Below are 72,089 nucleotides of genomic sequence, written 5' to 3' on the forward strand. Positions count from 1 at the left end.
CGGCTCGGGCTCGGCGCCGGGCTGACCTTGTGGCGCGGGGCCGCGGGGCCGCCCGCCGGGAGCTGTCCGGGCTGCCGGTGCTGAAGACGCTGCCTAGGCGATGGCCGCCGAGCCCCCGGCGCTGCGCGGCGCCCCCTGCCCCCGCTGCGCTGCGCCGCTGCCCATGCTGCCTGCGGCGGGAGCCTGCAGAGGGGTCGGGGCTCCCCGACAGAACGACGGACTGACAGACCGACCGAGCGACCGCGCCGCGCCTCGCCTCGCCCTGCCGGCCGCGCTGCCTCCCCTCGTCGCCCGCGCCCTCGCTCGCTCTTCTTTCCGTTTTCTTCCGCTGCTGCCGAGCCGCACGCTAAGCTCGCACACACTCACAGGCACGCAGGGGGAGAGTTGCTAAGAGGCTCTGCTCGTTTCAACCTGGTGCACTCTGAAAGATCTGACACCCTCTGCTGAGCTGCAGTGGCAAAAATCCGACTGCTGAGGGAATGCTGGAGAAAAAAAAAAAAAAATCAATTCACATACAGAGCAAGCGTTAAAAACGCTGGCATTATAAACTGTCGATCTGTTTAGATGCTTTGCTTTCTCTTAAATAGATTAATTAATTTATTCTTTTTTTTTTTTTCTTTTTTTTTTCTTTTTTAAGATGGAAAGTTTAGTGTTCCCCTCCTCCCGACCTGATCCCTATTGCCCCTTTTCACACACACTCATACCTGCACAAGCAGGCGAGGAAGGTTTATTTGCCTTATTGTATGTCCCAATGGCTTGTACAGAATTAGTGTCAGGGTGTCAAGCGAATAGCAATTTGAGGTAATTATCCTGCACGCCATTTTTATCGTTGCTTTAAATGCATTTCTTCCTCCTCTGCAGTCTATAGCGTTTCATGCTTTCTGGTGTTCTCCATACAATGTAGAACCGTAGATTATTGCATTATATATATATATATATATATATATATATATATAATTTAGATGATCACGGAGAAGGAAGGGGAGAGGGAGGAGGGGATTACTGCACTGTTAACAATTCACGGTACCTACAGAGTACAGTGTCTCCCTTAAGGAGGGGAGAAGGCTGATACTGACAGCTGTGCATTTTGACATTCTTATCTACATACATAGAATTACATAGGCACGTATGTGCACGCATATATATTTCTCTAGGGATACTCCTAATACGCGCTGTGTGGAAATACAACAGCTGCTCCCCACCCCCCACTCCCACCCCCACCCCCTGCCGCCCTTTCCAGCTCCCACCCTTCTGACAAAAGAGATTACACAGCGGAAAAAAATCGGTGCCTGGCCTTAAAGAAAGGAGCCAGGCACGCAAAAGTTTCTGCATCGTTTGGACGGGTTTCAGATGCCTACGAGCAAAGAACCAGTTGCACCTCCCTCCGGTGGTGCAAGTGGAAAGCTGCTTTTCCCCGTGCCTTGTCAGAGGAGGCGGGGGTGGCGGCGGGGGTGGCGGCGGGGGCGGCAGCCACCGGGTGCCTCCTGCAGCCCGGGGCTGCGCCTCTCCTGTCCGGCGCCGCCGATTAACTTTGCGGCATACTGGTATGGGAGGATGCAACCGCGGAGGTGGACCGGAGGAGGTTTATTTATAGGGAAAGCCAGGGAGCCATATGGAGACTGCACCGTTGGTCCCGGCGGCATGCTAATTTGGTCAAAGCTTTTTTTTTTTTTTTTTTTTCTCCCTGACTGCTGCTTCCAAGTAAATTAGACATCCTGCTGACGATGATCTTATCAAATTAATGCAATTAGACCACGGACAAATTACAACAGTTGCCATGGCCGTTTCGGGTCCCCAGGATGAAGATTTGGCCTTTGCGGTGGTCAGGGACTGCGGAAGGAGAGGGAAGCTGGGGGAGGAAACGGGACAAGAGAGAGAAACGAAACAGACAAAAAGAGAGAAAGAGACAAATACTGGCTCTGAAAACGCCTGCCCAATAAATTACTAACGGGACAGAAGAGATAAAATGCCACTGAGAGAGAAAGCACCACAAGAAATATATTAGTGGTTTAATTAGGAGAAAAAAAAGAGGGAAAAGAGACTTGGCGCCACGTTGAGGCGCATTAATTCATTTCTCCTGTCGGTTTCTTTGACTTTGCTTCTCGGTGCATGCCGGGGGGTGGGAGGGATCTAGGCTGGCTGGAAACGTTCCGTGGATCAAGAATTGCAGCGTCGAAATGCAGGGGGAGCCGGAGGCAAGAAGGCTCCCGTGAAAGTCCGTGGACGGAGGTGGGAGAGTCAGGGGAAAGGAGCAGGCTTAGGGCGGGGACAAGGGACGGGAGGGGGCCGGGGCAGGAGTTAGCAGAGGCTACCCGATCTCCGTGAGTAAAGGCACGGGGGAGGAAACGCTGAAATTCTGGAGAGTGTTGAATGCTCACAGGGAAGTGGGGCAGGAGGACCAAAGAGCTTGTTCTCTTCCTGCCCGAGAATAAAGCTTCCAAGCATCTTTACCTTCGTGTTATTAAAATTGCTCAGGAACCGTAAAAACAATCAAAATGCAACCAGAGAAGCTGAATATTAACAAGATATGAAATAAATAAATACGAATCAAATAAAAGGAAGGAGACAATGATCTGCTGTTGAAGCATGAAGGACAAATAGCCTGCTTCTTCCAAGAGATGTGCTGAGAGGTGGGAAGTAGTGGAAGCCATCTGAGGCCTTGGAATTTCAAAATGGAAAAAGAAGGTAAACATTTGTCAGAAGATGTAACAGTATTTATGGGTAATATGTAACTTCCAAGAGAGAGTATTTAGATAAGGAGCCTTTTGTACTTGCAGCTGTATACTTTGGAACTATAAAGAGAGATTTATATATGTCATATATGTATTGAGAGAGAGCATCTGCCATGTAAAGGTTATCATCTACAAGACAAGTCAGGGAAGAAGAAAAATATATCCATTTTAGATTTGATATTTGAAGTTTTGGTTCTTTAAGTCAAGTTACACAGGAAAGGTGTGTCAGTGCCAGGAAATAATTCTGTTTCTAAACCTATCCAGTGCCATAATCCTAAATTTCCAGATTTTCTCATCTTCTTGAATAACGTATCGAAATATATATCTTTGGAGAAGGGGCTTGTCTCTAATTGTTTTAAGGAAATACCTGCTCCTGGATGAGGTTGATCAGAATCCCTCTGGTTAATATTTTTTACTTTTTTTGTAGTGTGGTAAAGTTAGAGATCATGCAGCACTGAAGCCCCAGTGAAATTGGTTCTTTACAATTCAGTATAAGCATCCCATTTTAAAACCCATACACAGGCTGAACAACCAGAGCTTACATTATCCACTCCAAATTATCCAGTGGATCAGACAGGGGAAAGAGCACCAATGAAGAGTTCTGTTCTATCTTCCTTGACTCCTTTCATTATCTGATGCCTTTTGCCTCCTGCTTCTCTCTGAAGATTCTAGAAATCTAAAGAAATAAGCTTCCCACTTAAACCTTTCTTTTGTGATTAAAGTCCTGTACTTAGCCAAACACAAGCAATTTGACTTGGACTTCACACTTGACTTCTAAATGGGTATGTTTTTATTCCTAATATGGAAAATACCTTCAAATAGGCAAAAGTACTGGGCTACTTTTAAATTTTCCTAACTGGTAATCTCCCACCTCCTGTTTATAACTATACAAGTAGCATTGGTTAAGGGTGTATTTAGATCATATCAAGCCATGTTTAAAAAACAAACAAAGCAAGCAAACAAACAAACAAAACAAAAATAGTTACGACATCTAACATTGCAGATTTTGCAAAACAGAACTCAGAGTATCTGTGAAGTCTCTACACAACAAAAATTATTACAGTAGATACTCTGCTTGTTACGTACTTGTGCTATGTACAGTAAAATCAACTTCTCTGTTTCTATGGGAGATAATAACCACTTTTTCTATGGGAGATATATGTGTGTGTGTGTGTAAGCATACATAAATATATACAAACATATGTATATATGTGTATATGTGCACGTACTACAAGCAATGATGGATGCAGCAAATAGAAAAATCATAGGATCATTATTTCATTTGACATTATGTCTTTATTCAGGTTTTGGCTATTCTGGGATGGAAAGTTAACACAGGTATCTCTATATGTTGATGCAGCCCCTCTAGAAACTATGTTGCCTTAAGTATACAATGACTTTAGACAAGTTCAAATCATCTGGTTTTAACTTAGGGTAGCGATATGTTCGCCAGATGGAGCTCTGCAAAATGATACAGTATTGGATGATGAAAAAATTTTAAAAAAATTTATATTTTCTATATAAAGAAAGGAAAGTTGGATAAGTAGTTTGCCTGTTTCCATCTAGTGGGTAGGAGACTGGCTCTGGATTAGAAAATCAAAATTTTTTATCTTCTGCAGTGTAAGAGCATTATGGCCCACATGTTCTCCTTTCTTGGCTCCAAAACTCAACCAGCAGACTACAAGCCCTCTTGCTGTAGCTGTTCTATTTTACAAGAAAAAAAAAAAAAAATCCTTGAACAAGAGAAAGTTTGATGGGACAGTATGAGTTTACAACCTACTGCTTACAGCATGTAGTGTGAAGAGCCCTGGGAGAACTTGCTTGCATTGTGGTTTCATATGAGACTGAACTTGACCTTGTAGCCTTCACACATCAGATATTTAGATTGTGGAGCCTGTACTAAAACCCAGACTTCCTTTCTCCAGTACACTTACTCATCAGACATTGCAATAATTTTAGGTTGGAAACATTGGCCTGAAGAGGTCACAAGTTTTTTCTTAAAAGCTTTATACAATAGGTGTCAGATATGTGAACAGGTGTCATGGAAGTAGACAGGTTTTATATCCAGTGTAGTCTGCCATAAAAGCCATGTATTCATATCATTTAAAAGTTTGGATGCTGTGGAAGGAAGAGGTGTAGGCCAGGCCAGGTTCCTGACCAGAATCCTTATTTAAACTGTATATATTGATCTGAGTTTCTGGCCTAGTTTCCACTGTGATAGCTTGCATTAAAATACCTGAGCAGTTCTTAGCACAGGACAGAGCCACAGAACTACTGCTCTTGATGGCAAGAGTCTCCGGAATAGCTGTTTACTAAAGCATCAAATCCTCACATACATATTTATATTTTAACTTTCTTTCCCTGTTACTTTCTTTTCTCTTCCTGCTATGTATTATTATTATTATTATATTCATATTATTATATTTGTTTATGTTTATGTTTATGTTTATGTTTATGTTTATGTTTATGTTTATGTTGTTAATAATAATAATAATAATAATAATAATAATAATAATAAAAAATAATAAAATTAATTTCTCTGCAGCCTGTGACATAGTTTGCTGGAATTACATTCTTTCAAAGGAAAAGGGTACTGTAGGGAAGTCAAGGGACAGACTTGAGCTTCTTCCAACTTAGTGAATTCACCCTAGTTTTCATTGGGAAAGTGTGTACTGCTCACCACGCTGTTGGTTAGAAGGAGAAAGGTAAAGAGCTGAGCCACCCATCTCCTTCTCTTCCCAAAACACACGTGCATATGAACACACATACATACATAAAAAGTTTGATAGAATATAAATGGGTTATGTGTTTTAAGGAGAGAATTTCAGATTGTAGATCCCAGGCGGATGGAAATGGTTTTGTTGCAGCTCTGACCCCAGAATATGAACTGAGATTTTACTGCAGCTATTTTCTTAAATTTCCTCTGAACCACATTTTTGATGTTCATTATCTTGTGGGGGCCTGATTCTCTGCCTTTCCCAGTGCATTGTGTGAGATGGTTGGTTGCCTGATTCAGGGATTGGAATTCCACTCCAGGCTTCTCCTTCCTAAATTTGTCATTGCAATGTTCAGAATTGCAGCACTGAAGTGCACAGATTATTATTATTTTATTATTTTATTATTTTATTATTTTATTTTATTATTTTATTATTTTATTTTATTTTTTTCCTTTGTGATAAATCACACATTTAGACTGGGAAAAAATATTGCAGTGCAATTAACTGAAACTGTGACAAACATTTATTATTTTGGTCAGACACAACAGGGAAATGATGAGTGTAATGCTATAGCCCTTAATAAAGGAGTGATAACATTTGCTTCATATTCTAATCTCAGCATATATATATATTTTTATCAGATTCCAATGTTATCATTTTAAGCACTTGTTAACAACAATTCTATACAACCTGCAAGACTTGACTCCCATGTAGAGTGATCAATACATGATACAGTACTGTACTTTTCCTCATGTGACCATTTTGTAGTTTGTTTGCTTATTCCATTCTTTCCTGAAGTATTAGAGATTGGAAAAAAAAAAAAAAAAAGTTGAAATAGTGCATTTATACATTTTAAAGTTAGTTAAAAATGACTTTCAACCTCTTATGAAAACTCGTGCTCTGCGACAGAAAGAGAAAGAGTTAACTTATGCAACACAAATAACAGTGTCATTTATATATGCACTTAACACTGAAAACTAATTATCTCAAACAAAACAACAAAAAAAAAGCCAATCTATTGAAATTCTAAGAAATAAATCTAAGAAATATCTAAGAAATCAATCATTCAATTTATTGCTTACACAACTAATACCACTGAATCACATCAACTTGAATAATAGATCTATAATGTCTTCTCAATAATTAATTATTTTCTTATCCATTTTCATGGTGCAGTCTCAAAGCAACATAAGGATCATTTAAATATACAAAAGTAGGTAAGAGTTTGTTTCTTTCTGTAACTACAATTTCTGTGTTTCTGTAACAAGTATTTCTATTAATAATCGAGAGGCAAATGCAGAACATGACCCTGAGACAAAGACTGCCCTATTTCTATCTTCACAAATATCTTGCTGACATAACTTCAAACAACTCATTTCTTTTCCCCATGACTCAGTTTCTCATTCTGCAGAAGTAGAAGGAATTATACAGCCCAAAGGTATTTTGTAAACTGTGATGGGCAAAAGTAGTGACTGAGGTAATTATGATCGTTATTCAAGGGTGCAATGTGAAAAGTCAAATCTTACATAATACCTACTTCTTATCAACTGATCCTAAAATTTTTACAGTGGAATATAGTATAATTTTATTTGCTCAACAGATTGGAAAATGGAGGCAGTGACATTGGGAAGGTCACACGTCAAGCTGTTGATAGTGCTAGAAACAGACCAAATTCTCAGAAGGCTTAGTGCTGCCTTCTATCCCAGTATTTTAAAGATAAAGAACTATGGACTCTTTTATATAAGTCTGTTCCAAAGTAAAAGCTAAAGGCCTCTTGTCTGATCTACCACCTCTCTCAGACTTGATTGTATGCATCAAAGGTTGCATATGCAACCTTTGCATTTTTTTTTCTGGAGGTGTAATGTAGTTATGTGTTGTGACAGTAACACCAAGCCTTGGTTTTCTTATTATTTCACATCTTAATTCACCATAATTTTATTATATTAACTGGGGGAAAAAGGTATATTTTATTTCCTCAAACTTTTGAAACATTTGAAACACAACGTGTTTCTCACTTAATAAAAAACAAAACAAACAAAAAAAAACAAACAAAAAAAACACATAAGAATTCCCTATTTAAATACAAGGACTGTGAAGATGTGGTTTTATATTCTGGAAATCCATAAGTTACTTTTTTTGTGCTACCAAATAGAATGAAAACAAAAGCAGGCAACCAGATAAAGATGCAAAATAAGTTAATAATTTTCAGTGCAGTTCAAAACAGAAACATGAAGTGTTTGAGTTGATTGAACTGGTTTGTTCTGTTTTTTGTTATTTTTGTTTTCTGGTGCAAGACAAAACATATTTTGAAACGGAAAATCACAGTGGAATACAAGGAAATCAGAATTTGATACCTTCCTTTTTTATTATTTTTTTTTTCAAAATTCATTTTGTCCAGATTATTTTTTCTTTTGCTTTGATTAATTGCAATTTACTGACAGAAAATTTCTAAACAGCCTTCTGAAAACATCCATTGTGATAGCATCCTGTGTTGTCTGAACATTAAAAGAACAATTGCTAGACATCAGCAAACTGTGAGAATATTGAATAAATGAAATATTGTTAACAATAAAATAAAATCTTCTGCCTATTTATGCAATGCCCATAAACTGTATCCTGGAACCAATCCCAAATGACATTTTAGTTTAAATTAAATAACATTTCATATACATAAGGGAAAAGAGGTTGGTGACCCAATTAATAGTTGTACTACTTGATTTTGCATCACATCATCCCAAATTATTTCAAATGTATTACTCTGATGTAAAGCTGGAGTATTGCAGCGGTCACTCAGGATGTAGTTTGTTATTTTGTTCTCTGTTGGCAAAGATGATCTAAGAAATCCCTTACTTCCTCTGCTATCCTCTACCCACTAACTCTAGTTTCTTGAGGCTTTTTATTTAACCAAGACTATTTTATTGATGTGGTTCAGATTATAGTCTGCAAACAATTTTGTCCTACTGAGCTGATGGCAGGATGAAATCAGTATTGCTGCTGAGGTAGCTAAGGCAGCATCCTTATACCCAGAGGGGATAGATACATACTGAATTCTAGGATTCAGCCCCCACAATTTGGCTGGAGTGATTCTGGGTATAATTATATTTAAATTATTATGTAAAATATATGGAGTATTAAATGCAACTTAATACAAGACTCTCACAACTGAGTATACATGTATGTATACAGATACAGATGTATATAGGCATCCGGGAGTTAAACATCACTGTGATGGAAGTATTTAAATGACTCAAATAAGACCAAGCACAAAGCAGTGCTTTACTACACTGACATTCGTTAACAACATGTATTTCCAGTGGTAAGTTCTTACACGAGTATTATTACTGCATATTAAAATAGTCCTTATTTATAATTTCCTACATTAATTATTCAATATCACATAGATGATGTCATGTAGTTAGCTGGGATGTCTGTGGTCAGGTTTCAGGATCAAGTTTGAGATATCTTTGATGAGGGAAGCTAGGACTGTAGTCAAGGGTCATCTTTCTTTCTCTTTTTCTCATGCATCCATGGTATTTTTACATTCCTCACAACCTCCCTAAGAGGAAAGGTTCATCTCATTTGCTCCCAACACAGATTTCAGGATCAGGACTTGCTTGTTTCCCCACTCATGCTTCCTGTCTGTTCCACATCTACTGCTTTTACAGTGCAGAGTTTATGTCTTACGATTTTCACGGTACCCTATTTATGCAATTACATCACAAGTCTCCTCTTGCTCCTTACTGTTATATATTACATATATATTTACATTTAACTATGTCAGATCACTCAGTTATTTTTTTCTTGTTATGCCATTACTAACATTACAGTCTCAGAAATAATTATATAGTGTTGTTGTTTAGGTGTTTCAATGTATTTATGTTTAGGTTCTAGACAAGCAAATACCAAATATGCCCTTCTCAGTCTCATCCTATTTATGGGTGCTGCAGGCCTCTGTACTTTTCCACAAGACTTCTATTGAAGCAACATAAATATTTACTCCATAAGTTATTACATAAACTGCATGGATATTTAGATTTAATAAATGTAACATAACTTTTGCTGAAGATAATAATTTACTTCAGATTTGTTTTTAGAATCATAGAATACTTGGTATACACTTTTATAATACTTTATATTTTTATATTACTTTGTACTTTTATATACTTGTCTTAAGAATTGCACCCTCATTAATTAAGCTTGTGATCTCTCTCCTTTGACTGGAAGCTGCTTGCTTACTCTCAGATACAAGGCTTCTCAGGCATGTTCTCAGTTGAATAGATCAGGGAAAATTAGGATAGTGATTGAGTAAACCATGTGACTCAGGTAACCGACACTTTTACTTCTTTACCTTCTTTGACATGAATACTTACTTACGTTCTAGTTTTACATTCATAACTAGAAAAGGATATTCATAAATTATAGACTAGGTCTACATTATATGGTCCTGTGGGATGCATGTGAACTGAGGTTAATGTGCTTAGTTCTTGAACAGATAATTTGTTTGGTGCACAGGGTGCAGCATTTATACTACAGAACCTCACAAGGGAGCCTCAGATGAACCTGCTATGTTGCACACTTTCAGGGCAGTCTGATACCAGAGATCTGTTGAATCTATGCAACAGTATATTCCTTCCTTTCTTGCAATAAGTGTGGTCTAACCCTTCTTTGAAGACTGACCAACCACAGTCCCTTCCTGCAGTAGAAATGTAGCACGTTTTTTATTTTTGGTCTTTGGTCATGAGTAGAATCACTGAAATGTGCTGCCCTCTCTCTGGGTACATACAAGATTGCTGAGGAACTCCAGGGCCACAACTCGTAAACACCTTCAGGAGGACATACAAGGTCAATGCTGAATAACTCACTTCACTTCTCACTGACGCTCTTTATCATTTTCCTTTCCATAACACTCATCATGAAAGTTCAAGTTATTGAGGACTGACTCAATAACTTGTGTGCCTTCATGTAACAGTGAAAGATCAACTAAAGGTAAAGCAAAACCAAAACCAAATGAAAAAGAAATTATCTAAGGACTAAAAAGAGATTTGTGTGAGGGTTAAGAGTAACATCTCACTTTTGGGTGAATTTCTCAAAATCTAAAATGATTATAGGGCAGTACTATATTTTTCTAACCAATTGATTTAATAGGTTATTATCATCATTATTATTATTAGGTCACTGTTGGAATAATTAAAAAACAAACATTGGTTTTGGGGTTAAAGGGTTAAATTTAAGGTTATCCTTTCCCCTTAATTAATTATTAATATTTTATTTCTATTTTAAGAAAGGACAGTGGGAATTCAAAATTACTTGGTTTTAATTAAATATATAAATAAAATATTTTGCTGCTTTTAAACCTAGCTTTTAAAACTGAGACTGAAGCATATTTCTTTCTATTAAGTAGATAATATGCTATTTACTAAGTATATCTGTAACTTCAGAAGCATGGGGCAGCTTTAGCTTTTAACAGCTAGTCTGAGACATGAATTCAGGCATCCTTGCAGACACCTGAGAGAAATTTAGCCATTCATTTTATACTGGAATACATACAAAACAAGAAGAATGAATTGTGTTGGCCTTTTTTATTAAAGGCCTCTAAAGCTTTTTGTATTAAACACCTTAGATTTTACATTATCTTACAGTAAATCTAAATGACTTTTAGATCACTAATTCTGGATGTGGTTAATACCATCCAAAAGGATTGTGTTGGAGGTGTTTTCAAGAATTAATACTTTACTGAAAAATACTGACCCAAATAAATTATTATTTTTTTAGTAGTTTTTTTTTCTTTTTTTTTTTAAGGAATGAAGTGTGTGAAATAAATGTTTTGGTTTATTTATGCATTAAAAAAAAAATCTAAACTGAAAATTGTCAAATATTCACTATAAAAATAGGGAATTATTTTTCAAAGCAGACTGAACAGATAAAAATGACGTCATGATGTGTCTTAAAAAATTCTTTTGAAATTATTAATATGGAAGAACATGTCCTGGTGTTATTTATTACCTTTCAATATTACAGAGAGATGTTATATTATTTTCTCTTACATCTCTACTAACAAATCAGAAAGAAATGAGAGGTGAAAATAAAGAGTGCTATAGTTATAAGTGTCATAAAAGCTGGATTTTATATTATATCTATTGGTAGCTTATAGTTCTGAATTTGGGCTCATAAAAGTGCTTGGAAACAATTTTTCTAATTATTACAAACACTCCTTGAATTTATGACTTTCTGTTAGCATTTATGAATATTTTCTTCCCTACACTAGCACCATCACTAACATTTTGATTATCTGTTTTTTAATTTAGCATCACTTTGTTGAAACCAAGAAAATCAACATCTTTTGCTTTATATCAAGGAAATTAACATCTTTCCTTGAAACCAAGGCTCTCAACTTTATACAAAAGTAGCACTTAAATTCACAAAAACTTTGAAGAGTTAAGTATATTTGAAATAGTAATGATTAGAAAAAAAAAAAAAAAAGTTATATCTGATTGTCATTTTTGCTACTAGGAGATTCCAGCTACTGTTTATAACATTAATGTGTTCTTCCTTTTTCTCTTTATTTTTTAAAGATGGTTGATGAATACATAAACATAAAAAAATAAATAAATAATAATAATAATAATAATAATAAAAAAACACAGCCCCTCAATATTCTAATAAATTTGTGTAAAAGCTTCCAACTTATAATATGATTAGAAATATATAATATGGTTAAAAATAATAAATAAATAATAATCTTCAAAGCAAACTATTCGCACAAAAAAAAAAAAAAAAAAAAAAAAAGAGCACACTTCCATGTAGTCCTTTAGCTGCCAAGCTCCTGGTGCAACAAACAACCACTTATTGGTCAACTAATGAAGAATGGGATATATGGTTAGATGGACAAGAAATTGAATATATAGTTAGATGGACAATTTGCCCAATATATCATTGCCCACAATGATTTTTATGGTCTTTTGGTCAGCTTGTGTATAATTCAAAACTATAATTAATTTGGTTATCACCACCTTGCTCAGTAAACATAATGGGATTTTGTTGTAGCTTAGAAACTGTCATGGTTTCACAAAGAAGATAAAAAGCACAACATTTCTCAAGAAGACCTCCTTGGTAATTCTCAAATTTTCCTGCAACAGACTAGAAATTCTCAAAGTTCTTTCAACATGTTCTTAAACATAATTTAACAACATGGTGAGATAAATAACTGAACTTTTTTAACTTAAACATTTATTTTCCAAATATCCAGAACAACTTAGTGATAAAAAATATAAGCTTCATAGGTTCAGTTTGTCAAAGGTTTAAACAGCTAACAAAACTATGTTGGATTGTTAGATCTAATATGAATCTTAAAAAGAGCTAAGAAAAAATAATGATTCTTACAAAATAATAGTAATAAAAAAATGTTATTATCACGTACATTTACTCCAAGCTTTGCCACTTTCTATCTATGTAGTTGGTAGGGAGAAAAACAAGGAACTAGAGAAAGAGCCATGAGCTTTTATCATTTACTTATACATGTTCACAGCCCCAAGTGTTAAATCAGAAGAAATTATGTGATTTTTTTAAATTGACATTTAAAAAGTGTTTTGTGATCATTGGATGAAGATTATAGTAGTTTAAAGCAATAATATAATATATATTATTTGTACAACACTTTGGTAGTATTAGGTATCTTTGAACAAGTTATCTTGATATCACAAATGGTACAGAAGCATTGCTGCTGGAAGATTAAACCTGGTAATATTATCAAAACATCATGCTTCTAAAAATACATATATAACCACTAAATTTATTTGTCATGTACTCCAGGCTCTGCTCTGTAAGTGGAGGTAAAAACACACACACACACACACAGACATAGAAAAACCCACAGTGTTTCTTATAACTGTTGACAAGCCTTAGAACAGATTTATGGTTTTTGTTTGCTTGCTTGTTTTTTTTTTTTCTCTCATATTATAACATTAGTGATACAGAAGCTGATCCCAAAAGACATACAGCGTCTACAGCTCCCAGTGACTTTTGATAAAATGAGGATGTTTAGTACTTTGCAGAATCAGACCAACATAAAACTATAACTATTTTTTCTCCTAGAATTTTTGCACGATATGCAGAAATGTCCTTAGGACTTTTTTTTTTTTTTGGTTTGATGATACCATCTTCAGTTCAGACACTGAGTTTGAAAATTAAAGCCAGAATAATTGTAAAAACAGCATTTTTCTGACAGAAATGCATAATAAGTTTGGCCTTTATGAGTTTGTTTCATAAATTGTTAATTTGATATTTGTTTTCTGAACATCTGGTACAGCATTTAAGAACCCTCTGTTGGCCCACACTCTATTTTCTTTTTGGATTTCAGCTGTAGAGATAATACACTCTAATACTGAGACATGTTTCTTCTCCCATAATCCAAAAATAAACAAGTTAAATCGGAGATGCAAAATACTGCAAAATTATTCCTTCTTCACTTTCTACTTATGCATTTAACATAATTAATTTCTTAAACAATACTGATTGTATGAAAGATAAACTCAAAATTAAATCACAAGAGAAAGACTTTGGCTCAAAGGTGGCGTTATTTTATTTTGTGCTCTTCCCTTTGCTGTAATCTTCTGTCTACTGAGGAAAGCAAAGAAATGAGAGAAGACAGAGGGACCAACAGAAAAAGGAAGAGAGGAAAGGAGGAAGAGGTGCTAGGAGGGAGGAGGGAGGAAAAGAGGGAGGGAAAAGGAAGGAAGGAAGGAAGGAAGGAAGGAAGGAAGGAAGGAAGGAAGGAAGGAAGGAAGGAAGGAAGGAAGGAAGGAAGGAAGGAAGGAAGGGAGGGAGGGAGGGAGGGAGGGAGGGAGGGAGGGAGGGAGGGAGGGAGGGAGAAAGGAAGGAAGGAAGGAAAGAAGGAAGGAAGGAAAGCAGGCTTTCAATAAATTAATAAATTCAATTAAATATATTAAATACATTAATTTTAATAAATTAATTATGGCTTTGCTCAAACATGTACAGCAACTGAGGTATAGCTTAGGCAGTAGTGTCTTGAGGTCAATAGATTGACTAGTTGAACAATACTAGAAATACATAGTTTTTTGTCTGTACTAATTCTATTTTTTGTATGGATAGAAATTGACTATATTCACTGCCTCAAAAATTAATGTAATTCTTTGAAAGACTAAACTATGTAAAAAGAATGTATTTTCAAATTAATTCTTAGTATCAATGTCATCTGGGAATAATACACAAGAGTAGTAGTACAAGAGTAGTACAGTATAAGAAACCTGCCTGTTTATCTGCCTGGAAAAAAGCTTGTCATCCTCTTACTTTGGTAAATGATATGGAATAACTTTGATGTCTGTGGTTTAAATAAATATATAAGTATGAAGGCTAAACAACATCATGTCATCAGATGTAGTAGAACGGGTTGGCAATTACCAATAAACAAGTTAATAAAGGTTTATCACTTGCAAGAAACAAGAAATATAACAAATTTTGATACAATCAAACCAGAATTTGAAATCACTTTGAATTTTATTTAATGTTTTGCAACACAGTGACATGTTGAACACTTGACTTTTATGCTGGGAACTACTTTGGTGTCAGGGTATTCCATCCATTTAGTGGCAGTGGGCTCCCTTATGCAGATTAGGGGCATAAATAGAAAGGGACCCTCTTTGCTTTAAATTGTAATTAAACCCACCCTTAGAATGGAAGATACTTTGCCATCTTTTATGTATAATGTCCAAGAAAAATGTGAGTTTGCTGTGTTTTCAGTCTTTGAAAGATTAGAGATCCCATTACAAAGTATTCCCTAGTTTAATACATTAAATACAGGATCTGTATTGAAGATATTTAGGAGCCACTCAAAATAAGATAAATCAAAATATTTACATGCATCCATGAAGGCAGAATTTACCTTTTTTTTTTTTTATTATTAGTCTAAACTCTAATCTGCATGATTTCTGGTACATTTCTCTGTGCATCTTGTTGGATTCTACATATAAAATAAAGATTCATTAGTCAACAAGGAAAGGAGTAGGATCTTGGTATAGCAGAACAAATGAAATTCTGCTATTAGGGGAAGAAGGCAAACACAGGATATTTGTTAACAGGCCAGACAGCAGCTCATCAGATTATCTTTTGCATAAATGCATAAATATAGACATATACATCTGTACTTATTTATATGTGCATATGTATATGGACATATATTCAAACAGCTTCTACATGCAAATTCATAAGAATGAAAAATGTGAAACAAATGTGTAAGTCAATAAAATAAAATAACATAAACAATAGTCACTGAATTTTACCTTAAACTAAATCCTAGCTGCCAAAATAGTATATTTTCTTTAGGTAGGTATTAATGAAAAACAACCACATAATGATAACATTTCACTGGAGAGAGTTCTTTGTTGCTTTACTTGGATTAAATATATGAGGTTAATTTCTGACCTATGTGGATGGTTTTAGGGCTCTCCCACCTTTTTATTTAGCAGTTTGATTCAGCTACAGAAATATAAAAGACAGTATACAGAATCATATGTACCATTATCTAATAGCTAAACTTATTTTTCAAGGATTTATTAATGCTCACCACCCTCACTACTGGTAAGCCCCCAAATCACCAGAAATATTTAAAATGTACTAATGGACAGATAGGACATACAGCAGTCAAGACTGATGTTCTGTCTTCACGGCAATACATAATTCCTGGAAGCTCATGCAAAGGGTGACTTTAGGTCTTCATCTACAAAATACTCTCTGTTTGCTTACAAGCCATCTTAACTAAAATATCACATCTCTGCCAAGCAAGTTGCACTGAAAAACAAAACAAAACAAAACAAAACAAAACAAAACAATAAAAAATATCCAAAACAACCAAAGAAAGAACAAAAACAAAACTGTCAAGTTTAGTTAAGGTTAATGATCACATAATTACATAATTATTTAGGTTGAAAAGAATCTCTGGAGGTCATCTGGCCCAACCCAGTCCTCAACTAGGGACAATTAGAGCTGCTGGCCCAGGACCATGTTCATCCCCAGGTGCAGAACTTTGCACTTCTCCTTTCTGAATTTCAAGAGATTCCTGTCAACTTCCAGCCTGTTCAGGTCTCTCTGGATAGCAGCACAACCCTCTGGTGAATCAGCCACTCCCCTCCCTCAGTTTTGTGTTGTCTGCAAACTTGCTAAGGGTACATTCTGCCCCATCAAACTTCATCCTTCATCATCAATGAAAATGTTAAACAGGACTGGACCCAGTTTTGGCCTGGGGTACACCACTGATTACTGATGTTAACTTAAATTAGTCCATATGGGTATTATACATTCCAACATGCTGTGTGCTTTCCAGTGTAAAAAGTAACCTACCTGTAGGAAAAAAAAATCATAATAATAAATATATATATATATATATACACGTATATCTATAAATCTTTACCTACAGATCCTATTATTTTCAGCACAACCCCTACCAGATTACTTTGTGCAGGCTTCTGAATCACTAGAGAGGGAAGAATGCCTCCATTTATCTTTGTGTTTTGTTAACATTCCAGTGCAAATAAAGCTATTTCAAGTCAATGGGCATGATTCAACAGTGGAGTGCTCTAGTTTTAGGTGTTTTAAAATAATGTAGCTGGATTGATTTCAGTGTACTTCAGTGGTTAGCTGGGATCAATATTGGTAACAGAAGTTGTAAGAAGGCACTATCCACAAAAGATTTTCTTCACTGGCCAGGGGTGAATACAGGCTCACCTCCCAACGTATCCCAGTGATCTGTAGAAAAAAATACTGGTTTTTGTTTGTTTTGTTTTGTTTTCCCCCAAGGACTATGTAAAATGTTGCTCAGTTAATTTGTACTTTTAGTTAAAATAAATAAATAAAGTTTGATCTTATCTGAAACTTATAAATGACAATTCATCTATAAATTAGAAGAACTGTGTTATTTTAACTGAGGGTAGCATTTGACTCAATTTCTCTAAAATAACCAGAGCCTATTTTGTCTCTTAATTTCATGATTCCTGAGAATTAAATAAATTTTCCAACAAAATATTTAATTAAGTCCATTCTACATGACAGTATCTTTGTAAAGCAATTGCAGGAGAAATGGACCTTCCAAAGGAGCCTATCCTTTTAATGCATTAACAATTTACAAAAGTGGTTAGCTGAAAATTTGAAAATATATAAGAACAGCTGATGAAAATTTAGGCCTCCTACAGTGATACAGACATACATTGTTGTTGTCTTTTATTACCATGTTCTCTAATAGCCTCTATGGATATGCTAAATGTATTTGTTTAGGGGTTTTTCTTTTATTTTTCTTTTCTCTTCTACTTCCTGGATTACAGGAATTTTGATTGCTTCTTATAGTTTCCATGGGCTGCTGATTAGTAATATTCTACAGAAGGCATTTTTGCAGCTGTAATCTGGAATGCTTAAGAAAAAGGAAAGAGAATTAATAAAATACTGATATTAATACAATAATAATAATAATAAATGAAAGATTACTATTGCTTCAAATGTACCAAAGAAAAACATTGTAATACTATAAAATTATGTGTCATATTTTACATACCATATAGCTATTTCTTTTTGAAAGTAATACAGGGAAACAGCAGGGTTTGGTCCTCTGGGCTGCTAAACTCCACTAAAGGAAAGAACCAAAGCATTGGGTTTAGCTTTATTTTTTCACTGATAAATGACCCTGACTGCAGGCATTGGTGGAGCTGCAAAGACATAGCAAAGCAAGAGCTTGTTAACGCTGTCTCTCAAGTCTTTGACCTAGACAGGTTGGAGAATTGGGTGTGGAGAAATTTAATGAAATATAATGAGGGCAAATATAGAGTCCTGCATCTGGGCAAGAAAAACTCCAGACACCAGTATAAACTGCAGATTGCCCTGCTGGAGAGTAGTGAAGGGGAAAGAGACCTGGGAGTCCTGGCAGACAGCAGGATGACCATGAGCCAGCACTGTGCCCTTGTGGCCAAGAAGGCCAATGACATCCTGGGGTGTATCAGAAAGGGTGTGGTTAGTAGGTCAAGAGAGGTTCTTCCTCCCCTCTACCCTGCCCTGGTGAGACCACATCTGGTCCCTCAGTTCAGGAAGGACAGGGAACTGCTTGAAAGAGTCCAGCGCAGAGCCACGAGGATGATTAAGGGAGTGGAGCATCTCTCTTACGAGGAAAGGCTGAGGGAGCTGGGTCTCTTTAGACTGGAGAAGAGGAGACTGAGGGGTGACTTTATAAATGTTTATGAATATATAAAGGGTGAGTATCAGGAGGATGGACCCAGTTTCTCCTTGATGACATCTAATGATAGGACAAGGGGCAATGGATGCAAGTTAGAACACAGAAGGTTCTGCTTAAATATGAGAAGAAACTTTTTCACAGTGAGGGTGATGGAGCACTGGAACCGGCTGCTCAGGGGGGTTGTGGAGTCTCCTTCTCTGGAGACATTCAAAACCTGCCTGGATATTTCCTGTATGACATGATCTAGGTGTTCCTGCTCTGTCAGGAGGATTGGTCTAGACGGTCTAGATGGTTCAAGGTTCCTTCCTGTCCCTAATATTCTGTGATTTTGTGAATTCTTCCTGAACTTGTGTGCTTGTTAGAAGGTGAGCTATGCAAGCCAGCTTCTTCAATGCCTGGTTTTCAGAAATACACAGGACTTTCATGTCACTGCACAGCTGTTCATGAGATTTGCTGTGTGATCTCATTCTCCTCAATTTGATGTGAATGAAAGGCATTCAGTATCTGGCAGGATTAGCTCCCTTGTTTTCTACACTGATGAGGGAAGTAAGATATAACAAAGAAGAAAGAAAGGGAGTAGGGAAGGCATTATTGTTAAAGGGTAAGTCAATGAAGGTCTTAGAATCATAGAATCATAGAATATCCTGAGTTGGAAGGGACCCTTAAGGATCATCAAGTCCAACTCTTGACACCGCACAGGTCTACCCAAAAGTTCAGACCATGTGACTAAGTGCACAGTCCAATCTCTTCTTAAATTCAGCCAGGCTCGGTGCAGTGACCACTTCCCTGGGGAGCCTGTTCCAGTGTGCAACCACCCTCTCTGTGAAGAACCCCCTCCTGATGTCAAGCCTAAATTTCCCCTGCCTCAGCTTAACCCCGTTCCCGTGGGTCCTGTCACTGGTGTTAATGGAGAAAAGGTCTCCTGCCTCTCGACACCCCCTTACGAGGAAGTTGTAGACTGTGATGAGGTCTCCCCTCAGCCTCCTCTTCTCCAGGCTGAACAGGCCCAGTGACCTCAGCCGTTCTTCGTACGTCTTCCCCTCCAGGCCTTTCACCATCTTCGTAGCCCTCCTCTGGACACTCTCCAACAGTTTCATGTCCTTTTTATACTGTGGTGCCCAGAACTGCACACAGTACTCGAGGTGAGGTCACACCAGCGCAGAGTAGAGCGGGACAATCACCTCCCTTGACCTACTAGCGATGCCGTGCTTCATGCACCCCAGGACACGGTTGGCCCTCCTGGCTGCCAGGGCACACTGCTGGCTCATATTCAATTTGCTGTCTACCACGACCCCCAGATCCCTCTCTTCTAGGCTGCTCTCCAGCGTCTCATTGCCCAGTCTGTACGTGCAGCCAGGGTTTCCCCGTCCCAGGTGCAGGACCCGGCACTTGCTCTTATTGAACTTCATGCGGTTGGTGATCGCCCAGCTCTCCAACCTATCCAGATCCCTCTGCAAGGCCTTTCCACCCTCATTCGAGTCCACAACTCCTCCAAGTTTGGTGTCATCAGCAAACTTGCTCAAAATACCTTCTATTCCTACATCCAGATCGTTTATAAAAATATTGAAAAGTACCAGCCCTAAAATGGAGCCTTGAGGGACCCCACTGGTGACCGCCCGCCAGCCTGACGCAGCCCCATTTACCATAACCCTTTGGGCCCTGCCCGTTAGCCAATTGCTCACCCATCGTATGATGTTTTTATTTAGCTGTATGGTGGACATTTTGTCCAGTAGGATCCTATGGGAAACCGTGTCAAAAGCCTTGCTGAAGTCCAAAAAAATCACATCAGCTGGTTTCCCTTGGTCCACCATACGGGTGATCTTATCATAAAAGGAAATCAGGTTAGTTAGGCAGGACCTACCCTTCACAAACCCATGCTGGCTGGGACCAATGACTGCTTTGTCCCCCAGGTGCGCCTCAATAAGTTCGAGAACCATCTTCTCCATGATTTTACCAGGCACTGACGTGAGACTGACAGGCCTGTAATTGCTAGGGTCTTCTTTCTGACCCTTCTTGAAAATCGGCACAACATTTGCCAGCTTCCAGTCTACCGGGACCTCTCCAAATTCCCAGGATCGTTGAAAAATAATTGAGAGAGGTTCCGCGATGACGTCCGCCAGCTCTTTCAGCACCCGGGGATGAATCCCATCCGGACCCATGGACTTGTAGGGATCCAGGTGGAGTAGCAAATCCCGCACATGTTCAGGGTCGGTTGGGAGTTTGTCATCCCCACCGTCCCGGTCCTCCAGCGCAGGGCACCCTGGGTCCCGAAGCCCATCATCGGCATTGAAGACAGAGGCAAAGAAGGCGTTAAGCGTCTCTGCCTTGCCTATGTCATTGTCTGTGAGGAGACCTTCCCTATCAAGGAGCGGCCCTATGTATTCTTTAGTTCTCCTTTTACCATTCACATATCTAAAAAAACCCTTTTTATTTTCTCTCACAGATACAGCCAGCTTCAACTCTAGCTGTGCTTTGGCCACACGAACTTTCTCCCTACAAACACGAACAGCATCCCTGTATTCTTTCCATGACACCTGGCCCTCCTTCCAGTAGCGAAACACTCTCTGTTTCCGCCTAATCTCCATTAGAATGTTCCTGGTCAGCCACGCCGGCCTCCTGCCCCACTTGCCTGACTTGTGATATTTAGGAATTGCCTGATCTTGTGCTTCTAGGAGGCATCGCTTAAAGAATGACCAGCACTGGTGGACATCGAGGCCTTCAAGAGCAGTTTCCCAGGGGACCTTGCTGACTAGTTCCCTGAGCAGCCTGAAGTCTGCTTTCCGCATATCTAGGGATGAGGTTTTGGTGGCACTTTTCCTTCTGTCACCGTAAATTTTGAACTCAACCACTTCATGGTCGTTATGACCACATCTCCCACCAGACCCTCTCTGTTTTCTAGCAACAGGTCTAGGAGGGCACCTTTCCTAGTTGGTTCCATTAGCACCTGCACCAAGAAGTTATCATCTAGGTGCTTCATGAACCTCCTGGACTTGCTCGTGTCAGCCGTGTGGCACTCCCAGTTAACAGCTGGCAAGTTGAAGTCCCCCATAAGGACAAGGGGAGTTAATCTCAAGGCCTCTCTTAGTTCTGTAAAGAATAATTTATCGGCGCTATCGTCCTGGCCAGGCGGTCTGTAATAGACTCCCACAATGACATCCCCTTTATTCGTTCGTCCCTTGATCCTTACCCAGAGGCTCTCAACTTTGCCATTGCCGACCTGAAGTTCCACACAGTCCAGCCCCTGCTTCACATACATCGCCACCCTACCACCTCGCCTACCCTGCCTGTCCCTCCTGAAGAGCCTGTAACCATCTATCACAACACCCCAGTCACAGGACTCATCCCACCAGGTTTCGCTTATGCCGATGATGTCGTAGTTGCAGGACTGGGCCAGGACTTCTAGCTCATCCATTTTATTCCTCATACTGCGTGCGTTCGTGTAGAAGCACTTCAGGTGCGTCTCCTTACACTCAGCACCTTGTGGATCTGACCGAAGGACCTCACTGGCACACAGCCCTTCTGATTCTAGCGTACCATCCCTTAGGTCTTCACCGGCGCGCCTGGTTTTAGCCCCTTCCCCCTTCGACCCTAGTTTAAAGCCCTATCTATCAGCCCTGCCAACTCCTGACCAAAGATCCTTACCCCTCTCTGAGAGAGGCACATCCCATCCGGTGCCACCAGGCCCGGTGTAGCATAGACCTTCCCGTGATCAAAGAACCCAAAATTCTGCCGGTCACACTAGTCTCGAAGCCACGAGTTTATATGAACAGCACGCCTTTCAGCTTCAATCCCCCCTATCGGAAGGACAGAGGCAAACACAACCTGCGCCCCTGATCCTCTAAGTAGTCGCCCCAAATCTCTAAAGTCTCTTTTGATCGCCTTCGGACTTCTCGTTGCTACTTCATCGCTACCAGCCTGAAAGACCAGTAGCAGGTAGTAGTCAGTGGGCCGTACCAGGCGCTTGACTTTCTTGGCAAAGTCTCTCACCCGAGCCCCAGGGAGGCAACAGACTTCTCTGCGGGTTGGGTCCGGTCGGCATAATAAATAAATTGAATGTAATAGATATTTTTAGTAGTTTCATTTATTTTTACTTACTGTTGAGTGGTTAGCATTTGCACTCACAAGACAGTAGTAGTGGTAGATGTTAAATAACATTGCTTCCAGAAGTCCCCTGGAAATGTTATGCTGCAGCCAGATGCTCAGTGTCTCATGATCCAGTTGGGAAATAAAAAAGTCTAAGAGGTTTCCATGAGAAAATACCAACTTAACAACAAGATTAATCAACTAAAATTTTGATTTAGGCAACATTTAATTTAGAGGAAATAAAATAACGTGTGATGAGAACTCTGAACCTTAAAATGGTAGTTTGACATTTCCCAAGGAAAAGATTAAATTTTCATTCTAAAACATTTTTGCTTGAATTACAGACAGAAACACCCAAAAGAATTAAAGGAATACAACAGATTACAAATGAAGAAGGATTTGTTTTAAAAAATAAGTATTTTAAAATTTGGCTTTTTAACTGAAACTGGGTTTATTTACAGGAATATGTACTTTGTTTTCATGAGCAAGGTAACCAGTTTGGGGTATTTGTTGGGTTGGTTCAATGTTTTTGCTGGTTCCAAGCATATCCCCTTTTGTCTTCATGTTCAGCATCATCTACCAATGTCTCAGAGCTGTTCTGATTTCCTAGTTAATTTTCTAGTAAACTTTGAAACAGTTTTGTTGTCCTTTCTCAGATTTCAGCAGTGACTTATTTCTCAAGTCCTTATATTCAGTGAGCCCAGTGTTTTCTGGACCATGTGGACCTAATCATATATCTTGAGCTTCAAATTAGTTTTGCCACACTTCTTATATACAAGGCCACACAATACACCGCTGATTACTGTACTTGTTTTCAGAGGATTAAAAGACCTTCTAGTAGTCCAGTACAGTCATTAGCTTTTAACTCTTGTACTGATTAAACCTGTCTGAATCAGGGCCCAAAAGAGAGACATAAATCTGCATGTTATACTACATGATATCTGAAGGACAGGTAGGTAGGTCTTTGGACTATTCTATTCAATCATAAATATAAGACCAAAAGTGGTAAGCATAAGATTCATGTAGATTATGTCCTAAGTACACATACACACTGATAAGCACACAAAGTCATTGGGATTATGTAATATATAGAAATTTCCCATAGGAACAGGCACAGGCACATGTGTAAATCAATAACTTATTGCAACTGCACTCCAAGCCTACCCTAATGATCTAACAGAAAATACTTTATTTGAAAAAGTTTTGGATCATAACCATTTTGTACACTCTTTGTTACTGGTTAATGACTGATCTTCAGCTAAGAATAAAAGTGTACAGTGTAAGTACAGTTACAAAATAGATATCTTTATATGCAAAAATGTAGGCACATTTGCCATCTTTGCCTAATTGTAACTCTGATGAATCTACTGCATGTTTCCTAAACTTTCTCTGTAAAAAGCTTTGACTGCTAAATCTTTAGGCACATGAATAGCTCTTAGAAATGTATTCCCTATGAACATTCAGTGTATATAAGACAATAAATGGCATTGTCTCATAGTATTACATCAGTAAAAACTGAAGTAACTTTCTTGCTTACATTTGGGGTTGTAAACTGTAAAATGAGTTTAGTTTTTGCTTTTATTTTCTTCTTCTTGTAATCTGTAAAACACTCGACACATTTATGTCTCCTGTGATATCCTAGTTAATAATAAGGACTAGAGATTTGCATGTGCAGAGGAATAAGCCTTTTATAATATTTATCCAGAACTACATATACAAATACACATTTTTTTTTTTTCTGGACCTGCTGAACTTGAGATTAAGAATTCAGTACAATTCATGTGTGCCATTTTTTTTCCCCACCTACTATAACAAGATTGAAGAAATAGAGTAAATAAAAGATAGGGACCTATGTTGCTAGGAAACATAGCATCTATGTTTTTCCTGTAGGATTAGTACATTGCATATATGTGTTTCCTGTAGGATTATGAACTGATTTTATAAAAATGTTCATCCTACACAATTTGGATTATTTGCAGGTGATTAAAAGATGGAATATTTATATTGCTAAATCTAAACACATTCTCTATAGTACTCAAACTTAAGGGTTTATTTACCCTTTCTTTATACTCTTACATATTAGGATTTAGATGCATTGCATTTTCTTTCACATGATTCTGTGATTCTCATATACATAGCAACACATACTTATGTATTAAAAAAAAAAAAAAAAAAAAAGAAAAAAGAAAAAAAAGAAAATGCAAGGAAATGATTATTCACGAATTTATATTTAAAGTTAAAAATTTCTTATCTTTCTGTGCAAGAAGACCTATAAAACACTAATTCATCAACTCAAGCATAGGAGGGTTAGGGGAGAGAAAGTCATTCCTTCTTATTAGCCAGTTACTGAAGTGTAAAGTATGCAATCTTATCAAAATTAAGATGGGGATTTTTTATTAGAAAATAGAGTGAGAAGATAGGTAGAAAACAAGCAGAGATTAATCAAATGAGTTGGAGGAATATTTACTTCCCCAAGGGTGCTAATGAAAACCTAAATATAGATATCATACTACTTGGTGAAGCTGAAGTAAAGGAATGTGGAGATTACTTTAATAAAAGGATTTATCTATATAGTGCAGTTTTCATTTTCCTGTGGTGACAGCTTCACAGTCTGGCACATTTTAAGAAAAGCATGTGCCATTGTGGTTAGCCAGGTTAGTTACTGTAATACTGTTCACAGAACAGTAATTGCTATGTTCTAGCAATTATCTCCTAGTCTGTCTAGTTGAGCATAGTCAACTTAAACTTGGCAAGAAAGAAATAGAGAAAAAGTAAAATCTCAACACAAATGACAGGGTTAGGGCTTGTGAATACTACCAACATTTTACGTATCATCCACAAATCCTAGCCTGAGGCAGTTTCATAATTTTGGGGAGAAAAAAAAAAAAAAAAAAAAAAAACAGTTTGTATTTTGGAAGAAGAAATAGGATAGCAATACATGTAATTCTCACAGTAGTAAATATATTTCTTATACTTATCAGTAAAGGATATATGTATCAACACAATCTCAGATTGGCATGACTAAAATCCTTCTGAAATTGTTGATCAGAGACAGATGATATAGCCAAGGAGGAAATTTATTTTCCTTTCAAGATTTTAGAGACTTTTTTTGTGTGTGTCTATTTGTATTTTTCACTTTCTCCATTTGGCTGTATAGGAATAATGAATTTCTTTTCTCTCTTAAGTTCCACAGTGACTGATTTTCTTTTACTTTTCTCTCTTTTATTTAATCTCCTTCAAAAATACAGAAAACTAGCTTGCTATCTTGACCATGACTTTAATGGGAAGGAAAACAAAACAAAACAAAACAAAACAAAACAAAACAAAAAAAAAAAAAAAAAAAACAAAAAACACTGGAAAGTGAAAAGTGTTTTATTACTTTTAATAGAAACATTATTTTTATTAGGAGAATCCCCCATTCTTTCTATTTCTCTTTTATTTATTTATTTATTTATTTTTCTTATTTCCTTACACTGTTCTCAGTGGCCTGGCAACTATGACTGTAAAAATTATAGAGCAGATCAGACAAGACTCGCCTCTTAACACACCTTTATCCCTTTCTTACCTGCACATCTAGGAAACTCCCCTTAAGACCTCATGGCAACACCACCTTGAAAAATCCTTTGTCATGTGTTCATCTTTCATTCCACGGAGAGATTCAAATTCACTAGTTATTCTATTGTATCTATTCATTTGCTCTTTACTTTATCAGCATTAAGGGACATCCAAAAATTATCATAGTCTGCACAGGAGGATGAATGAGACTTTGAAAGTAGATGGCAAAATTACAAATAAAAATTAAATATATAAAATATAAAATATAAAATTAGGCAAAATTAACAATTTGATAAATTTTCAAAGTTTTTTTTTTTTTCCCTGAGATATACCCTGAGATTTGAGATAAATTATTAAGTGATTAGAAAAGCAGACAGAAGTGCAGACAGAAAAATAACATTTATTTATTTTTTTTAATTTTAAGAACACTTAATATTCAGCAGTTTACTTCACAATTATCAAAAAAAAAAAAAAATATTGGCATAAGGAATAACAAAATCAGCATTCAGTCTTATCAGCATAAATCAAAATCATAAATCAGCATATCAGGCTACATTCTTATTAATTTATATATGTATAATGTTAATATATTAATTCTCCAAATAATATAAATATCCTCCTTTAGGAAGTATGTAGCATTTAGGAAGCATTGCAAAAGTAAATTTGAAAGAACCCAGGGTGTATCAAGATTTATTTCAGGACTGTACACAGTTAAAAATATGTTTTGTTTATTCATCTCCACAACTTCATAAAACAGCCTTAGCAGAGTCAAGTAAAAACACTTAATTTTTAGTGTTAGATAAACCAACTCCCCAAATAAAACTTGCAATCAATAAATCACCCCCCTACCCAGTGAAATCTTAAGAAAAAACTTGTATAATTTTAAATAACTTCCTAGTTTGTGCAATTTGTGAAAGCAGAGCTTCACAATAGTCTTTAAAATAAACCCTTTTAAAAGTCAAACCACTTTTCTTTCATTCTAAATAGAACACACATCATACAAAATGAAAATATTTACATCCTACAGAGCAACAGATGGATTTGAAATATAAAGTGCAATTCATATTCAAGGTTAGTTTGAAACTGAATGTTGGAAATAATTTCAAGCATAAACCTAACAAATATGCTTGACAATAATTGCAGTCCATGTTTCCTCTAAAAATGTTTTCTGCTTATTGCTCAGCATGAAACATAACATTATTTTTCCATTTGACAAAAACATATCAAGCAAACCATTTTCCCATCACATGTATTTCAGATTTTGATATCAATCAGGCAAAATAGAAGCCAAAGTCAATCACATATGGGCAAAATGAATCGATATTTACAGAGTCTGGACATATACGTGTATATATATGTATTTCTTAAACATATTTTTTAATTTCAAGGAAAAAATAAAAATAAAAAGAGCAACCATACATTTTAGTCTTGCAGAACACTAAATATTTGTCAATTTGGTGTTAGTCTTCCATTTTGGATAGTTGTCTCTAACACAAACAAGGAGTTGTGAGTTGGGGTTATCAAAACAATCACTAAAAAGGGAAGTTTTGATCCTGAAGGAAAGTTAAGTAAATTTATCTTTATGTTTTTTGTTTGTTTGTTTGTTTGTTTTGTGTGTGTGTTTGTTTGTTTGTTTTTTGTTTTTTCCCTGCTACTTAGCTGTTGAAATTACTTTTTATATTCTTTCTCATTTTATATTTTCCAGGAATTTCAGACAATTAGATTTGTTCTTTCAAAGAATTACTTTAGCAGTAAGTTTTAAACCATCAAAATAGAGCCAAACTTAGTTCCAGTATTATTTTTTGTAGTATATATTTGTAGTATATATCAAGTCATATTAAGAAAAACAAGATTCCAGGTTGCTTTTTGCTGTCCTTTTGTCCTTATTACAGTAATGGTTTTCAGTTTAAATCTCTGTTTTCATCTGCAGGCCAATTCTAATCTGGGATGTAAGCTTGAAGAATAATTCCAGAGCATATAGGTAATCATCAGTTCTTAGAAAACTCTATCAGACAGTGACTGATAAAAAGGAAAAAAAAAATAAAAATCTTTAGCATGTATTCCTGAACCAAATAAAGCATACTTTCTCATCCATTGGTTTGCATATAACAGCAACTGGATTATTAAAAACATGTATGTTGAATGTTTTGCTGCCCTCACCAGGACACCACATAATTTTGCATTTTAGTTGGCAAACTCCTAGTTAGATATTTTGAAATACTCCCTGCAATAAATCAACTATAATGAACAGTTCAGTGATGAATGTCACATGATATATGTACAACTGCTATCAGCTCAAATGTTTGTAAAAGCTATAGGTCTAGATGATCACAAACCTATAAAAAGGCAGTTTAAAAAACAAAATAAAACAGAACAAAAATTAAAAAAAAAAAAAAACACTTCCTGAAAATGTCTAAGGCAGATCTATTGATGCAGAATATGAAAAAGTGATCATTCATTCACTAAGACAATAAATAGACTGGCGAGGTTCTCTTGTGTATGTACTTTTCTGCAGAAGAGCTCTAATGCAAAGCTCAGTCATTTCCCCAATGTTTACATCTCTCATTATTCTCTAAAAAGAAGAAAGAAAAAAAAAAATCAGCTTGTTAACAAAACAGTGTTCAGTTGGTGGCAGAAGCATATTTCTAATCAAAGCAGACAAAAAAGTTAATTGCCATTAAGACAATATTTTAAAGAATTTATAACTATTGTACTACAACACTTCCCTGTAGCAATTAATTATATAGCTATTGGCACACAAAATACTGTCTGTGGTTGATTGTTACCTGTGGACTTTTTTTTAAATTTTATATATTTTACAAGCTTCAGTAATTGGGAAACCCACTGTTTATAATTTAATATAGATGATGGATCAGTATAAGTTACCTTGTATTTAACACAAAATAAAATTTATAATTAAGACCAACAGAAATAGTTATTATATATTTAAAACATAAACATACAAATATCAACAAAGCAAAAACAACAAAACAATCAAAAACACACCTACACCGAAATTCTCTCTATAAAGAATTGTGAAAAAATATCTTCCCAAGTAATTTGTCTGTTACATGTGATGGCTATTGGCTATGACATAGTAGTCTTAAAAAGACGGTTTTAGGAATCATTTATTTTTTAAGCATCTGTTTGAAATCCAAAGAAATAACAAGAAAACACTTTTCTTTAGGCAAATCATTGATCATTAATGTGTAACATGAAGTTCAACAGTGAACAATAAGCATTCTGTCTCCTTGACTTTGTGTTCTTTGAAAAAAAACTTTCATGAAAACTGACAGATTATCCAACAACTTCCACAATCTGATAAACTGGGAGTGAGCTTTCAAGTTACACCAGAGATCATATTTGCTCCACAGTAGACAGAGCCTGAATTAAACGTTCTAACATGGATCAGTGCCCATAAAAAAATAAATAATGAATAAATAAATAAATAACCATTATTAGTATCTATGATATTATATTAAAATAAGAAGAAAAAATAACTTTGTGTCTAAAAAAGACTTTGTGATTTTCCTATAACTGCAAAACAAAATTTCCTATAATGCAAAACAAAAGTGAGAATTAAATACTGAGATATCTCTGAACAGCTAGTTGTTTAGAAATTGCAGTAGAAAAACATATCCATCCACATCTATCTCAAAGAAGCTTATATAGCTGACATGCTGCCTTTGGTATGGCTATTTCCAGATTTCATTCTGCACCAGCTTTTTACAGTCTGAGAAATTTGTTTCCAATGCAGAACAACAAAAAAATCATTATGCTTCAAAAGTACTGCAAAGACATTCCAGAATGGAGGGGTCCAGGATGAGTCAGTCTGTGGATCTAGTTCTGACTTTTAAAAAGTCACAAGCATTATATACAGGAACCTTGAGAATGCTTCCTGAAAAACATAAGGAAAATAAAAGTCATCACACAAGAGCTCTAAATCAGCATAAATATTTCCTTTACTTTCAACTTCAAACCTTGTGTAGAGGGGCATTTACAAGAAAGAGGAACAGATGATATATGAGGAATGATGCTTAATTCCTGAAAGGTGAAGTTAAGATTCCTTTTTCTACCATCATTCTATTTTGCATTAGGACTGTGCCAAAAAAAAAAAAAAGGATGCTATTTTTAGTTTGCCTTCAGTGATTCTATGAGGAAGGAAAGTAAACCAGGATGAACTGTGGGTTCCAGTCTAACAAGTAAAAAAGACTAGAAATACTAGAATAACCAGAATGATTTATTTATTTATCACCCCTCACTCTTCCCCCCTACTCCGCACTACCCCCCCTCCCCTCCCTCCCCCCCTATGTAGCTTGCCAGGATTTTAATAACAGAATAGATTCTTCTGGAAAACCTACAGAGTTGGTGAAAGACATTTGGAGATGTCCAGGTTTATCCTTCCTTGTCTCATTTCCAAACAACAAGATATAATTTTGCTTAATGATTATAAATAAATCTTCATTATTCTCAAGGAATGCATTCAAAGAAGAAACATTTTGTTCTTGTTGTTGTTTTAGCAGAATTGACTTAAAGGGCCACAAGTGGAAGCTGGGTCACAGGCTAAAAACTTCAGTGCCATCTATGTTTAAAAATAAGCACAAACACATTCCCTTTTTATTTTTATTTTTATTTTTATTTTTATTTTTATTTTTATTTTTATTTTTATTTTTATTTTTATTTTTATTTTTATTTTTATTTTTATTTTTATTTTTATTTTTATTTTATTTTATTTTATTTTTTTTTTGTGTGTGTGTGTGTGTTTGTTTTTGTTTGTTTGTTTTCACTTTGTCTATTTCTTTTCACCAAGCCACCAAAGGATTTGCATTTTCGCCTCTGGAGCTTATTCTTCTAGCAATAGCATCTGTCCTCATGATGAGCTCTACAGATTTTTGTCAGCTGCCTCTGGCTCTGTTGTCTATTGTGTAAGCTGTTTTTTATTTCCTGTCTTCAGTTCTTTTCTTTCGGGTTTTAAGTTGAATAAAGACAAGTCTACTTCCTGGCCAAATGCATCATATAACTCATGGTATTAATAATGTGGTTTTTGTTTGTTTGTTTTGTTTTGTTTTGTGGTTTTGGTATTTTGCTGCTTTGGTTTGATAGTTTTTGTTTGTTTGTTTGTTTTCCTCTCTCCTATTCCTTAATATCTGCAACATTACATCATTACATCGTTTCCAAAAGATACTAGACTGCTGTATATGGAAATCTACCAGCCTACTTGGATTAACATAACATTTTACAGCATGGACTTCTTTTCACTGTGTCTTTCCTTCAGACCATATAGGCAACTTGGAAAGGTGACTAGGCATACAATACACTCATTCATACTGTCCCTGAACATCATGGCGGCAGTGAAACAAGAGTAACAGACAGTTCTAATATCTAGTAAACTTGAAAACTGTAGAGCAAAAATTGAAACCTGATATTTCCCTGTAGGTAGAAAGATATCAGGTGATCCCACAGTCATTACAGGTAAAATATGGTTACTATCACTGATGTTAACTTATCTCTTATTGACCACGTAGACATTACAAAAAAAATTATCTTAGCTACCTTTGATAAACATACCTGAAGAATGCTTCTTTTACTCCATGTGAGTCACAATTAAACTACTGAGCTCTCTTGATCCTATTATGTAACATAATGAAGGAGTTTCTGAGTATATAACAGCATAACAATCATATTTGACTATAAGAGTCTGAAAGACAAATTATACATCCCAGGGCAACTTCCTCCCATATTATATTATAAGATTATGTAGGAGTAAAAATTTGGTACTTTAAAAACAACATGTTTGTGTTCCCCTTTGTCTTGTCAATTTTCCTTTTTTTCCTTTTATTTTTATTTTTATTTTTTTAATTAATTAATTTTTTACCTTAAAAAAAAAAAAAAAACACTAAATGGGATAAATCTGACCATAATTCATTAGCTAAGTGTTTTTGTTGTTGTTGTTGTTGTTGTTGTTTTTTATTAAAAAGTAAAAAGCTCACATCTTGCCTATTAATGTTACATCAACTGTATACTATATCAATTTTTACTGTATTAGTATTGCACTTGGATATATGAGAACACGTCTGGAAATTCTACTAGCATTCCAAAGACAAGATGTGCTTCTGAATGGAGCCCATTTTTTATCTGTTTGGTAGAAAGTGCCAAAGACCAAATAAGGTTTAGGTAAAAACTGAGCTGCTACAACATCTCGTGGTTAGATACCTGGCTAACAAAGTTGAAGACAGAACCGTGAGTAACACTGATTTATAAGATACAGAAAGAGAATTACTCAGTGGTGTTTTTCAGAATGGGATGGTGTTAGATAGTGTCAAATTGTGGGTGTTTTAAATATATTAAATACTATGCAAATATTACTGAAATGGACACTTGTTGAAACAGTGTATAGAAGAACTCACTAGGAAAAGTTGTTAGTAATTCTTTTTTTAGTAATTGTCTTTGTAATTCAAAGATTAGTTTGTCTCTTTAAGTTAGATCAATTCATTTTTTATTAATTAATTAATTAATTTAATTAGATGAGATCTTTTATAGGGAGTTGAAAAAGATGGCTCGGTCTTTTTAGATAGCTGTTAGGACACTGATGCAGGCAGTTGGTGACCCAGTGGTCCTTTCCACCCTCTACAGAAATGAATGTAAACCAGCAGGCATCTGTCACCTTGGAAAGTTCACTGACACTGAGTCAGCACATACTATATACTGCACAATATAAAGTCTGATTTCTTTTCTCTGCTCCCACAAAGGTTGGTGTGTGTGTGTTTGAAATGGAGATAATGGATTAAAAACATGAAAGCTTTTTTGACACAGTGACTGAATGTCAGGTCTTCTAATTCCAGACTACTGAAACATGATGAAATATCTAATTTCTATTCATCCTAAAAAATACACAGAAGTTAGGCAAACACAAAATTATGTAGCACATGAGTAAGGGTTAATCAAATAGCAGCTTTGAATTTATCATTCCAATGTTTCTGAAACTTATGTTTTGGTTTAAGATATCTTCTGTGCATTTATTTAAAGTTATTTTTTTTTTCTTTCTAATAATAAAGAACTGCCTCCAGAAAAAATCTTGTCATACAATTCAACATATTATTACTTTTATAGTAACCTGTTTCTATCTATTTTCTCTGAAGGTAAATTACCGTTTGGAAGTGAATATAAGAAGGAGAGGAAAGAGAGAAAGCAAAAAATGAAATGAAATAGAAAATGTAACAGAAAGCAATGTAGTACAGTCCAATAAAATTTAAATAATAGCTTTTTTTCATTGCTTAGGTGCCTGCAGAAAAGATCAAAAGACCATCACATCAGCCTTCTTCCAGTCCCCTAGACACCAGCATGTTTATGATTCTCTTACTCAAGCTCATTAGTCAGTTTCCCTATTACATGCTACTAATCTTTTGTGTTTAACCATTTGTTCATAAACAAGTGTCAGGATTTAATTGTTTGATCAGGTGCCATTTCAGATGGAGATGGGATTAAAAACATGAAAGCTTCTTTGACACAGTGACTGAATGTCCAACTCAATGTTTGAGTTGGAGTGACAGCTATGATACAATCTCCATGGAGGCCTGAAAACATCGGGAAACGGGAAGCAAGAAATCCTGCGAGACCTTGTGTCATTTGTGTATGGGCCACATTTGGCACTGGCTCCCACATACAGAACATAAATCATCAAAAATATCACATACAGGAAAAAGCTATCTTTGGATCTTTAGCTGTTTTCACCTACCTTTACCTCTTGTTTAATATAGAGATGTTTTTGTGCCAAGTTACTTAAGGCACCCTTCTACCAATATTTTATTTATTTTTTCTTTAATACTTGATTGTCCTATAAGAAAATAAACAACAATGTTGTTATGATTAAAGCCTAGATGGTGATACGAAGAGTAAATAGCTAATAGGTAGGAGGTACACATGGTGAGCAGCCCATATCCTAAACCGTGACTCAGACAAAAGGGATCAGGCTGCATTCTATGTCCCTAGACATTAATTTTAATAATGAATGGGATTGAGATATTTGGTTCAGCTGACTACCATATGATATGGATATGATACTGATATGGACAGTGCATTTTAAAACAGTGGCACATGAATGTGTAAGGTTTTATGGAGTATACATGTATGAAATGGGCCCGTGAAAGACAAGAGAGAAAAATAATCTCATAATCTAAACGTTGTTAGGTTTAACGTTTTCATAAAAGGTCTAGTCAAAATTCTATAGAGTTCTGTAGACTGAAGGAGGCTGAAAGCCTCTTGCAGAGGAACATAGATGTTATAATTGGTCTCATTAGTTAGGAGAAACTGACACAAAAGAAAAAGAAGAAAGAGAAATATTTTTAATCAATATGGAAATCATATTTTTATTTTTTTTTTAGTCAGACACAATTCCTGTAAACTAGGATCCTTTATTATAACTTTTGTTTATTGGAGCAATTCTGTGCCTTATTTTGACTTTTCATGCATCTAAACTGATACTCTTTTTTGGCTTCAAAATCCCTAGCAGTTATTAATAGCTTAATCAAACAGCTTAATCAAACTGTAACCTATACTAACAGATATTTGCATTTTACAGTTCATTTACCCCTTCAGAACTTCTTAAAGCATCTTATTGACTACCATTAAAAATTTTATTGCTAGAGCTAATGATGTCCATTGGGTTGAAATTGTAACAGCTTGCACTTCGAATACTGAAATCATAAGTACTATTGGTACATATTTCTTCCACCAAAAGAAAAGTTAATTCCTTCAAAAGCAAAACATCAGCAGTGACTTTCACAAAATGCTTTAGCAAGACACAGACAAACAGCGAGACAAAGATTGAGAAACCTTCATCCTAATAGAAGTGACAAGAAATAAGATGCCTAAAATTCATGTGGATCTGGACTATAAATCTTGAAGCTTCACTTAAATGCATTATTTTAATGAGGTTAAAAAAAATCACACAAAAAGTACTTAATGGAAGTTAACCTAGAACACCAGAATATTAAGTTAACAAAGAACATCAGAATACTGAGTTCTTGCTACAAAGATCAATTCTTATCAAAACTCAACATTAATGGAAGCCTGTAGTAATAGATTTTCTAACAACTTTTTCTAAAGATTACTAAGGATAAGTTTTCTAATCTATTTCAGAACTGAGGTTTTTTCACAGAGTCCTCTCTACTGGAAGTTTATGTCCTTTTAAATTAAGGTTCTTCTGAGCCACATGTGAGAAAACATGCTGTGACTCCGAATGCATAGGAGGATGTATTCTGAGTATCTCTGCCAGCCAAAGCTTTGAGAGTATTCCAGAATGAAAAACGCAACCACCCTAGTAGCAGTTCATGATAATACAAAGTATTTTACACATTCTCTGGAAAAGTGACCTAAAATGTACAGCCAATGAATAAATAGAAACTAAATCAGAAACATTCCCAACACAATGGACAATAAATAAATAAATAAATCCAAATTACACATTTAAACTACAGTCTGAAACCAACAGATCCTGGAGCCATAGTGAAAAAGGCTACAACAGAGATAATAAATACACTGTACATTCTGAGCTGCAGAAGTTTTTCTCATAAATGGCTGCACAATGTCAAGAAAGGAAATGGCATATACTGGTGTAGCAAAGAAACATATAGGACAGAAACAGTTACAATCTTTAGGAAGGTATGGTGTCCTTTAAATGCACATTGATTATTATTATTAGTAGTAATAATATTAAATAGATTCTTCAGTCAGTAGACAGTAATTCTGTGAATTCCTTTGTATTGTGGATATAAAAAAATACATGGTCTCAAAAACAACAGACTGGACTAAAGAAAATACTAAGGGGATGAAATATGCAAAACAAGGTCCAGCCTAAGAAATCCTCTTAGCTGAAACTGATGGGAAAATGGAATAATATTAGAGGAGAGGAGGAGATATCAAATCTGCTTTTTCTGTTCTTACATTCCCCTAAGTGTCTATGGCTACTGCTGTATGACCTGCATACTGCTGACATTTGGCTTGATTCTCCTCCCTGTTCTTATGGCTTATGAGGCATCATGATCAACTATTAATAACAAAAAATCAAACACAATCCTCTCAGAAAGATGCAACTTACATGTTATTATGTCTATAACTTCCCTCAAAGGAGTCCTCTTTGTCAGTTTTCCAAATATATATCTGCTAAGATATCAGAATCATCAGACACTGATATGACGTGAATTGTAAACAGAAATATCTTAGCGGCACTCCACTGTCACAAAGCAGAAGAACATCTTTTTATCCTTAAGATGTATAGATTTATTTATTTATTTATTTATACAGAAACACCTTTTACAGCATGAGAGGACAGGGAGAAAGTATTAGCTGTTGTGCTGCACGTATCAGTTATTCTGAAGTCATTTCTCATTTGTTCTGTACACTAGACATATGTAGTTCTCTTGTTGTTGTCAATGTAACATTAAATAATATGATTAGCTATCAAAATTAAAAAAAATAGTAATTGTAATAGCCCTACTTATAATATATTTTCTGCCACAGGAAGGAGGAAATGATTGAGGGAGAAAGGATAAAACAATAAACAAACAAAAAAATCTGTAGCTTATGTGGTTAATATTGATACAATATCTTGAAGGAGGATTTTAGAATTTCATAAACAAAGTGAAGGTTAACACAGGGCAAATATATTACTATTAATAGTACTTTACTGTTAATAGTACTGTTAACACACTACTGTGTTTTTCAAAATAACCTCTATCATTTTGCCAGTACATAAATAAATTTCAGTTTTTATATTTAATTTTTAATGTGGATAAGTAGCAAAGCATTTAGTTAAATATCTTGTAGAACTCATGTCTTTATTTTTAATTAAATATATTATTATTATTATTATTATTATTATTATTATTATTATTATTATTATTATTTAAGCAGCAATTGTGGAAGCATCTATGTCATAGGAAGAGGTCTACACTGAGCATACAACGTTGCTACCAATACCATGAAGTTGAAATGTAAAAAACATACCACCAGCATTAAACAGTCTCTTTGAGGAAAAAAACAAACAAACAAACAAAAAACTCCATTGTGCCTAGATTTCCACATATGAAAAGCTTAGCAGATATCATGCCCTGCATTTTATTTCCTGATGTCTCTAATGTGCTTCTTGTGATATCATCCCAGTAGTTAGAAGTTACAGATAATACTGTCATTCTTACTGTTAAATTGCCAGAGGGAAATTTTAATAAACATACTGGAAGGAGACAGAATGTAGATCAAACTTGGGTATAACTGATGGGATAACAGTTCTCTTAGAGTACTTTACCTGTTTGTAGCAACTATAAGAACATAGACGACCATTCTTAGAGCTTCATTAGACCAGTTTATAGTAACCACAGAGAGTTGCTATCATCACAAGTGTCACGGGTAAAGTTGAGAGGTGTGCTGTATCTCAGCTGTGACAGATGTGTTTGCCAAGACCTGAGAGTAGAATGCATAGCACAGAAGAAAAAGTAAATTTAATCTGACATTGATAATACTGCTAAAATACATTTCAGAAGTGAGAATACATGGCTACAGATAGATAAATAAATACACATAAACACACACACATACTTCACAGACTGGAGAAATCAAAGATTTGTGTTCCATTCCTACTTCAGTATCAATGGTCTATTCCTGATGAGTTAATATTTGTTGTCAAAATGACTTATAAGAAAATAAATGAATAACAAGCCCACAAAGCATGAGGAAGTAGTCTGTAACTTCAAAGTAAAAAATATCGGTCAATACATTCTATCTATATCTTTGCATTATTTGGAATGGATGAAATAGTTGTTTAGAATTCTTTGATCAACACATTTGACACATTGAACTTTTCAAACACCATATCAATATTCTACTAAGCTCCTAAAGAGTTTCTGGGTCTTTTCTTTTACATAAGCTTATGTCCTTCCTGAATATGATAAAGGATTTCAGTATTTCTATAGTGATACAAATTATGATTGTGATTATATTCCTCTGAGTACTTTATAGTTAACAGTATGACTGTTTTCTACTGAAGTCCATGAGGGCTGTCATTTAATAGTTTTATATTACCTGTGGGTATGATTATTGTTTTGCAGAAACAGACAGTATAAAAGAGAATTTCTTTATTATTTTTTTTAATGAATTAAAATATAGCAAGAAACAAAAAAAAAAAAGGGAGTGGGGAGAAGTGTAAAAATAATCTTTCATATAAATTTGAGTTACATTATTTTATTTTTTTCCTTCATCCATACTTTATTTATTTATTTATTTATTTTTAGTAATACTCAAATTTCTGCAAAAATATAGGAACATATACTCACATGAGCACAGTCTGAAATTCTTTTTTCCTGTCTTACTTAAATATGAATGTTCCTGCTGATCCACACAATATTAGGTTATTCTGAGAGTTTTTCCATATATGTGCATGTGTATACAGAGATAAATGCATATACATGTACATATGCATTAATAACTTAATCAAATGACTGCAATCTAATTGCCATTGCAGTTGTTCTAGAGTATTATTCCACTTCAGAAGGTATGGCTTTCCTTTAAAGCCTGTGTCAACAAAATGTGACACAAATAAACTGATATGTTTCTAGCATAAGCTAGAACCTCTAAAATGGTAATAATTATTTATATGATTTCTCCCCTTAATCTGTTGGGAGATGAAGAATGGGAGCTCAAGCAACATATCACAGAATCAGAGAATTGAAGGGGTCAGAAGGAACCTCGAAAGATCATTGGGTCCAACACCCCACCAAAGCAGGCTCCTTAGAGCAGGTTGCCCAGGTAGGCATCCTTAAATATCTCCAGAGGAGACTCCACAGCCTCTCTGGGCAGCCTGTTCCAGTGCTCCATCACCCTCACCATGAAGAAGTTCTTTCACAGGTTGGCCAAATCCATCTCCCACACCTCAAATATTTATACACATTGATGAGATCCCCTCTCAGTCTTCTTTTCTCCAGGCTGAACAGACACAGATCTCTCAACCTTTCCTCATAACGAAGATGCTCCAGGCCCTGTATCATCTTTGTGGCCCTCTGCTGGACTCTTTCCAGGAGATCCCTGTCTCTTTTGTACCGGGAAGCCCAGAACTGGACACAGTACTCTACCAGGTGAGTCCTGACCAGGGCAGAGTAGAGGGGGAGGATCACCTCCCTTGACCTGCTGGCCATGCTCCTTTTAATGCACTCCAGGATTCCATCGGCCCTCTTGGCTACTGGGGCACATTGCTGGCTCATGGTCAACCTGTCGTCCACCAGGACCCCCAGGTCCTTCTCCTCAGAGCTCTTCTCCAGCAGGTCATCCCCCAGCCTGTACTGATGCATGCGGTTGTTCCTTCTCAGGTGCAGGTCTCAACGCTTGCTCTTATTAAACCTCATTTTGTTTCTTCATACCCATTTCTCTAGCCTTTGCAGGTCTCGCTGAATGGCAGCACAGCCTTCTGGTGTGTCAGCCACTCCTCCCGGCTTTGTGTCATCGGCGTACTTGCTGAGGGCAGACACAAATAGAAGCCTCAGTGCTCCTCAGCAAGGAATCTCCAATCACTAAGACTCTCAGTTCTTTTTCTGTGGCACTGGTTGTGATAGAGTACTCCGCCCAGCCCCGATCCCTATGCTCGGTACTTCCTCCAATCTTGACACACTTTGCAGGTTTGCTTCCCGGGTTCAGACTATTGTCCAGACCCTCAACCTCATCCTTTTCCCACCTCAGTAGGGAGTCGCCTACAATGATTACCCTTCTATCTTTCTTGGTGGAGGCAGTCTTGAGGTGTGGAGTCGACTTCCTCACCCTAGGCATCCTCCTGAGTAGACCTACTACCTCCTCCTTACCCACTGGTCTCTGAAGCCCCAGAGCCTCAAACCTGTTATGTAAGGGCACCGGGGAACTGCAGAACCACCAAGGCTGCTTAAGCTCTGTTCACTGGTGAATAGTAGCTGTCAGATCCAAAGGTGTAAGAGATCCAAAATAAAATTTATATAATAATGAAAATGTCTCTGAAAATCATATGAACCAAAATTAACTTTAGTAACAGGTAGCTCTTTCCTCACATGAAAAGAAAATAAGTTAATGCTGCAGAAAACTTAGAAGAATTTGTTTTATATAAATTACCTCCAGTAGGACATGAGGAAATAAAAAATCCACAAACAGCTTGGAAAGAGACTGTGATAGACACAAATGAAATCAGACCCATTCAGACCTCCCCACCTTGCCATGTAAGCCCAATACAGAAAAAAAAAATAAAATTATGCACACATATACACACATATACACACACACATATATGTATGTTCCAGTGTACAAAGTAAACCCACTTTGTCCCTTAAGACTCCATTTTTCTTAAGTACTAAAATAACATAGCAGATTATTTCTCTTTCTTAACCTCCTCTTTTAATCATCAACCACAATAATTTTCAAACAAAGAAACGCAAATTTTATCAGGCCTTTGATTACTATTGATGGATACTCTAAGCAGTTGTGGGACGATGTAAAATGAGGACCTGGCTGATACTATAGACAGAGAAAACACATCACAGATTCAGAATTTAATCAGAAAAGTAGCAATGAAGCAAAAACATTTTTTTTTTTTTAAATTAAATTAATTCATTAAAAAGGCATTTAAATAGTCAATAGGACACTAATATTGCAATTTAGAAGACAAAACTAACAAGAAAATTTGAGCACAGACAAACAGGTACAGAACACTCTATAAATTGTAGGAACTCTTAAGGTCTGTGTCTTAAGACTCTCACCAGATTTGCCCAAGGTTATGACCAATCAGCTACATTAATCTATCCTATATTGCTTCATTACTCTGTATTTGTATTTTGTTTTGTAAATTAGTCAGTGTCTCTCTCATGATTGAAATGATATTGGATCTTGCTTATCATTACTGCCCTTTTTTTGTTTATGGTTTAAATTTTGAGATATGTTAGGGTTATAAGGTTACACTTTGAATCAAAATTTCTATCATATGCTAGGCTCTGTAATTCCAAAAAAAAGAAAGAAAAAATGCAATTCATGCTTGTTAATTTTAGGTAGCTAAAAAGGGGAACAGTTATTATAAATAGTTAGTTTATTTAACTATTTTGGATATTGATTTTAGGAAACACTAAAAACTTATTTGGAAACATCCTTAAAAGGATAACTACCCTAGATTTAGCATTTGGTCATGTGAGATGCATGACATCTTGTGAGCTGAATACACCTGAGTTCCTTTGATAATCTATTACATTAGATTAATCCAAAGCATAGCAGAAAAAAAAAAAAAAAAAAAAAAAAGTTGATGTGTTCAATAATCACTGCCTAGCACTAGCCAAAGGAAATGCTCAACAATGATGAGAGTCCTTCAGTAGACACTGAACTAAATGTATCTATTCATCAAATGTAGGCATTACTGGTAACCATCATTTATATAGTAGAAAGCTGTTAGGGTGCTGTGCTCAGGCACGTGAAACCTGGGGTCCAGTTTTCTCTAGAATCTTATGGATATTCAACTTCTTTCAACTCCAGGATATGTCTTAGCCATTAGACTAGAAAGCATTCTGGGAACAATTTCTACTATTTCATTTATTTGAGGCTGGGTTACTACAGTCAGGAATGTAGGAGTCATATAGAATGAAGAGATTGCAACATCTAACTGTTGTCTGATGATTAGGATATTTGTTTGGGAGCAGGGAGCCCTAGGGTCAATACAGTGCTCTCCATATATTTTGAATTAGTCAATCACTACATATAGAAATAGTCAAAGAGAGATTTAGTGTTCTACCTTTCTGGTAGAACACATGGTCCACCCAATCTGAATGTCTTACATAATAAATTATGGTAGTTTTCTTAAGAGTGAAGTCCAAATAGAAGACCATAAAAAAGTAGTTGGAAGAGAATATAAACAGCCTTACATAATGAGCACTACATGAATCATAAAGTGAGTCATTATGCTGGGTAGTTCACATTAAGAACAAGTTGATGTTTTCCATATCTGTATTCTTAAAAAGATACTGTGGTGCATTTGCTGTCATTTGTATTTCTAAATACTTTAATTAAGATAATTATCCAGCAATGGGAAATTATCCTCCTTCACATATATAGAAACTTGCAAATGCCAAACAATAGAAACATAGATTTTTCCTTCTTGTAGGAAAATACTTGCTTTCTGAAATATCCTATTCCTTCTGGGGCCAGATTCCTTAGTACTACCAATCATAATGTGAAGGAGTTGAAGGCCTTTATGCATTCAATTTATTACTATTACTATTACTATTACTAGTACTAGTACTAGTACTATTTTATTATTATTTATTTATTTATTTTAATCTCTGGTTGCATCTTAACTGTGGATCATGAATGCTCTATTAAAATCTGGGTCCCTGATCCTCCAGATGTGGACAGCAGTTAGTGCATTACGGTTCATACCTGATTGTACTGTTAACTTTCCTTATAGTTGAATCTAAGAAGAGTGTAAGGTACACATTTGTGTCTCATACTAAAAGGAGATCTGGATCTCTCTAGCCTCAGCAGCTCAAAATTAGTCCTGGATTTCCCAGTTTCACAGAATCAGAGAATGACTGAGGTTGAAAGGGACCTCTGGGTGTCATCTGCTCCAACATCTCTACTCAAGCGAGACCACATAGACCTGCTTGCCCACAATCACATTCAGGGCATCCAGAATATATTATAGAATACCTCATTCACTGAGGAAATACATCTGTGGCAAGACACAGGGAAATAATATTGAAAACGTATATATTACTTTCTTAAGCAATTTGGAAATTTTTTCAATGAGAGGAAATCTGCCTTATTCTATTTTCACTTGTGTCCCAGAAGAGATATGTCTGGGACATATTTACAGGTCTTTAGAACATAGTTTGGGAGGTGAAAGAAGATACATCATAGTAAGTAACTGTCCATATTCTAGTATGCAGAGATAATATAAATAACTGGTAAAAGTGAAAATATTTTAACAATCCCAAATGAGTTTCCAGAAGTTATGTTCAATCTTGCTAGTGTTCTGACAGAAGCAGGAAAAGACATCTATTTTCCAACTCCTTTATCACAGGAGTAATTTATGATGCTTTTCAGCTTGTGTTTTGTCACTTTTACTCTGCATTCCTATTTTCTACATCTTTTCCTCTGCCTTTCTATCTGAGAGTACTTCTGACATACATCACTGTCATAGGTTGCATAGAGGATTAGCACTACTACCATTAATTAGCTTCTCTACCCTATATTTTATTAATCCAAGAATCCAAAATAGTAGTTGTTTAAATTGCTAGTGATTATTTAACTCTTTATTGATAGTTTCACTGGCTTTCCTTTTTTTTTTTTTTTTTTTTTTAAGTTGAAAAAAATAGTTCAGTGTTCTAACCATCATTACCTTTTCTTCCTACTATACACTTTTAAGCACAAGTGAAATTCCATTTCTCTGGAGCAACATTTTTTCTATAGTTTTTCAGCAGAACCAGAATATATATCTTCTGGAGTGGCTGGACAAGATGATGAGTAGTGCTGTATGAAGTGTTAATGAACAGCAAGCATAAAAAGGAAATTGGCAGCCAGTGAAAATGACAAAAAGCTTATTTATGAAATGCAATAGTGATGATTTTTGGAACCTGCCTAAATTCTATGGCTCTATCTACTAATGCATTATTCCAATTTCTTCCTCTTCAGTCACATTTTGCATCTAAAGATGCAATGTGCCTAACACAGTGCTCTCTTTCCACCTGTCAAAGAAAAGAAATGGTGCTTGGATGAGATGCATACTTTGCTCAGACTGTTCACAGATCTAAATTTCAAAATTAAAGCGAACAAGCAAACAAACTTCGGGAAAAATATTAGAGGAAGATATTTACAAGAATAACTTAAACTGTGCATAACCCAAGACAAAAATACAATGTAATAATAAAACAATATATGCAAATATGAGTGTGATACAAGAGCTCAACTGTAGCAGCAAGTTTAGAATCATCATGTATTCCACAGTATGTGGTGTAGCACTCTGGCTCTTGAGGCACAGACAAGCCAAGGCAATTGAGTCAGAAAATAAAGTCAGTGAGACAAGAGTAGCACTGATCCAGTAATTCTATGTTATTGTACTGCTTTTATTATTTATTTTACATACTCTTAGCTTGTTCTTAGATTATCAAATTACCAATTGACTTGATAATTCAGGTCAATTTTAAGTAACTCCTATGAATAAATTCAGTTATCTTACAGAAATTATGGGCTTGCTTAGAGAAATACATACTACTCAAAGATAATTACAGAAACTGGCCTTAATATGTATGAATCTACCTCTATCCTAGTACAGTTATGCTCCAATGATAAGAACTTAATGGTGAAAGTAGAATCCTAAAGAAAAAAATAAATGTTTAAAACACAGCATAAGAAAATAAAGATCCAATAGATTCCTAAATTCTTAAATAACCCAATATAACAGTACATGCACTCAGTAACGATGTTTTATAGGGATCCTCCCATTTATTGACTAACAGTTGTCCATCATCTTTTTAGAATGCACAGTAAAGCTAACAGTAAAAAAATAAAAAATAAAAATCAATCAACCAACCAACCAACCAAAAAAAATGCCACGAACCAACCAACCATCCAAAAAACCCACATCACACAAACGCTTTTTAAAAAGTATTCAAGGCATGCAGCATATTAATTATCAGAGAATCAAAATCACGGTTTTGCAGGATGAAAAAAAATCCTTCAATGAAAAAAAGTAGTAGAAGGTTATTCACTCACTGAAAAATGACACAAGTTATTTTACAAAAAAAAATACTACTACTACTACTACTACTACTACTACTACTAGCAGCAATAGTAATAGTAATAATGTAGTGAGTTTACATGGCAAGGTTTCGGTAGCAGGTGGCCATAGGGGTGGCTTCTCTGAAAAGAATCCAGAACCTGCCCCATGTTAGATAAGGACCCCACTGCTGACTAGAGCCGAGCCAATAAGTGACGTTATTTGAACCTCTGTAAGAGCATATTTAAGAAAGGGGAAAACAAACAAACAAACGAACAAACAAAAAACGCTGTGCCACACAGCAGCTGGGAGAGTGAGAGGAGTGAGAAACAGCCTTGCAGGTGCCAAGGTCAATGGGTCAGTGAAAAAGAAGGGGGCGAGGTGCTCCAGGTGCCAGAGCAGAAGTTCCTTGTGGCCTGTGGTGAGGATCATGGTGGAGCAGGGTTCCACGCTGCAGCCAGTGGAGGAGACCACAGTGGAACAGGTGGACCTGCACTGATGGAGGCTGTGGCCTGTGGCCACACCAGAGCAGATTCCAGGCTGGACCTGTAGCCCATGGATAAGCACGCAGGAGCAGGTGATGTAGCAGAAGCTGCTGCCTGTGGGGGACCCAGATTGGAGCAGTTTGCTCCTGAGGGTTGGACCCTGTGGTACAGGCCCATATCTGGAGCAGTTCTGGAAGAGCTGCTGCCTGTGGGAAGCCCACGCCGGATCAGTTCAGCAAGGACTGTATCCCGTGGGTGGGACCCCACAGCACAGGGGACGAGAGTGACCGAGAAGGAGCGGCAGAGAAGAAGCGCTGTAGACTGACCATAACCCCCTTTGCCCAGTTCCCCTGCGCCGCTCAGGGGAAGGAGGTGGAAGAGGGTGGATGAGGGGAAGGCATTTTTGGTTTCTTTCCTTTGCCTCTCTCTTCTATAGCTTGTTAGTAATAAGCAATAAATCTTATTATCTCCTTATGCTGAGTCTGTTTTGCCCGTTACGATAATTGTTGAGTGATCTCCCCATCCTTATCTCAACACTTGAACCCTTTGTGTCATGTTTTCTCCACCTTTTGCTTTGATGAGGGGGAGTGAGAAAGCGGTTGTGATGAAGCTCAGCCGCCCACCTGAGTAAAACCACCACAAGTAACAATAAAGCTAATTCAAATAGGTATCAATTTAAGAATGTATTTGGATATAATTGGAATTTACAATGTGCAGCATGCAACCAAATTACACAAAATTTTAAAGAAAGACTTTTGTATAAGGAATCAAATTTGTTGAAGGATTACCATATCCTGCGACACAAAACAAACAAACAAACAACAACAAGAAAACAAACAAACAAAAAAAAATACAAGGTAATTTTACAGTATCATCAACTTGCTCTGTAAGGTAATGAATATACACATCTATTTCTGTATATGAACAATCACAGATTTTATGATTTTGTAAGAATGTTCAATAGTCAGCATGAACATCTCTGTTCATAATGAATTAAATTGTTTTGAAAAAAAAAAAAAAAAAAAAAAAAGAATGTGGGGATTATTTTTTCACTAAAATATTTAATCTTTTAAAAACTACTTCAGTACCGGACAGAGTATCAAAATCAAGGTCTATTTCCTTCATTTTTATTTATAATATGGAGTCAGAAAAGAATGAGAGGGAGCTATTTCTTCCTCTTAACAGATTTCATGAGTAAAAATACTTACTTGGCCTTGCAAGGCAAATTGGCTATATTTTACAAGTCAAAGCTGTCTTCTAGTTCAAATATAATGCTTTAAAAAGTGGTACAGGTTCATCTGTGGCTTTGATTTGCTCTCTTCTAGAAAAATCTGTTAACGCTTCAATTTAGAATGTTGTCTTATAATTCTAACACAAAATATTCACAGAAAGCAGTTGTTTAATTCCATTGATTTATGCACACGCACACACACAAACATACTTGCACACATTTTCATATCTACAGATAAAAACAAACATTAATTTAAACAATTATTTATCTTAAGGTATAGCATGTGATTTTACATGTCTCCTGGACTAGTGCCTTTCACAGAATCAAAGAATTTTAGAATGGTTTTGGTTGGAAAAGATCTTAAGGATCATCTAGTCACTGCCTGTGCCATGGACAAGGAAACCTCCCACTAGACCAGGTTGCTCAGAGCCCCATCCAGCCTGGCCTAGAACACTTCCAGGGATGTGGCATCCACAGCTTCCCTGGGCAGTGCCTTTTCTGACCAAAGTATTAACTGTTCATTCAATATTCAGCAATGTCAAGGTTAGGGAAAAGTTATAAATAAAGTTGTGAAAAGTATTTTTTATGTGTCGTGAAACTGAAATGTTTTTACTGAGACTTTCAATGGAAAGAAAGTCAAAATCCCTCAAACATGTAAGATGCAAAAGGTTTCCCAGAACATATTTTTTGAGAAAATAACAGATATTAAATATTTGATATTAAAATGATACTGAAAATTTTGCAATGTGAAATTTTTATCATTGACAATGTGAGCCATACAAATTTTTATATCAGATTTTACTAATTTCCCATCTTTTTCAATAAAATACATGTTTTCAGTAACATCAGAATGAATACAGTTCTACTCTCTGGATGCAGGTGGTGGGCAGAAAGGAAGTACGCATTTATATATTTACTTCTGTTCAGGCTTTTATATTGTTTAGTTTCAGAACTGGTGTAATGTTCTATATGAATCTTTGCTCCAGCTAAGCATCTTTTTTCTTATTCTTGGAACAGGTGTTGAAATTCCTAGTCCATAAAGAAAGCCAATGTGGTTGTTGGGAGCAACAGATTTCAAGCATATCAGCAAATATTAACGCTTGGGTGTCTGAATATTGTAATGTCAGTGCTGAAAGATTCTAATGTGGCCACGTTCTTTTTCTGGTATTTTACCTGTGTAGTTGACTTTGGACCTAGCTATGCCTCTATTTCAATGTGTGACAGCAAATCTGAATGCATAATACTGCCTTACCATAGCTAGTTAAGTCCACACTACATGTAAAATGAAGGGTGAACCTTGGAAGTGGTTTTATAGTCAAGTGGCAGTAGACTGATTTAAAGATAAATTCTGAAGACAACATGAGGTCTTCAGGCATGATGACACTGCATATATACCTTCAGAAGATGCATTCTGGTCCTCTGCTTGTTGTTTAGAACAATCAATTTAAATTTTCAATTTCCTTTCACATTCCCCTAATTGCTTCCTTTATATTTATTCAAGATATATATATATATATATCATTTACATAGGTGTAATTTTGAAAGGGAAATCCATCATGGCTTTGGTATCCTAGTTGTAACACCTTTGGTTGGGATTTTTGTATCTAATCTGCAATATTCTACAGAGAAATCATTGTATTTCTCTCTGGACTGTGTAACATCTGGAAACCTGAATGCCTGTTGTGCATGTGCAGTGTAATAACACAGCACAAGTAGAAACACAGAATCATAGCATTCTGTGGATTGAAAGGGACCTTAAAGATCATCTAGTTTAAACCCCACTGACATGGGCAAAGATGCCACTCATGAGATCAGGTTGCTCCAAGCCCCATTCAACCTGGCCTTAACTAATTCTAGAAATAGGGCATCCACAACTTTTCTGGGCAACCTATTCTAGTGCCTCACCACCTACACAGTAAAGAATATATTCCAAATATCTAATCTAAATATACCAATTTTTTTAGCTTAAAATCATTCCTCCTTGTCCTTTCAATACATGCTCTGACAAAGAGTCCTTCTGCTGATTTATTGTAGGCCCCCTTTAGGTTCCAGAAGGCTTCAATGAGATCTCCCTAGAGCCTTCCCTTCTCCAGGCTGAAAAACCCCAACTCACTCAGCCTGTCTTCTTCACAGGAGAGGAACTCCAGCCCTCTGATCATCTTTGTGTCCCTCCTCTGGACCCACCCTAATAGATTCGTGTTCTTATATTGGGGGCCCCAGTGCTGAACATGTTACTCCAGGTGTTTCATGAGAGCAGAGCAGAGGGGGAGAATCACCTCCCTGATCTGCTGGCTGTTTCTTTTGATGCAGACTGGGATATGGTTGGCTTTCTGGGCTGCAAGAGCATATTGCCAGCTCATGTCAAGCTTCTTAACAGCCAACACCCCCAGGTCATTCTCCTCAGAGCTGATCTCAATAAATTCAATGAGTTGATGCAAGTATTTATGCACTGGTGATGCATACAGTGTAGTATAAATTCCCAATGAATTTGGTTTGTACAGACATGGTAACTCTGATGGTTCACATGACTTGCAGAATTTACTTGCAGTCCTCCAGAATGTTTTATAATATCCTCCTCTATTGCACCCTCGCTGTTCATGGAGTTGTATGGCACATGCATGAATGGTATGGACACGCATTTTTCATAGAGTTTTCTAGACAGAAATGTCAAAAGCTTCACATATGTATCTTTGTGACTCAGTTGCAGTCACCCATTCACCTTTCCCACCTTGTGGTTTAAGGTTGTTTCTTGCTTGATTTCACCTTTTATGAGATTAGATTCCAATTTAATCCTTTTACTTATTTCTTTACACACTACATGTTCACATCTTTTAATTACTATTATGGCAACACCTCCATTCTTTTTCTGTTCAGCAGTAATTGGTCTCTATTACAATATAATTTTCACTTTCTAAATCCACCTGTTTTATTAGAATACAATGAACCAATTTAGCATCCTTTCAGTGGAACCAATTTAACAGCAAGAAAAAATATCTTCAGTGCTGGAAGCTCAAGTTTAAGATTTAGACATAAAAATACTACAGCAGGGCACCTCCCTTAGCCGCTAAAATGATAAAGCTGCATTTTTAGTTAAGGAACTGAAGGAACTGTGTACACGACAGATTGTTGCTATGGTAGTAATGCTGTTCTTTCTTGTCAAATTTTTCCCATGGTGCTAGGTTGCATTTTGTTTGCAGTTTCTTCTTTTCCTTTGTCATTTCTTGTCTGTATGTTATGGTAAAAAAATAAAAAATACATGTAAAAATATCAGGATTTCCAACTGAATGAAATAGACACGTTTATATATTGTATTGTAATTTAATTAGGAATTGTACTGACAATGAGAAGTTCTACCCTTTTCTTTTCCTAATCACATATAAATAGTTTCTATACAGAAAAAAAAAAAAAATAAAATAAAAAAAAAAATCCATCATACATTAAGAGATTTCTCAGTTCTTCCATCCTCTATCTCTCTCTCTTTTTTTTTTTTATTATTTTTTTTTATTTTTTTTTATTTTTTTTCTTACTGGAGGCCAAAAATTAAATATTTGTATTTCCCAGATCAATACGAAACTGGTAACACCGTGCAATCACAAAACACACCACAAATATAGATTAAGACGATAAGATAGCTACTGCAGAAAGTTGTTATACTGCAGAAAGTTGTTACCACAGACATCATCTTCCTGTCTCTTTCTCTTTTTCCTCTACCCTTTGTCAAGACATAAGCCTGTACCTACAGCATTGCCCACACGCAGTTTGAGTGTTTTTTAATTTAGGCATATGGTTTAGGAATATACCCTCACTGGTTGCTTCTTTGGGATGACCACAGATCTTCATGACAGCTAATCAAAGTGGTGTTATAGACCAGAACCGCCTCTCACAGGTGAAACACCTCTCTCTCTTTGAGGCACAGAAGGGGATTTTTTTGTGCAGCAATACCAGGACATGAATTATCCCTTTTTAAAACCTGATCACTTAGCAATGAAAGTCAAGGAATCTGAGAGAAATCACTTTTATTAAGCATTTTCATTTCATCTCTTTAGCATGGGATAAAACGAGTACTCAATATGTAACAACTCCTTCTAAACTAGCCTAAAGAATACCTTAAAGACGCATTACTTTACCTATAGAAATAGATTACTACAAATAGATTCCTTCAAACAACAGCATTATTTAAAAATAAATGCATCAGAAAACTATACTGATATTTTTGACATGCTGAGTAATGGAAGTGTCTCCTAGGCTATGTGTACATAATAATTTACTGAAGCACAGAATGGTTTTGGTTGGAAGGACCTTAAAGATCATCTAATTTCAATCCCCATGCCACAGGCAGGGACACCTTCCACTAGACTGTGTTACTCAAAGCCCCATCCAATCTGGCACTGAAGACTTACAGGGAGGGAGCAAGGTCTTTCTCTCTCTCCTTTTTTTTTTTGGTTATTTTTCTTTATTTTTTTCTCTCCAAACTGAACAGCTGCAAGTCATTACCTAAAAAGTGTGACACAATAAAAGCTGTGTATGAATACTCAGTCTGAAGTCCAGTCTCCTTTTGACCAAGAACACATCTTCCATTTCAGAAACAGTTCAGAAGTGAACAGCAAGCAAACATATGTTTACTTGCAAGAAATTACATTAATGTAGTTCATGAAATCAATATAACCATTATCACATGGTAGTATGATAATTTGTTCTGGTTTGTTTACCTCCAGAAACTTAGCTGACATAACCTGCTTGGTTACTGTCTTTGAAGAAATGCTACAATAAATCCGTCATCAGCAGACGACTGATTCTAGCCTTCTGCTGGTTTTTGAGCAGTCATTCATTATCTGTAGTCCTCTCTAAATTATTTTCCCTCTGTTCTAATCCAAATCTGTTCTCCTGGCAGAGATGCACAGCTGAAACATTGTGTTTCTTTATATTTGTATCAGTTAGGTTGTTCTATGTTCTCACCTTCATTTGTGTTGTGTTTTCAACTTTTTATTCAGGTTTGTTTATTAAATGACTCTTTCTTCTAAGTTTCATTTTAAACATATTCAGTATCCTAACATTAGCAAAAACCTACAACAGGAGTTTCATAGAGTATCATTATGATAGTCTTGGTTAACTGAAAACCTCTAAAATACCTGAATCATCAGGTTTTGTTAGAACAGTTGCTTCTGAATTTTGTTTTATTTATTTGTTATGATGCTCCTGGAGCATCCTGGTTTGATTTGAGTCCTCTTTATCCAGATTTGCAGATTCCATCCAGCATGAAGCTGGCTCTTTCATACTTGATATGTCCATAGTGTCCAGTTAAGTTGCTCAGAGCCAAGGAAATCTGACAAGAAGTTACTTCCTTCATTTTCTCAGGATTTAGGCCCTGATCCAATCACCTGAGAATACTAGATTATTTTTTTCTGGTTAGTGCAAACATTAAAATGAGTTATTAAATTAGCTCATTGAGCTCATTAGCTCATATTGGCAGCCTCCAGGTGTAATAAATGGCTCAGTCTTCAAAACAGGACTATAATCAGAGTTTACAATTTATTAAAAGAATAGAGGTAAGCAAACAGCACTGGGTGCACCGGGAGTCTCTGCTCCACCAAGACGCACACCAGTTACATCAAGCAGCTGGTTTTTATGCTCCTAGGCTAATACATATTCATTACTACTTCTAAAAATAAATAAAAATAAAAGGTTATTAAAATTAGTGTCTGGAATCCAAACCCTCCTACGTGTATCATGTGTATCAGTCTCTGGTGGTCCCTCTGGGGGTCTCTGGGGGTCTCTTGTGCTGAAGGCTCATAGTCTTCCTCCCTCTTGTCCTTCTCCTTTGTCCAACTTGGCTGTATGTCAGAGACTTGTGCAGCGTCCCCTGCAAGCTTTGTCTTTTAGTTGTTCTTCAGGTCTCCCCATCTCCTTAATCTCCTGGCCAGATATCAGAGAGTTGCCTAGTGTCCCATGCAATAGTCATAATAGTTAGCAGTTATTCTGAAGCCCCCCAGATATCAGAGACTTCAAGGAAAAGCCTACAAATACATTTCCCTTCAAGCTCTCTATTGACACGAGTTGCTAAAACATTCCTTTGCAAGATACAAGAACTATATACATTAACCACTCTGTTTTTCTTAGACTTGTGGTTATACAAGGGTCTGTAGAACAGAAGGTCACATTCATCATACCATGCAGCCCTAGCATTGTTCCATACTGACATGAATCATATGAACATATCTCACACAGGTCTGGCTGAGTAGTACTACATAGTTTGAAAACTGCTTATCAGTGTTACTGCCTTTAGCTAACCTCTTCTCAAAAGTTATTTTGTGAAAGCTGTCCCCTACACATATGACTAAACTTTTACCCCACTGAAATGGCACAGAAATTAAAATATTTACATATATATTTTCAGCTAGTTTAATGTACTTTTTGAAATGATATTTTTTCATAGCTTTCATGTGTTCCCAATGTTTCATACATGCAAGCAAACAAAGAAGCAAAACTCAAACCTGTAGACGCAGATGGGAAGACAAAGACTCTTCCCATTTTTTCATGATTAAAAATTGAGTAAATAAATAAAAATATATAACAAAACAAACCAACCAACCTATTTTTATTCATAAATCAACCTTTCGGTATGTTTCTATTCATGTTTTATACAAACACATTTTCTTTATATCCATTTTATAAGATATTTGCCTAGTGCTTCTAAAAGGACAAGGTAAAGTTGAAAATGCATTCAGTGTTTTTCATTCTATTACATTCATACCACATCTTCTCTTTTTTTTTTTTTTTTTTTTTTTTTATGAAATTATTATTACTCTACAGACACTTAAAGCAGATACCCCTTATATTATTATACTGTTCTCTGTGTGCTTAATTAATACTTTATTATTCAGAAAACAGAAAAGGCATTTTTTGCTATTTCTCCCAAATTTTATTGTCTTTTATATATATTTATTTTTAAATGTCTGTAGAATGTTGTCTCCTTTAATTGTAATTACACTTTTTTTTTTTAATGAAATGCTTGAGATTTTTTGTACCTCTGTCATCACTATAAAACCATTGGTGAAAGCAAGACAGCAGGTTGAATTATCGCTTTGTACTTAAATGAACATCATCAATTATAAAACTAAATTTCAGTTTGAACAGATGTTGCGAAGCACGGACGAAAGCACAACAGACACCAGCAGAGTCAGATCATGCTTCACCATTTTATTGCCCGAATAGCCCAACTTTTATAGTGAATTTTACAGGGGTGGACAGTGTTTCACACAAGATTATTGGTCAAAAGCACTCAGACAAACCATTAAGAAAATAACACCACCTGCAAGAAAAGAACCCCCCTTTTGATTAGAAGTTAGGAAAACAACCCCTTTTGTGCTTAATGGCCATGTAGACCTAGTCCTTGAGGCCAGCTGCTGATAACAATATTATCTGAGTTCCTTAATTGGGTGATGTGGGAGTCATTGCAGTGGGAGCTTCTCACAGTTACTCTGGCAGCTTGGTTTGCTCAGCTACAGCAGGCCCTGAGATTTCTAAGGCCTACCCCTGGTTGCTTAAAGCAAGCTTAGATCGAACAATTATGCCAATTCCCAACAAACAGACAATGAAATGATAACGATGTTTAAAATAGCATTATATTCAGCTTATGCCATTTTAGACAAATAGCAACATTTTTTTCTCTTCAATGAACATTAAAAACATTGAAATATTTTTGCATTTTTAATTTTTATTTATTTTTCTGATTGCAGTGACTACATAAACTGGCAACAACAGATTCCATGCAAAGGTCTCTTTTTTTTTTTTTTTTTTTTTTTTTTTTTTTTTTTCTCTTTCTTACTCCTAATAGTTTGAAATAATCTTTTAAAAGAAGAAAAGAGCACTCATCAACTTTGTTGTTTTTGTCATTTTCATTCCCATTCAAAGTATTTTTCTGAAAATGCTGAATACTTGAATACTTCAACATTGTGCCAGACTCCATACACATTTATAGTCTTTGTTAATTCCTCTCAGCAGTAATTCACTTTTTCTCATAGTTCATTTGCAAAGTTTAAGAATATTATTGAAAGATTCTACTGCCTTTTGATAAAACATTTAAAGATATTAAAAAGAAAACAGTTAATTCAGATTTTCTTAAACTTATTTTTGCATTAGAATTACAAGCTCCTTGTTAAAATCAATAGTAAAGTATCCTCTAAATTTCTGAAATACTTCTATCATACATAACACAAGCTAACACGAAGGGCTGATTCAGATACTTTTTATGTTACATAATAAAATGTACTCTATTTTCTGCATAATTCTACACAGTCATTTACACTTTCCTTTGTAAATATTAGATTTGATTGCATTTTAAAGTACTTTAGATTGAAGCTTACAGTCTTCTATCTTTTATGAGTCTATTACAGAGATTAATATTCATTAATGCAATTTTTGTAATTTTAGAACTTTTTCTCCTTCTTCAAGAAGTAGTTTGAGATCAAAGCAAACTTCAGAAAACAGAATCCAGGAGGGGAATTTTAAGAAATATCTGAATCAGCCCTTCATATTAACTTGTGTTATGTATGATAGAAGTGTTTCAGAAATTTTAAGAAGGGACTTCAAGGATCCCCTGGTTTAGTCTTTTGCTGTATGTGCTGTGTGTATTACACACAGATTCAGACAGGCTTGGTGAAGTGACTACTCCATTGGGGAGCCTGTTCCAGTGTGTAAACACCCTCTTGGCTAAGAACCTCTCCTGATGTCCAGCCTAAACTTCCTCTGCCTCAGCTTAACACCATTCCCGTGGGTCCTATCACTGGTGTTTACAGAGAATAGGTTACCTGCCTCTCCACTCCCCCTCACGAGGAAGTTGTAGACTGTCCTACATCCCACCCTCAACCGAGTCCACAATTCCTCCAAGTTTGGTGTCTTCAGAAAATTTGCTCAGAACACCTTTTAGTCCTACATCCAAATCATTTATAAAGACATTGAAGAGGACTGGCCCTAAAATGGAGCCTTGAGAGACCCCACTAGTGACCATCCGCCAGCCAGATGTGGCCCCATTTACCTTTTGAGCCCTTTACCCTTTACCCTTTGAGCCCTGCCTGTCAGCCAATTGCTCACCCATTGTATGATGTTTTTCTTTAGCTGTATGCTGGACATTTTGTCCAGTAGGATACTATGGGAAACCACGTCAAAAGCCTTGCTGAAGTCCAAAAAGATCACATCAGCTGGTTTCCCTTGGTCAACTAGATGGGTGATCTTATCATAAAAGGAAATCAAATTTGTTGGGCAAATTTGTCAGGCAAATTTGTTAGACCCGGGAAACTACAGGCCTGTCAGTTTGACCTCAGTGCCAGGGAAGCTCATGGAGCAGATCCTCTTGAGAGTCATCATGCAGCATTTGCAGGGCAAGCAGGTGATCAGGCCCAGTCAGCATGGGTTTATGAAAGGCAGATCCTGCTTGACGAACCTAATCTCCTTCTATGACAAAGTGACGCGCTGGGTGGATGAAGGAAAGGCTGTGGATGTGGTCTACCTTGACTTCAGCAAGGCTTTTGACACCGTCTCCCACAGCATTCTCCTCAAGAAACTGGCTGCTCTTGGCTTGGACTGGCACACGCTTTGTTGGGTTAGAAACTGGCTGGATAGCCGGGCCCAAAGAGTCGTGGTAAATGGAGTCAAGTCCAGTTGGAGGCCAGTCACTAGTGGCATTCCCCAGGGCTTGGTGCTGGGGCCGGTCCTCTTTAATATTTTCATCGATGATCTGGACGAGGGCATTGAGTGCACCCTCAGTAAGTTTGCAGATGACACCAATCTATGCATGTGTGTCGATCTGCTTGAGGGTAGGAAGGCTCTGCAGGAGGATCTGGATAGGCTGCACCAATGGGCTGAGGTCAACTGCATGAAGTTCAACAAGGTCAAGTGCTGGGTCCTGCACCTGGGGCGCAATAACCCCAAGCAGAGCTACAGGCTGGGAGATGAGTGGTTGGAAAGCTGCCAGGCAGAGAAGGACCTGGGAGTATTGGTGGATAGTCAGCTGAATATGAGCCAGAAATGTGCTCAGGTGGACAAGAAGGCCAACATCATCCTGGCTTGCATAAGAAACAGTGTGACCAGCACGGCTAGGTTGGTGATCGTCCCCCTGTACTCGGCTCTGGTGAGGCCTCACCTCGGGTACTGTGTTCCGTTTTGGGCCCCTCGCTACAAGAAGGTCATCAAGGTGCTTGAGCAGGTCCAGAGAAGGGCAACGAAACTTGTGAGGGGCCTGAAGAGCAAGTCCTACGAGGAGCGGCTGAGGGAGCTGGGCTTGTTCAGCCTGGAGAAAAGGAGGCTCAGGGGCGACCTTATCGCTCTCTACAGGTACCTTAAAGGAGGCTGTAGCGAGGTGGGGGTTGGTCTGTTCTCCCACGTGCCTGGTGACAGGACGAGGGGGAATGGGCTTAAGTTGCGCCAGGGGACTTTTAGGTTAGATCTTAGGAAGAACTTCTATACTGAAAGGGTTGTTAGACATTGGAACAGGCTGCCCAGGGAAGTGGTGGAGTCACCATCCCTGGAAGTCTTTAAAAGACGTTTAGATGTAGAGCTTAGGGATATGGTTTAGTGGGGACTGTTAGCATTAGGTCAGAGGTTGGACTCGATGATCTTGAGGTCTCTTCCAACCTAGAAATTCTGTGATTCTGTGACCTACCCCTCATGAACCCATGTTGGCTGGGACCAGTGACTGCGTTGTCCCCCAGGTGTGCCTCAATAACTTCAAGGATCATCTTCTCCACAGTTTTACTAGGCACTGATGTGACATTGACAGTGTTGTAATTGCTAGGGTCTTCTTTCTTACTCTTCTTGAAAATTGGCACAACATTTTCCAGCTTCCAGTCTACTGGGACTTCTCCAGATTAAAAATTAAAAGATTGTTGAAAAATAATTGAGAGAGATCTCGCAATGACATCAGCCATCTCTTTAACCACCCTGGGATGAATCCTATCAGGACCCATGGACCTGTATGCATCCAGGCACAGCAGCAAATCCCGTACACGTTCAGGGTTAGCTGGGAGTTTGTCATTCCCACCATCATGGTCCTCCAGTTCAGGGCACCCTTGGTCCTGAAGCCCATCATCAGTTTTGAAGACAGAGGCAAAGAAGGCATTAAATGTCTCTGCCTTGCCTATGTCATTGTCTGTGAGGAGACCTTCCCCATCAAGTAGTGGACCTATGTTTTCTTTGGTCCTTCTTTTTCTGTTAACATATCTAAAAAAAACTTTTTTTATTGTCCCTCACAGACATGGCCAGCTTCAACTCTAGTTGGGCTTTGGCCACACAAATTTTCTCCCTACAAACACAAACAGCATCCCTGTATTCCTTCCTCATCACCTGACTCTCCTTCCAGCAGCCATACACTTTATTTTTTTGTCTAAGCTCCAGTAGAAGATCCCTGGTCAGCCAGGCTGGCCTTCTGCCCCACCTGTCTGCCTTCCAATATTTTGGAATTGCCTGATCTTGTGCTTTTAGGAGGCAGTGCTTAAAGATTGACCAGCACTGATGGAAGCCAATGCCTTCAAAAGCAGTTTCCCAGGGGATGTTGCTGAATAGTTCCCTGAGCAACCTGAAGTCTGCTTTCCCCGTATCCAGGGCTGAAGTTTTGGTGGTAGTTTTCATTCTGTTGCCATAAATTCTAAACTCAACCACTTCATGGTCACTATGACTGAGATGGCTGCCAATTGCCACATCTCCCACAAGACCCTCTCTGTTTTCCAGAAACAGATCAAGGAGGGCACCTTTCCTAGTTGGCTCCCTTAGCATCTACACCAAGAAATTATCATCTAGGTGCTTTATGAACCTCCTGGACTTGCTTGTGTCAGCCGTGTGGTGATCCCAGTTGACATCTTTCAAGTTGAAATCCCCCATAAGGACAAGTGGAGTCGATCTCAAGGCATCTTGCAGTTCTGCAAAGAATAATTCATCAGCATTGTCATCCTGGCTGGGTGGTCTGTAATAGACTCCCACTGTAACATCTCCTTTATTTGTTTGTCCCTAAATCCTTACCCAGAGGCTCTCAACTTTGCCATCCCCAACTTGAAGTTTTATGCAGTCCAGCCCATGCTTCACATACATCGCCACCCCGCCACCTCTCCTACCCTGTCTGTCCCTCCTGAAGAGCCTGTAACCATCTATTGCAGGACACCAGCCATAGGATTAATCCCACCAGGTTTTACTTATGCCAGTGATGTCATAGCTGTGGGACTGGGCCAAGACTTATAGCTCATCCATTTTAATCCTCATACTGCATGCATTTGTGTAGAAGCACTTCAAATGCACCTCACACGCAGCACCTTGTGGAGCCGACCGAATGACCTCACCGGCACACAGTTCCTCTGATTCTAGTGCACCATGCGTTAGCTCATCACTGGCATGCCTGGTTTCATCCACTTTCCCCTTCAACTCTATTTTAAAGCCCTATCTATCAGCCCTGCCAACTCCAGAGCAAAAATCCTTACCCCTCTCTGAGAGAGGCACATCCCATCTGGTGACAGCAGGCCTGGTGTCATGTAGACCTTCCCGTGATCGAAGAACCCAAAGTTCTGCTGGTTGCACCAGTCCCGAAGCCACATGTTAATGTGATGAGCCTGCTTGTCAGCATCGATCCCCCCTATCAGAAGGACAGAGGCAAACACAATCTGTGCCCCTGATCCTTTAAGTAGTCGCCCCAAAGCCCTAAAGTCCCTTTTGATCACTCTCGGATTTCTCGTTGCTACCTTGTCATTACCAGCCTGAAAGACCAGTAGTGGGTAGTAGTCGGTGGGCCGTACCAGGCGCTTGACTTTCTTAGCGAAGTCTCTCACCTGAGCCCTGAGGAGCTTTTGATCTTGTCAATGAGCTCCTTGATCATTCACACAGGTCTCCTGCTCCCCTTCTCTGATTTCCTACTCTTAGGGATGCACCAATCCTGACTTTGGAGGAAGTGATGTTTAAATGTTATCCAGCTCTCACAAGCACCCTTACCTACTAACAATCTAGCCCATGAGATACCCCCAGGTAGGTCCTGGAAGAGGTCAAAGTTGGCTCTTTGAAAGTCCAGGGTAGCAATCCTACTTTTTGCCTTACTTCCTCCACCAAGTTCCATCTTGAGCTCCACCACCTCATGATCACTACATCCCAAGCTGCCCCCAACCTTCACGTCCCTAATAAGCCCATCCCTGTTGGTAAGAACAAGATCCACAAGGACCCCCTGCCTCATCGATTCCTCCACCACTTGCATCAGAAAATTATCTTCAACGCATTGTAGGAACCATTAGGACTGTGCATGCCTGGCCGAGTTGTTTACCCAACAGATGTCTGGATTATTAAAGTCCCCCATGAGAACCAGAATCTGGGATTGAGAGGGTACTTCCAGGTGCTTGTAGAAGGCCTCATCGACCTTCACCTCCTACAGATGTGTTGACCTGTAATACACCCCCACAACAGTGTCCCCCATTCCAGCCCGCCCCTTAATTCTCACCCACAAGTTCTCCACTCCTTCTTCACCCTCCACCAGGTGGAGCTGGGTACATTCTAATTGTTCTCTCAAAGGCTAGGGCTTGTCAGTTTAAGATTTTTAAGCACCTCTAGCAAAAATGGTAATGCTGTTATTTTGGAGAGCCTTATATACAGCATGTTTTAATCCCCCTTTAAATCTGCTAAAAGCTACTAGTCACTTTTTTTTTTTTTTTTAATTAATAATTTTCAAGTATAATATCTTCCCTGTGTAGAGTGCCTAGGAAGGTATTGGAACTACCACATGTATCCCCACAGTTAAAGCATATTTTGTTTTTTCAAGTGGGTTGAACAGTGCAAAATCTCATGGCTTGTTTCCCACTTAATTTTCTGGAGCAAAGAGGGAGAGGATTTGGAGGTGCAAGGAGGATAACATTTTTATTTTTGAAATAGTCACCATAGGCTTATCAAGAAGGGGGTGAGTCAATAGTTAAGAGCAAACTATGGAGTTACTTCATATTAGTTCTGAGAATAATTTTGAAATTATAGTCTTAAAGGTTTGCATGTTGAAACAGAATTTTCAGAAAACAACAGCAACTGTAGCAAATTACATTGTTAGTCTATGTTCATCAATATAATATTTGACAACAAAAAAATTACATTTGTGTGGAGATTATAAGGAATGGTATTGACTTGATTGTGTCAGAATACCCTAGTAAAAAGTATTTTAGAGAGTCAACTAAATCACTTTTCCAAAAAGCCATGTTATAATGACATCAGAAAATGAGCTTTGAATGTAACATCTGAGGCTACAGTGCTGCAATTTACATTAATTCTGATAGCTGTAGTGCCAGGTAGAAAGCCACCAACAGAATATTAAATATTTAAAAATGCTATTGAATTTTTGAGAGAAGTAAAGGCTGTGGTCTAGTGTAGTGCTTTTGGTCTAGGGTATCATAAATGTTTAGTCTGTATGTATTAAGCTTATTAATGTATTTGCTTATTTGCCTTTTATTTTTGTTTGAATGTATTTTCTTTGTATGAAAGAAATTATTAAGTATGCACCAATCTTGACTTTGGAGGAAGTGCTGTTTAAATGTTATCCAGCTCTCACAAGCACAAAGAAAACAAAAGATTTCTTTTGTTTGAAATAAATATTTCAAAATAGACTTATTCTGTAACAGAATCATTAAAAGTTAAGACCACTACAGCATGTAAATTTTTATTCCTGGGAGCTTTTTCTAACATGGAAGACTAAAATGTTGTAGTTTAAAATAAATAAACAGTGATCAAAACATTTTTTTTTATTATTTTTTTAATTTCTAAGGATCTAAGGATCTCTGTAAGTGCTTGCAGTCATCCTGTAAAACAAAATATTTCAGAAGATATCCATACTGTAAATATTTTTTTTTGGGGGGGAAAAGGACCTCACTGGAAGTCCTGCATTGTTTCCACTGAAACTGGATTACTACACAACAGAATCCAGAGACTGATGGGACACAAATAAAAGGCCCAATCTATTGATTTTAGTACTGTGCTGCAATAAGGAAAGATATAGTCTTCTACACCAGATTTCCTAGCATTATTTATTTTCTTTCATTTTTAATCTAGTTATTGCTTTATGTAAAATGCATTAATAGTCTGAACAACATGACATTAACATCTGCAAATATTCTGTGTTGCTTATTATAGCATGGTGAACCTATCACCTATACAGACCTCATAAATATAGTCCAAAATTGTCCCTCAAATGTGATGCACAAGTGGATGTGTTTAGCTCACTAGTCCTCCTAATATTTAAATGCTGTGAAGGCTAATTCCCTGCTGTCTCCATACTGACATAAATATAACAGTGAAACAGAGAACACAATTTTCAGATAAATAATATTTAAATAATGGATTGATAGGTCAGCTGCCACTCAACAATTATGCAATTATCAACCACATTAAAACCCATAAAACTCCTACTAGTTGTTGACATTGAGAAGTTACTGTTGATGCTTCAACGAATTTTAGCAACAAAATTTTCTTTTTGTAAGGGGGAAAAATAAAACAAAGAAAAAGAGAAAAATGTCTTCCCCCTTAAAAAAAATAATAATAATAATAAAAAGTAATTTAAAAGTGCAACATCCTGACAAGCAAATGATTTTAAAAGATTAAATTGCATGTGGTTAAACTATTTGTATACTATTTTTATCATTTAACCAAATTTTTATTAGCATTTGTTTCATATTCAGAGAAATACAGTATGTCATTTAAAATGAAGTATCATATTAATTAAATGAATTTCATAACTTTAAAATTGTCTAAAAATTCTAAATTGAGTTAAGTAGAATTAAGTAGGTGAAGTTTAACCCAATATGCATCATATGGTATGAAACTAAAAATACAGTAAATATCAATGTACATAAAAAGATCTCAGCTGTACAATATATCTCAAAAAAAAAAAAAAAAAAAAAGAAAGTTGTTCAAAAATCAGTATTTTTGCTTCATAAAATATAGATCAGTGTCTCAAAGAAAAAAAATCATGATAGAAGATAAGAACTTCTAACATTTTTCTAGGGAAAATACAATAGAACCTGATTTTTTTTCTGCCTTACTGGATGTATGTAACAATGTAGTTTAGTTTGGTTGTGGGGGCAGGGTTGGCAAGAGGTCAGTGGTCATGGGGCCTATGTCAGGGATAGATTGTGCTATTCTATCATATGCCACAACTGAGCCCAAAAATGAAAGCAGTGATGTCTTTGTGAAAACATATTTAAGGAAGGGCAGAAAATGCTGGAGAGGCAGAAAAAGAAAGGAGGAACACTGAGAAGCAGAGGGAGGTCAGAGAAGGAAGATGAGGGGAAAGGATTATCTTCTCTGTTTTGTGTCAGAGAAGAAAACCACTACACCCTGTGAAGGACCCAGGCTGGAATAGATGGGTATTTCCTGAAGGAACTGTGGAGGAACACACACAGGAGTAGGTTTTTATTTATTTATTTTTTTTTCTGAAAGACTGTAATCCATGGAAGAGCCCACCACAAGGAATAGGAAAAGTCTGAGTGGGAAGGAGTGCCATAGAGAAACCATTATGTACAATACCCATTTACTTCCATCCATCTGCACTGCTTAGGAGAGGAGTAAAAGAATCTGGTATGAATGTGTGAAGCTGAGCTTGAGACATGGAGGGAAGAAAGTTGTATTAATATTTGTCTTTCTTTTTCCCTGCCCAAGCCTACTTTAATTTACAATAAACTAAATTAATTTTCCCTAACCTGAATCAGTTTTGCATATGGCAGTACTTGGTGAACAATAACCCCGTCTTCATGTCCACCCACAAGTTTCTTAATTCTGTTTTCTGTTCCTGCGTTGGTGAGGAAGGGAAAGGAGGGAGCAGCTAGGTCAGTGTTCGGCTCTTAGCCAAAGCTAACCCACAAAACTAACAAATATAATCCATAGAAATAATCTTACCAGACAGGATTAAAATTTTGCAGAATCAGATACCACTGAAATCAGCACTGCTTAAACAAAAGGTGTAAGTATTTGACTCAGAATTCCTAAGAATAATACTTTTTTTTTTTTTTTTTTTTTCCATTGTGATAATTCTGGCTTTGATACCTAGTCCCAGTTTTGGAAATACGTGAACTGAGAATGTTGGCAATGAATTAGCATCAGTGATTGGCTTATTTCCAAATACTCCATTACTGCTCAAGTGAATTACCAGTGTCTTTCAATGCATATTACAACTACAAAAAATTCTTTACTTCACTCTCAGTTTAAGATAGCTGTCACTGACTCCTTCACATAGTAATATGTGTGTTCACAAACACACATTACTGTAACTTCCATATATAGCTGTTGGACCTTACTGTTTTTTTGTTTGTTTGTTTTGTTTTGTTTTGTGTGTGTGTGCGCGCGCGCGCTATATTGGGATGTTTTGATAGCATTCTTATCTGTAATTTGAGAAGTTGTGGCAGTCTGGTGAAGTTCCCATTGAGTGGAAGAGGGAAAAATAACCCCTATTTTTTGAAAAAGGATAAAAAGTAAGACACAGGGAACTACAGGCTGGTCAGTCTCACCTCTGCGCCTAGCAAAATCATGGAACAGATCCTCCTGGAAACTGTACATGGAAAATAAGGAGGTGACTGGCAACAGCCAACATGACTTCACTAAGGGCAGATTGTGTCTGACATTTCTGATGGCCTTCTATGTTGCGGTTACAGCACTGGTGGATAGGGGAACAGCAACAAATATCATCTACCTGGACTTGTGCAAAGCATTAAACACTGTCCCCCATTATATCCTTGCCTCTAAATTTCAGAGGCATAGATTTGATATATGGATCACTCGGTGGGTAAGACATTGGCTGGATGGTTGCACTCAAAGAGTTGTGGTCAATGGCTCACTGTCCAAAGGGAGATCAGTAACAAGTAGTGTTCCTCAAGGGTCAGTATTGGGACCGCCACTGTTTAACATCTTTTTTGGTGACATGGACAGTGGGATTGAGTGCACACTCAACAAGTTTGCCAATGACACCAAGCTGTGTGGTGTGGTTGACATGCTGGAGGGAAGGTTTTGCCAGGGACCTAGACAGGCTTGAGAGGTGGGCCTGTACAAATCTCATGAAGTTCAACATAACCAATGCAACGTCCTGCATCTAGGCTGGGGTAATCCCAAGTACAAACAGACTGAGAGAAGAGTGGATTGGAAGCAGCCCTGAGGAGAAGAGAAGGACCTGGGGGTATTTGTTGACAAGAAGCTTTCTATGAGCTGGCAATGTGCGCTTGCAGCCCAGAAAGCCAACTGTATCTTGGGCTGCATCAGAAAAAGCAAGGCCAGCAAGTCAAGGGAGGTGATTCTCCCCCTCTGCTCTGCTGTCATGAGACCTCACCTGGAGCACTGTGTTCACCTCTGGAGCCCCCAGCATGTGAAGGACAGGGACATATTAGAATGAGTCCAGAGGAGGGCCATGAGGATGATCAAAGGGCTGGAGCAAGTCTTCTCTAAGGACAGACTGAGAAAGGTGAGGTTGTCCTCTGGAGAAGAGAAAGCTTCATTGCAGCTTACCAGTACCTAAAGGGGAACTATGTAAAGGCTGGAGCAGGACTCTGTGTCAGGGCATGTAGTGACAGAAAAAGGAGGAATGGTTTTAAGATAAAAAAAGGGCAGATTTAGATTAGATGTGAGGAAAAAAAATCTTTACTTAGAGGGAGGTTAATGGCAGCCCAAAGAAGCTGTGGATGCCCTGTCTCTGGAATTAGTTAAGGCCAGGTTGGATGGCGATTGGAGAAACCTGGTCTCATGTGTGGCATCTTTTCCCATGTAAGGGGAGTTGGAATTAGATGATCTTTACTGTCCCTTCCAATCCAAACCATTCTGTTATTTAAACATTCATCAGAATAGCATTACAAAGAATTTCATGGGATCACAGGATCACTGAATGGCCTGAGATGAAAACAACCCACAAGGTTTATTGAGTCCAACTCCTGGTTCCACACAGGTCCAGCCAAATATCAAATCATATGTCTGAAAGTATTATCCAAACACTTCTTAATCTTGAGTAGGCTTGGTGTCATGACCACTTCCTTGGGGAGCCTGTTCCAGTGCCTTATCACAATCTCAGTGAAGAATCTTTTCCTAATATACAGACAAAACCACCCCTGTATCCACCCCTGATACAACATCATGCCAGTACCTTGGGTGCTATTGCTGGTCACCAGAGAGAAGAGATCAGTTCCTCCCCCTCTGCTCCCCTTCTTGAGGAAGCCACAGAATATAGAACATAGAAGTTCAAACCTTAGTGTCCTCTTCTCTAGGCTTGTTCTACCCATCTGGGCAGCTGAGCTCCACCACAACTGCTCTTTCACCCCCCTCCTCAAAGGGAAAGGGGGAGAAAATGCTATGCAAAGGGTTTAAGTAAGGACAGGGAGGTCACCCACTAATTATTGTCACAGGCAAAACAGACTCAGCATAGGGAGATTAGAGAAATCCATTACCTATTACTAACAATCAAGAGAAGTCAGAAACTAAAAATAAATAAATGAATAAATGAATAAATAAATAAATAAATAAATAAATAAAACCACCCTCCCTCCCCTCCCCAATCCGCCCTCTTCCCCCTCCTTCCCCTGAGCAACACAAGGGAATGGGGGTCAGTATGTACATATGTCCAGGGTCACACCATCCAAGGTGCAGAATCCAGCGCTTGCTCTTAAAATTCATGTGGTTGGTGATTGCCATTTCTTTAATTTGTTGAGATTTTTCTGTAAGGCCTCTCTACTCTCAAGAGTGTCAACAATATCTCCCAATTTATTGTTGTCTGCAAACTTACGTCAGGTCCAGCATTCAGTTGATTTATGAAAACATGTAACCCCATTAGTGACTTGCCACTAGCCCCATATACTATAACTCTTTGAGCTTGACATGGCAGCAATAATTCACCCATTGTATTATGTACTTTTCTGGCTGTATGCTGGACATTTTGTCCAGAAGCATACTGTGAGAAAAAGTATTGAAAGCTTAACTGAATTTCAAAAAGATTACATCAACTGGCTTCCCTTGGTCAACTAGGAGAGTAACCCTGTCATAAAAGGATAATAAATTTATTAAATAGGACTTTCCCCTCATGAAACTATGTTGTTTGTGTTCAGTGACTGTGCTGTCTTTCAGTTGTTTTTCAATATCTCCCAATAATCTTCTCCATAATTTTACCAGTCACTGAAATGAGATTTACAGGTTTGTAATTAACAGGGTCTTGTTTCTTGCCCTTCTTGAAAACTGGGGCAACATTTACCACCTTCCAGCTGACTGGGTCCTCTCCAGATTTCCAATACTGTTGAAAGATAATGCAAGAGGTCTTGTGATGGCATCAGCCAGGTTTCTGAGTACACTGGCATGAATCCCATTGGTCCCCATACACCCATATGCATCCAGCTGGAGCAACAAATCATTCACAGATTTGGGGTTGGATGGGAGTTTTTTGTTCCCACGGTCACAGTCCTCCAGTTCAGGGCTCCAGGGGTCCCAGGGCCCATCACCACTGTTGAAGACAGAAGTGACTCTGCTTTGTCTATGTCCCTGTTTATGATATAACCATCCTCATCAAGTAATAGACCAATGTTATCTCTTTTCCTCCATTTAGTTGTTAACATAATTTAAAAAGCCTTTTTTATTGTTCCCCACAACACTGGTCAATTAAAATAGCAAACAGCATCTCTGTAGTCTACCTGTGTGCACCTTAACTTGCTTCCAGTAGCTAGACACTTTATTTTTCCACTTAAACTGTAGAAGATCCCTGCTTAGTCAAGACAGCCTTCTTCCCCACCTTCTCGACTTACAGAATCATAGAATCATTAAGGCTGGAAAAGACCTCCAAGATCACCTCTTACAACAGTTACCGTACCACCAATATTACCCACTAGAGGTACATTGCCTACAGAAGGTCTGTTCTAACTGCAGAGAAATTACATATTTTTCAAGATAATGCACTTTTCATTTATGTAGAATAAGTAAAACATGAGAATTTCTTATGATGAATGTACCTGAAAATGGTATAAAAACTCTACATACAGACATTTGGGAAATGATTCACTTAAACATAGTTGGCAAGTGCCAGTTTAAATATTTAGTGGCATCTGAGATATGGGCACAGGGATTAAAAATGTGACACTAGTTTTAGGGTTCTGTCACCCAACTTTGAATTCCTTGTAGAGCCTGGAATGATAATCACTCTGCATAGGCAGTAGAAGCTATCATTGGTATTTCTCCTACTTCAGAGACAGGTCTTCCTGTATTATCTTACTGGGTTTCCAGAAAACTTAGCTACTAGTAAGAGGATTTTTATTTATTTATTTATTTTTCCCCAACCTTTTCCACACACTAAACAGAGAAAAAGAAAACAAAAATATAAAGAATTGGCTTGTAGAAAGTGCTGCCTTATTGGTGGAACAACAAAAAATATGTATGAAACACCTGTATCACTACCTCACACCAATCTGTCTTCCTATTTCCAACAGAACTCACAAAAGAGAGATATGCAAAAGAAAGCCAGAAGAGACTGAAGAATGCTCAGGCTGTTAACTTTTTTTCCTAATCTGAAGGTCTGGAGACAAGAAGGACCATTAGAAGCCAACAACTCTTCAATATCTGCTGTTCAAAACTGTATCTTCCAGTACTCTGCTAAATCTTTAACTTTTATTCTGCTGTCTTTTGTAGTGATTTGCTGTGAATTCAGACTTTTTGATATTCTTTCACAAAAGAAGGAGAAGTACAGTACTAGGATTGTAAGAAGAGCTTTAGTTCACACTATATACACACCTAAAAAACCTGTTTGATTCTTCACTGGGTAAATATTTAGTTTTAGTGCAATTACATTAATGATTTTGATCACTATGAAAGCATTCATATTTCAGAAACATTTTATACACATAAATTCTCCATTTCTATAACATCTTACTGGATTAACTTAATTACATTCTATGTTAACTTTCTCCTGAATAAAAAGACTGCAATATTAGGCTGTAAGGCAAATTATATACTGAACTGCTTATCAGTATACCATTATTTGTTATTAAATTTCAGTATTACTGGCATATTAGCCTGTACAACTTGAACAAGTTACAGAGGTGGTGAACACTGCTATTCATTAAGTCCTACTGACAGGTTCGCAGTTATTCACATATCCAAGCATAATATTTTCAATGATGATGACTTACACTAGCAGTTTTTAAGTTATACATCACCAGACAAAACTCAGATAAATAGATAAAGAGGCAACTGATTAAAATTACCTTATAAATAAATATGTACCTGAAAATGTTAAAACATTTTCACAGCTGTCACAATGTTTTAAAAGTGATAAACTAACCTCTTTTGAAGCTTAAATGCAGACAACTTTATTCAAGAAAATTCTATGAAAGGTGTAATGAGAAAAAGGTATCTGAAGATAATACAGAACTGTAGTTGGAGCTAAAACTGTCAAGTCTAGTTGCTTAAAAATTCATATTTAGTCATCAGATATGAAGAATCAAGTCTTTATACTGTTCGTCAACCAGAAGTTTCCACACATATACTGAAAAGAAAAGGACAGGTTTTCAAAAATTACTATACAAAATGGAAGTTCTTGAGATCTCATGGGAATTTATAGTATAGAGACTGAGGTTTGTTTGTTTGTTTGTTTAAGAAGGTGCTTTCCTTTTTTCACTTTCACAACTTGCTACAGGGTTGTCCAAATGAGACTGTATTTTAAAAATAATAATGTCTATTATGATGTTCAAGGAGATGTGTGTTATGTGTCAACAGAACTATTGGAAACAGTGGCACACAAAGCCCTGTTTTTTTTTTGTTTTTTTGTTTTTTTGTTTTTTTTTTGTTTTGTTTTTGTTTTTGTTTTTGTTTTGTCTGGCAAAAGAGATACACAAATAAGCAGATCAGAACAGCTTCAATAAGAGAGACAGTGCCTGAAAAATGTAACGAAGTTTTATAAGTAAAATCTGTGAGCAAGCTGGAGTGTCAGTCAAGCTTGATGCATCATGCTATAGTGATTCTGACTAGGATTCAAAAAGCAGGTAGTACTGAGAATGTGGCACTGGGGTCAGACTTGTCATACTTTTCCGTTAGTAATAAGCTTGAACAATTAGTAATAGTAACATAGATATGCTGCATCTAACTGCATGCTAGGTTAGCTCTCTTAACAGTCCTAAGAACTCTTTGAAAGTACCATAATATTTTATAATGTTTTAAAGATCTAATGGTTAAATTGAGTATCTTGGTTGTGGAGGAAATATTTCAGATCTCTATTATGTGAATGTGAATATGATTTTTGTAATAAATTTCATACTTGCAATATCCTTCAGATTCACATCCTCATTGGAAAGGAAACTGAGAAAAACTGCTTGTTTGTGACTGTGGGGAGTATACCTCAGCCAGCAGTCATATATCCACACAGCCTCTCACTCATTTGCCTTCTTCAACAAGAGGAGGTAGAAAATAGGATGAAAAAGCTTGTGGGTTGATATAAAGATAGGGAAATTGGTTAGTATTTACCTTTATGGGCAAAACAGACTCAATTTGGGGAAAAAATATTAAATTTATTGCAAGTTAAAATAGATTCAGGTAGAGAGAAACAAAACAAAGCAAAACAAAACACTGTATTTTTGCTGTAACACTGCAGAAACCTAGAGTCAAATCCAGTTATGGTAGTTGACTTCCATAATTTATATAGCATTTTCCCACAAGCTGCAAGGGAATACCTGCTCTCTGGTGCCTAAAACACCTCCTTGCACTCCATCTTCTCTCACCCTATCATTCTCACTAATGTTTCTTGCTCTTTTTTACTCCTTGTCTGCCTGTGTGGCAATTTGCTTTTTTTCAAAATATGTTACTTTTTAAAGGTGCCACCAACTTTGCTGATGAGCTCAGCTTAGGCTTGCAGTGCAACCATTGCAGATACAGTTGGAATCATTTGTCCTTAGCACAGGGCAACCCATACCTCTTCTCACACATGTCCCTCCTGCAGTGCCTATGTTGTCAAAACCTTGACATGTACACCCAATACAGTGATAAATCAAAGAGTGGGGAGATCCCATCTGAATGCCTGAATAAGGACCACTTTTTTTTTTTCTTTCTTTCTTTCTTTCTTTTTTAAGAAACTCAAAACGTCATTGTTATTTTGATACAAAAAGGAACAACTTTCAACAAGCTTTCCTAAGAAACATATGCACACCATAGTTCTGTTGTCTGAACAGTCCTAATTTACCTAAACACAGGCTGAACTCTTCATGTCTATGTAACAGGTCACTCGATGAGCAAGACCAGCTTTTGCAGCAAGAAAGCTTTTGTAGCTTTCCAAAGAGCATCACATAGAATCACAGAATCATAGAATGGTTGAGGGTGGAAGGGATGTTTAGGTCATTTAGTTCCTGCTCAGACATGGCCACCCAGACCAAGTTACCCAGGTCCCTGTCCACCTTTTGAATATCTCCAAGGAGGAAAGGTCCACAACCTCTTTAGCAACATGTTCCAGTGCTCAGTCACCCTCACAGTAATGTAATACAGATGATAAGAAAAAAAAAAAAAAAAAAGAGGTTAAATGCAGAAAAATAACAATGTAACATTCCCACATTATGAGGAACTTGCTTTCCTTCAATGTAATACTGCTTTATGTATGAAAATAAAATAGCTGTGTTATGGGATTTTTAAGCTGTTTATATGGTCAAAAGAATGTAAATGCAGAACTTGAAACTGAAAACACTATATACTGTAGTCAAGGGCTGTATTTTCAGTATACGCTCATGGCTCAGATCCATGGAAAAAATAATGGAAATAGTTGGAGAAAAATATAGTAGGTGTGCAACAGGATGTTATTTGAGAATAAGTGGCCAGAGTTAGTACTTTGTGTCAGCTTCTGTTTCAAGATGTGTTAGGGTATAATTTTGAAAGCCGTATCATTGACCCGTATCATTGAGCCGTATCATTAACCTCAAACATTGAGGTTATGTGAGATAATGCCTAGTGTTGTCCTCAGAGGTTTCCAGTGTAATACTTTCTAAAGTGCTGGGAGCTGAAAGAAGTCAGCTTCGTCTGCAGTTGCATTGTGTCCTCCTTATTTTGTGTGTGTGTGTGTGCACACGCACGCGCATATGTGTGCACCTGTGTGTCTTTATTTACCTTCTCTAACCTGCTGTGGGTAATCTTCCTGAACTGAGCCTTGGACAAGATGACCTTCAGAGGTCCCTTCCAACATCAGCCATTCTGTGATACTGTGATTTATGTGTCTAAAAGACATGCAGCCCCATACATATAGAATCACAGAATGGTTCAGGGTGGAAGAGACCTCCAGAGGTCATCTAGTACAACCCTTTTGCTCAAGCTGTGTTACT

This window comes from Netta rufina, assembly GCF_964035555.1.
Source record: "Netta rufina genome assembly, chromosome: 1".
NCBI lineage: Eukaryota > Metazoa > Chordata > Aves > Anseriformes > Anatidae > Netta > Netta rufina.